Genomic DNA, 71,904 nt, shown 5'->3' with positions numbered 1-71,904 from the left:
TCTTCCATTCGCTGGTTCACTCTCTCATTGGTAGCAACAGCAGAGGCTGGACCAGGTTAAAGCCAGGAGCTGGGGATTCCAACACGGTCTGCCAAGTGAGTGGCAGGAACCTAAGCGCTTGGGTGATCTTCCACTAGCAAGAACCTGGATCAGAAGCAGAGCAGTAGGGTCTTGAACAGGTTCTCCAATACAGGATGCCCATGTTGCAAGCCATGACTTAAACCAATGGGCCACAACACTAGCTCCTCTTTGGTTATTTTGTTTCAAAATAGATGTTGTTAAACTTCTCAGGTATTTCTACAAAAGTTTGGTTTGTTTCTTCTATTTTGTGTTTCTTCCAGTACACATGAATATGAAGCAGCATCAGATCTAAAAAGTGGCATGTTGCCATTTTCAGGAACTCAGATCCCTGAACACAAATAACTAAGATTTGAAATACAGGACGTATGCATTTTTTTTAAGTCTACAAAATGGGATGTTATTAAGATTGTTTGTTTGTTTGTTTGTTTGTTTACTTGTTTTTTAGGATTCAATTTCAGAGGCATAGGGATTTCCCTTCCACCTCCCCCTCTCAGTCTCACTGTTTAAATGATTTCTTTGGCATGAGCAAGCCACATTGAATGAAGCAGGAAATCACAGAGAAGAAACAAAAATCTTTACCATTTGGACTTTCCATATTTATCATCTTAGTGTATTAGGGGCACCTCAAAAAATGCATTATGAAACAAGATTGAAAGATAAGTACACTGTGGGGTGAAATTTTTTTTCAATGCATATACAGTTTTTCACTGAATTTGCTTTTTATGAACTCTCTGTAGCCCTTCCCTATTGAAGGGCATCCATATTGAAGTTATTGAGGAAAAAAAAACCTGTATTCTGAAATAACGTTGAATATTTCATTAGTAGGATAGAAAAGATTGTAGGAAAAGGATTAGAGTCACAACATAAAAAAAGAGGCTGCTGTAGTTTTCTGAACATGAACATGAGATAAAAGTAACAAAAGCCTGAGTGAAGGTATACATGAGCACTTGGCTCTCACTTGATAAGCATGTCACTCACAGAAAAGCTAGAAAAGACATGTGAAGTTTGGAAGCAAATCTTCATACCTCACCGTTATTAATGTAAAACATTGTTTTAAGTTATAACTCAAGCATAGTTGAAAGTCATTGAACCTTAGCTCTTTAATGATATCATAAATCTCAGCTGTGCAAAATAGAATTCAGCGCATTTTGTGCAATATCTTGACACATAGTTGGAAGGTGAATTAGCTAATCAAAGGTCTGTTAATTTGCATGTCATCAAATTAAATTGCGGTGATAGCTTCCCTGAATTAACCAGTTGTTTAAGTATTGCATAAATACAGCCTTAGTTTTAAATAAGAACTGGCAACATTTCTGCTAAAAGTTGCCAAGTCTCAGGCTATTAAGGTTGTCCCATCCCAAGAACTTTCCACTTGTAGCTGTCAAAGATTTTTTTTTCTTAATTAAGCCCAAATAGTGCGATGTCTGAACTACTTCCTGATTATAAATTAACTATCTTTGAAAACCATTCATCTTCCAGGCCCAGGGGCTGATCCATGGTGTTCTTAGGATTTATAGACAGTGAAAAAAATTATCTGAAGGAGAGAAAGACAAAGATGGAGAAAGATTAAGACAGATAAGCAGACACAGACAGAACTCCCATCTAATGGCTCACTCCCCAGATGACTGGCTCAATCCAAATCTCCCTAGGGACAGCAGGAACACAATTATTAGAAACGTCACCGCTGCCACCCAGGGTCTGCATCAACACACAGCTTGAGTCAGGAGGAGGAGCCAGCTTGTTGAACCCAGATACTCCAATGTGAGACAGAGAAACGTGAATCACTAGGCTAAACATTTGTTCCAAGATTTATGGACTTTTAATGGGAAGAGCTGGAGGAGGCAGTGCTACAACAAAGAAATACCTTAGCCAGGGAGCAGGTACTACTGAGCAGGGCTTACTGAGGGAGGAAATATGTCCATTGAGAGTGGGGTGTGATCACTTCTTGGCCTTTTGGCTAAGATCAAGTGTGAGAGTGGGGTGTGTTCTGTTAGCACAGTTTCCATAATTGGTCAGACCAGCCTAGTTTTCCGCACTGGAGAAAGGCATCCAGTTTCCTACCAGAGTCCCTTCTCATAGACCTAAATAATCACACTGCTCTGTCCATTGCTCTTAGTCTTTGGGCCCAGGGTTCTGTGTAGTTCTCTGGAAGTGGCTATATATCACTTTTTAAGACCTAATTCTTCTACTACAAAACAACTTCCCCTCCCCCAAGCTGTTTGGGAGTGTTGCTATAGAACTTCTAAACCTTGGTCCACTTACCAGATGTGCAGAGAGCCAGTCACTGACATTGGGGTGGTGAAAGAAAGTAGGTATTTATCAGAGAGTACACAAGGAGCCAGGCAGCTATTGTTTAATTCCCAGGTTCTTAATTGTTCAAGTTGGCTGGTCACTGGTGCTTGTAACCTTCCTTCGGTTGGCAATGCCCTACTCTTTTGGGAATTTTTTATGATGATCAGGTGGGCTTCAGTCTGTCTGTGGAGTTACACGTAAGTGGTAGTTATCTTCTGTTCCAAATTTGAAATTCACCTAAACAAATCTCTCAGACAAATTGGCCAACAGGGTTTTCCCTGTTGGAGAAGCAGAAGAGTTCCTAAGTCTGGGGACTAGAACCTGGTGGGGCCAGCTGTGTCACTCCCTCGTTTCAGTGAATTCTTTTTGCCAAAGTCAGGCCAGGACAGCTGGGGCTGAAGGAGACAGGTTAAAAGGCTGGCTCCTTGCTTCAGATGATAAGGGTTCTATCTTAGTTTCAGTATCATGTTTATTTTCTCACTTATAGTTTCTTGTTCCTTTCATTCATTCCAAAACACACAGCTCCATACCTTTTTGCATATAAATACTGTGCTCAGTAATAGGTACTAGGCTAATTTCAGGGGATTAGAGTGATACATAATTTAGAAGCAACCTCTTCATTCTTGCGGCTCACACGTGCAAAGCTGAATCTGCTTTGGCTCTTCAGCTTTCCGTCATTTTGGATATCCACTCTGCCCCACACAGCCTCAATCCCAGAGTCTCTGCTTTTGCAACAACCTAAGTAAACACTGGGAAATGTGGCTGAGCTGGACAACCATCTTGGGCAGACTGCAGTGTGTTCATCAAGCTCCCAGCCAATCTGAAGCATAGCACTGCAGGATTCCGAATATGAGCAGTGGCTTTGCCTTCCCTGCGCTAAATACAGCTGCTGCTTTTCAGGTGCCAGTTAGTGTTTTCCTTGTCCCTGGAAACTTTTTCTCTTCTGTGAAAATGCAGTGGTGAATCATGGAGACCCCACAAGGAGAGAACTGTGCTGGGTGGTGGAGGGCACCTGCGGAGAGGGCCACCATGGCAGTTCCCCTGCTGAGTGGCTCTGCTGGGCACACAGCCATCTTCCACCCCAGGCCAACATACCCTGGTTACAGTCGTGCTAATGATCTGCTTTAATCCAACCAAAACAAGAATAGGCAATCTCAAAGGTTTTTAAGAAAAATCTAGTTCTGCCTTTGACCCAGGCTATTTTTCCTCCACTTATTTAAGTTCAAAAGCAATGTATGCTTATGCATTTGTTTCAAACTAGAAAATCAACCTTATTATATTTGATCAGCCTCTTATTTGAATTTACAGACTTGCTTACATAAAGATAGCGTATTTTGGATTTGGGCCTAATGGTAATGTATACAATAATACAAAAACTTATTTGTTACTTCTTTGCTATATACATAAAATACTGACCTTGTGAGTAAAAGTCTTTTGTATACATTTTTAAACATGATTGTGTTGCTGAAGAGTTGTAAGAGCAAGGTTTTAACACAAGGTCTTAACATGGCTTCTAGGAGAATTATACTGTTCATTAGGAGACACATTGCTCACAGCTGTGTCAGAGCATTTTGGATTCCACATCAATGACATCATTGTTATTATTTAACTATAATTCACATCTGTGAAGCAGTTGGCCACAAATTGAAATTGTTCTTACACTGGTTCTAAGGCAAGGGTAGTCATTTTTGGCTCAGAAATTAAAAACCAGTTAGCTGCCCACATGCCAGATTGGAGTGTTTGGGTTCAAGTCTTTGCTTCACCCTCAGTTTCTGCTTCCTGCTAATGCACTCCCTAGCAGGCAGCAGGTGAAGGCCTGAAGCACTTGGCTCCTTGCCACATGCATGGGACACTTGAGTTGAGGTCCCTGCTTCCAACTGCCACCCAGCCTGACCAGTCACAGTCCACAGGCATGGTGAACCAGAGGATGGAAGCTCGGCGCACTAGCAAATGCTTTTAAAAAATTATTCAAGACAGGGAAGAAAGCTGTAACATAAAATAATCACACCACTGAACAGTTTGAAGAAAACTGCCAAGGGTGTTTCTTCTCCTTTCTGAAGATTGTATTTTTAAGGCTTTAAAGGGAAAACATGGTTCCATGAGATCAAAGAACTGTTTGAGATTCCTTTTCACTTACCCGTGTTCTAAAAATCTGTTCCATAGTTTCTGCTCAGAAATGTGTCCGCAAGGCAGATAGCACCTAAAGCCTAAGTCAGAGTCCTGCGCAGATCTGATCATGAATCCGCAGCCTGCTAGGCAAAAATACCAGAGCAGGTGGTCTCAGGTTCTCACCACCGGTGCAGAGGACAGAAACCAGCGGGAAACATCCACCATCGGCTTTCCCTTGCTTTATCTCTAATGCCAACTTCTTTCAAAATAGCTTGAATATCACTCTGCATCCTTCGGTTGGGAACAAGTGATTTTTCTCATTGTTTTACAAAAGGAAACAAACCCCACATTACTTTTTAGTTAGCCCAGACGAAATTGCTCCTTGACTTCCTTCATTCAAAGCAAAGAAAATAAATCTGTGCAGATGGAAGAATATAGCCATGGAAATAGAAACGAGAACTGGGCAGGCATGTTCTGCTCCAAGAGGATATTTGCAGCAGGAGAAACAAAACCCCTGCTATTCCTTCCTTCAGACATGCAGCGCAGTGCTGGAGAGTCAAACATGCAGTAGAGTTCTGCTTATTGTAACTATCGTGCCACGCATTGCTCTGGGCAAGGAGCTGCAGTTGAAACAGGACCAAGTTTCCACCCTATGTAGTGTGCATTCTAGTGAAATAAATGAGCAATAACTAAAATACATGCACGATGTATTCTAAGCAACAATAACAAAGCCCTAATTGTATGGGAGTAAGGCGAGAAGGGGAGTCATTTGGAGAAGGCCATGAAGAAACTTCTCTGGGAGACTTTCTTGAGTTGAAAATGAGGAGTATGGCTATCAGAAGAGCAGCTTCCTGTGAAATGAACAGCTACTGAAATTGTCCTCTGGCAAGAATAACTTTGTTGTATTCCAGACATAAAAGGAAAGGGACCAAAGAGTTGTGTTGCCAGAGGGAGGGTTGCATGAGATCAGAGCAGGGTGGTGGGAGATAAGGCTAGGAAAGTGTGCTTGTCCAGAGAGATCTTCTTTGGACTTTTATTTCAGGTGTGAGAAGAATCACAGGGGGAGTTTGAACAGGACAGTGTAAGAATGTGGCTTCTATTTCAAAAGATGTGGGCTGCTTTGTACAGGACTGATTACGGAAGTTCGACAGCGGCATCAGCAACGGGTTGAAAGGCTTTTCCACTATTGCAGATGAAAGGCACGATGGCAAGAAAGGGGTGCTGGGTGTGCAGGTGGTGAGCCTGGTCAGAACCAGCGTGGATTCTGTAAGTAGGACTGACTGGACTTGCAGACAGGAGAGGTGGTTGCAAGCTGGGAAGCAGGGAAAGAATGGAGGAAACCTCTCAGGGGGTTGGCAATGTGAGCGAGGGCAAAGTGATTCCACAGCTGAAATGGACATCCCGAATACATAAGACAAACCCTGGCCTCAGGAAGGCGAGAGGAGGGGCCAGCATTGTGGCGTATCCTGGAGTGCTGGTATCTCATATCAGAGCGCAGATTCAGGTCCTGGCTGTTCTGTTTCTGGTCCCGCCCCCTGCTCATTTCTGTTACGAAGGTTGTAGATGCAGGCACGAGTGCTTGGGCTCCTGCCACCCATGCAGGAGACCTGATGGAGTTTCTGGCTCCTGACTTCTGCCTAACACAGCTGCAGCCAGGCCATTTGGGGACTGAACCAGTAAGTGGATCATCTCTTTCCCTTTGTGTTCCTCTCCCCCTCTCTGCTACTCTACCTCTCAAATAAATGAAATAAATAGTTTTTAAAATGTATTTATTTTATTAGAAAGTCAGGTTTACAGAGATGAATGACAAGAGAGGAAAGATCTTTTGTCCACTGACTCACTCTCCAAGTGGCCACAACAGCTGGAGCTGAGCTGAGCTGATCTGAAGCCAGGAGCCCCCTTGGGGGTCTCCCACATGGGTACCGGGTCCCAAGGCCTTGGACCATCCTCGACTGCTTTCCTAGGCCATAAGCAGGAATCTGGGTGGGAAGTGGGGCAGCCGGGGCATGAACCAGCATCCATATGGGATTTCTGGTGAATGCATGGCAAGAACTTTAACCTGTAGGCTACCACACCAGGCTCTGAAATAAATATTTTTAAGAAAAAATTGCATCATGTCTCTGGAAGGAAACCAGCAAACACACACACACACACACACACACACACACACACACACACACACACCTGGCAAATGTTGCTATAGAAACAGACAGGATTTTTTTTACCTCTGTTTTTCATGACTGTGTAACTGCTTCTCTTTCTGCCTTTCACACAGTACATAATTGAATGAGGTCACCTATTGAGATATCTGATATTTCAGTGCAGGCTGATTGCACATGTTAATTTGTAGATCAGCAGATTTTTCATGGTTGTTTATCAAGCAACTATCTCTTGCTTCACAACAAAGAAATAGGTGGAAAAGTATCCCCACCTTTTCCTTTTTTCCCATACAGATGCAGTGGTCTATGATAGCATCTTTTAGTACTTCTTCAATTCTACCTTTATATTTTGTAGGATCAAAATGAGGGTGAAGTGGAGTGTTAGGCTTCATTGTAGGCGTTTCCACACTCAGGGAAAGAACCACGGGAAAGGCTACACAGGGAAGGGAGATATGTCCACCACAATCGCAGAGTAGCAACTTGCAGATTCTTAGACTTAGGAGGGTATACGACAATGCACATCCCAGGAACCCACCTGTGGGATTCTGGGGTTCAATAAGAGGACAAATAGCTTAAAAGTCTTTATACATAACAAGCCTTACCCATGTCTGACACTAGAGTGGCAAGCTCATCCTTGCAGACAGGCCATCTTCTCTACGCTGTTCCCTCGCATCCCATGCTGTCAGGTTTCTAGGCTACAGAAACAGGAATCATGGTCAGTATAAAACTTTGGAACTAAGTATGTTGAGAAGTAAAGCATAGAGATTCTCCAAACTAAAATTAACACCAATTAATCTTCCATACTTACTGCTTAAGATCACCTTGATATCAAAACCAGACAAGGATACAACAATTGCAGCAATAGCAAAAAAAGTAACTATGGGTCAACAATATTAATGAACATAAATGCAAAAATCCTGAATAAAACACCACCAAACTGAATCTAACTGCAGGCTAAAAAGACCATTCACCATAAGGATGTGGAATTTATGCAGGGATGCAAGTATTACTCAATATTCACAAATCAACAAGCAGGATACAGTTCATCGACAAAATGAAGGACAAAAAAATGATCATTTCAATTGATGCAGAAAGGGCATCTGATAAAACCTAATATCAATTCATATTAAAAACTCCAAACAGAATGGATATAGAAGAAACAAACCTCAAAACAAAAAAAAAGTTCATTAATTCCAAGTCAACATGTAACACATGGAATGAAGTTAACACTTTCTCTAAGATCTAAAGCAAAACAAAGAAGCCCTCTTTAACCACTATTATACTACCACAGTACTAAAGGCTCTAACTAGAGCGACTAGGCAGGAGAAAGAAATGCAAGGGGCAATAAAATTGGAAAAGAAGAAGTCAGCTATCATTGCCTGAAAATGACACAACCATGTATACAGAAAATCCTCAAAACCTCTATTACCCCCAAAATATAAGCAGGGCCAGCACTATGAAGCTGTGGGTCAGGCTTCTATCTTAAGTGCCTACACTCCATATGGACTTCTGTTAGAGTTCCAGCTGCTCCACTTCTGATCCAGCTCCCTGCTAATGTGCTTGAGAAAAGCATGGGAAGATGGCCCAAGCCCCTGGCTTCTGGCTTTAGCCTGACTTAGCCCTGGCCACGGAAGCCTTTTGGAAAGTGAATCAGCAGACAAAAGATCTCTTCTTATCTCTTCCTCTTTCTGTAACTCTGCCTTCAAATAAATCAATAGCTGCTTAAAAAAAAATATATATATATATATATATGAATAAACTTAACCAAAAAGATTTAAGAAATATCTACAGTTAGCACTATAAAACACTAATGAAAGAACTTAGAGAGGAAATAAAGAAATGGTAAGACTTGTTTGTGGATTGGATTAGAAGAATCAGTATTATTTAAAGTCCTATGATATCCAAAGTGATTTAGAGCTTCAGTGCAATGCTAAGCAAAATATCAATGACATTTTTTCACAGAACTAGAGAAAATACCACTAAAATTTTGCAAAAGCAGATTCTAACTAGTGATAGCAATTGTGAGCAAAATAACAAAGCAACAGATGTTATACTACCAGACTTTAAAAGCTTTCAGATATTTATAGCAATTAAAATGACTGTAGTGTTGGCTTAGAAACAGAAACACAGACCAGTAGAGAAGAGATCCTAAAAGTAAACCCACACATGCATAGCTAACTGATCTTTTTAAAGTGCTTTATTTACTTTACTTATTAGAAAGTCAAAGTTCAAGAAAGATATTAAGAGAAACTGATAATGTCTGAGGCTGGGCCGGGCAGACTCCAGAAATCAGGACCTTTACCTGGGTCTCCACTTGTATGGCAGGGACCCAAGGGCTTTAGTCATCAGCTGTTGCCTCCTTGTAAGTGCATTAGCAGGAGGCTGCATAAAAGTGAAGGCAGGACTCAAACCCACACATTCTAATATGGAATGCAGGCACACTCAGCAGGACCTTAACCAGCTTTGCAACAACACCTACCCTGATATTTAACAAAGGTAGTCAGAACATGATACCCACACGCAGGAAAAATAAAATTAGACTCCTATCTGGCTCTCATAATGTAAAAATTCAACTTAAAATGCTTTCAAGAACTAAATGTAAAACTTGAAACCTTCAATTTACCATAAGAAAGCACTCAACACATGTTTCAGGACAATGGAAAGAGTAAAGACTTCTTGTTTGTTTTTTTAATCAGATTCCAAAAGCACAGGAGAAACTGCTTGTAAGCTTGCATCTGATGAAGGGTTAATGAGCAGACTATGTAACCAACTCAAGCAACTCAATGGTAAAATACATAACACTTCAATTTTAAAATGGGCAGTAGAGAAGGATTTTACCTATCAGTGAAGATGCTCATGGTCTGTCGCGGCAAACCTGGACTTGATACCAGATGCAGCTGCTGACTCTGGCTTCCTGGCCCCGGGAGGTAGCAGTGATGGCTCATACACCTGGGCTCATCCTAACTATGTGGGAGAGCTGGCTTGAGTTCCCAGCTCCTGAACTCAGCCTTGGCCCAGCATCAGCTGTGGCAGACACTGAAGGAATGAGACAGCAGATGAAATCTCTCTCTCCCATCCTATCTTCATGAGTATGTGTGCTTCTCTTTGTCTCTGACTCTCAATTAAATAACTTTTAAAAATGGCCAATAAATGCAGTGATTTCTAAGAAGAAGATGCACAAATAGTTAGCAGATACATGAGGAATTGTTCCCCATCACTAATTGTCAGGGAAATACACATCAAACCACGGTAAAATATTTCCTCAATTTAATTATATTGGTTACTATCAAAAAGAAAGAAAGATACCAAATGCCCAAATGCAGGTGAGAATATGGGAAAAAAGGACTCTTGCATCCCCTTCCTATGTATATTTGTGCAAACATTGTGCCAGTTCTTCAAAAAATTAAAAATAGAACTGCCATATCATTGAGCAATACCATTGTTACGTATTTGTGCAAGGAAAATGAATCCAGGTATCCAGAAGACATCTGTACTGCCATGTTTATTGAAGCCCTGTTCACAATAGCCAAGAAATGGAAACAACTTAAGTGTCCATCAGCCAATAAGCAACAACAAAACAGTGGGATTCATATACACCACGAGATACTACTTAGCCACGAAAATGGATGAAGTCTTATCACTTGTAATAAGGCTGATTTTTACGTGAAGCACAATAAACCCAGCACAGAAAGACAAGCAAATCATGATCTCAGTCATATATGAAATTCAGAAAATGTGTTTCTCACAAAAACTAGAAATACAGTGGTAGTTACCAGAGACTGGATAAAGTAAACAGAAGGAGAACTTAACAGGTACTAAGTTATAGTCCGATGCTCTGAGAGGTTCTGAAATATCACGGCACAGTAGGATGGCTGTAGATAATGACAATATACTCTATATTTCTGTGTTAATTTACTAAGATTTACTTCTTTATATTGGAAAAGCAGATCAGATTTTACAGAAAGAAAGATCTCTGTCCACTGGTTCACTCCCCAAGAGGCCACAACTGCCAGAGCCAAGCCAATCTGAAGCCAGGAGCTAGCAGTTTCCGCTGGGTCTCCCACACAGGTGCAGGGTCCCAAGGCTTTGGGCCGTCCTTGTCTGCTTTCCCAGGCCACAGGCAGGGAGCTGGATGGGAAGTGGAGCAGCTGAGACTAAAACCGGTGCCCACATGGGATCCTTACACATGCAAGATGAGGCTTTTGTCACTGGGTTCTTCTGTCAGGTCCTAATTCAGTATTTAAAAAAAAAAAAAAAAAGATTGGAAAGTTTCATCATAAAAAACCTTTTAAAAATGTTTATTTATTTATTTATCATCTAATTTGAGATGTAAGAAGAGACTATGGAAGACAGAGAAAGAGAAAATGTCCACAAGAGCTGGATCTGGGCCTGGTGAAGTCTGGAGCCCCAAATCCATTCTGAGTCTCCCACGTTGGTAGCAGGCCCCAAAGGCTTATATCATCACTTTCTTCTATTCAAGGTGTATCCTCACAGGAAACTGGGTTGGGAAGCAGAATCACGACTTGAATGCAGGCACTCAAATATGAGATGTTTGAATGAGATACCCAGGCGGTATCTCATTTGGTCCATCAAATGCCTATTCCATAAAGAAATGTTCCATGTGTGAGAAGATGGATATGTTTGCCCTGATGGGATATTGCAGAAGGCACACATGCATTGAAACAGCATGTGGCTCCCCATAAATACATATACTTTTTATTTGTCAGGTAGCAATTGAAAAGATAACATTTTTAAAAAGATACTAAACCCTAAACCCTAAATCTAGGTGTCAGATTTTTAAGGAAATTACATCTTTTAATTTGAAATCTAGACATATAAAAACACACCCCAAAGATGTGAACTTCAAATTAGCAAATAAGAATAGCCTTAGGATAGTTAAGTTACTCTTAATGGAAGCAGGCACAATGCATTTGACTGATTTCATAAATCTGTTTTTTTTCTTTAAGAATGCCTGGGGCAAAACTTTCAGAAAAAGTTTTTGTGACTGCGATCAGCATGTTCAAATTATGCACCATTTTGTTTCTACAATTCCTGGATCACAAGAAGTCCGGTGCAATTACTAACAAGATAGACAGCATCGCCCTCACCTTGAGACGTTGACTATGCACTCTCATTAACACGGTAGGAAAAAGTCCAAAATCATGGGTAAAATTATGGGATTTTTGTTTGTTTCCTTCAGGAACACGTCAATGTCAATGAATAACAACAGATTTTAGGAAAATGCTCTTCAACTGCAAATGCCCCAGAATCCTTTTGGGATAGACCTGCTGGTGTGTGCCCATTAATTTCTCATGGTATACTCTCATTAGGTGAAACCAAGATTTTGCGCAAGTTCCTTCTTTTTAAGATATGCCTTGGCTTTCAGAAATATTACCGTTAGTTGAAATAACTTAAGGTTCTAGGACTACCTGTCAATAGCGATATACCTTAAAGAGCATATTTTTAAAAAATCTTAAAAATTGAATATGCTTTTATCATCACTGGTTTAGTCACAGATTCACAAAGTTATTAATGAAAGCTGTAATGCTGGGTGATAACAAAAATCAAAAATAAATTTTCAATTTCCAACACAGACAAGTCTTTGTCTCCACTAACAACACTAGAAAAATGCAGATTTTTTGTCTTTTTAAAAGATTTATTTATTTTTATTGGAAAGTCAGATACGCAGAGAGGAGGAGAGACAGAGAGGAAGATCTGCTGCCCACCGAGTCACTCCCCAAGTGGTTACAATGGCCGGAGCTGCACCGATCTGAAGCCAGGAGCCAGGAGTCCCTTCCAGGTCTCTCACATGGGTGCAGGGTCCCAAAGTTTTGGGCCATCCTCGATTGCTTTCCCAGGCCACAGGCAGGGAGGTGGATGGGAAGCAGTGTGGCCAGGATTAGAACCTGCCCCCATATGGGATCTTGTTGTGTGCAAGGTGAGAACTTTAGCCACTAGGCTACCATGCCGGGCCCGAAAAACATGCGGATTTTTAAATCAGGATCCCACAGATTACTTTATTGCTGTCTATTATGAGAAGGTATTTCACAAAAATTTTGGGAAAAATGTATCTCAAAGATGTTAAAATCGAAAAATTCTCACAAGCCTGAATTTGAGGAGACTGACTTAAGTATGGCTGAGATGTTCAGAGTGAAGTTTCCTAAAGACAGGAACCTAACGCTGTGGTCCTGAGCCTGTGGACTTGGAGGCCAGCCTTGAACAAAAGCTGACTGGGATAGCAGTCAAGTGGGTACGCTTTTCTGTTTTGCTTTGCTTTAAGTTTCCTTTTCCATTGCACAGGAGTTAAAAAAGCCCAAACATGAAAAGTTAGCATTAGGCCATGAGCCAAATGAAAAGAAAATTGCATTTCCCCCAGGTAGGGCACATCGAGAGTAGAAATATAACTTTTCACATTCATGTTTTATTTCTTTGGGTTTTTTTACATCACATGGACCCGCTGCATGGTTCCCCCAGGTAGCTACAGCAGATTTCCCATTCTGTTTTTTTTTTTTTTTTTTTTTTTTCTTTTCCTGTTTTCATTACCAATCACCTAGTTTCTGCTGTGAATCAAAATGAGCTTTGGACAATGATGGCTTCAGGGTGTCCGTGACATCGACGACAACACTGCTGGGGTGGCCCTGCGGTGATACTATGGAAGATAACTGCAGGGAGACAACCTAGTCCAACTCCTTCGAATGGTGGAATTTCCTGCAGCAGCCTCACACCCAAGCAGACACCCACCTGGACAAATCAAACCCCAAGGTGTAATTGGTATTTGTGCATTTGCATACCACAAACATCTTCTCTGGTCTTGGATCAGTGAGAAAGGGGGGAAAAAAGAGAAGAGAATGAGTGTGCGGTGGAGGGGGAGGCATCACTTCCCTTATTGATTCTCATCTCCTTACTGAAAAGCCCTTTCCTTGAGCCTTAAAGCCGACGTTAGAAACCATAGCTTCTCCTGACATCAGGGAGAATCAGTGTGTTTAAGAGATACGTGGTAGAATCATTGACTGAACTTGCATGCTGAGTCTGCCATAGACCAATTCCTGAGTCTCTGAGCTTCATTTGAAAATAGGGGATGACACTGTACAAGTAGTTCTAAGAAATAAGTGAATTAACATGGATCAAATGATTAGAGGATAATTACAAAATTGAGAGCTTGATAAACATGGAGGAGCTGAAGGGTCTCTCACCTCCATCTCACCTCCACCCACCCATACCCATCTCTGTAAATAAGGGACAGTGTTGTGGCACAGGAGGTTGAGCTGCCTCTTGCAACACTGGCATCACACAGGAAGCCAGCTTCCTACTAATTTGCTTGGGAAGGAAGCAGAAGATAGAGCAAATATTCTGGATCCGAGCCACCCACCTGGCAGACTTGGATGGAGTTCCAGGCTCCTGGCCTAGACGTGCTGCTGCAGCCATTTAAGGAATAAAACAACAGATGAAAATACTTTCTCTCTCTCTCTCTCTCTCTCTCTCTCTCTCCTCTCTTCTCTCTTCTCTCTTTCCCTCCCACTCTTCCCCTCCTGTTCTTTCTTTTAAAAAGATGAAAAAACTAAACCAATTAAAAACAAAACACTAAAACAGAGAGATACATGTCCCTCATGAAGGTGTGAATGTCATGAGTGGTGCAGAAGGAAGTATCAAACAGAACTGCATTATGTAATGCTTAAAGAGATAGTTGAGGAATCTTAATAGCTTCTTGTGCCATGGAGGTCAAAGCGACAGAGAGATTCCACCCACTGGTTCATTCCCCAAATGGCTACAATGACCACAACTGGGCCATGCCAAAACCAAGAACCAGGAGCCAGGAGCTTATTCCAGATCTCCTTCATGGGTGGCAGGGGCCCAATCGCTTGAGCCATATTTGGCTGCTTTTTCCCAGGCAATGAGCAGGAGCTGGATCTGAAGTGGAGTAGCCAGAACACAAACCATCAGCCATAATGTGTGCCAGCATCACCATGCAGCTAACTGACACATCACAACGGTGGCCTAGGAAAGTGTTTGTATAGTCTTCATTATAACAGGAGAATATCACACAGGAGATAACAGGAGATATCACACTGAAACTGATCCTGTTCTCCTTGCGGTAGTCAACTTTTTATTCCTTTAACTGAAATTCCTAAAAGAAAGGAGACACTTAGGAAGGGAGAAGGTTTGATTTGGCTCACAGTTTGGAGGTCCCAGAACAGGTGGCCCCTTCAGGGTGGTTTCTGATGGAGTCAGGCTAACGCAGGTGTGTGCAGAGCGGCAATCACAGTGAGCCAGGAACCAGAGAGACTCAGGGAGCATGGACACCCTGTGCCTGCTGTGTGGTCTGTCCTGACAAAGCCATCATGCTTCCATCACAGGGCTCCACCCTGGCAAGTGAATGCAACCCTGCTGCTTCTCAAGGGTCCCACCTTCAGATAGCATCACGGGATCAAGTCTCCACATGAACCATCCACTGTTAACGTCAACTTTGCAATTCAGGCTTCTGCAAGAGCTCGAGGAGCAAAAGTGTACTTAGCCTCAAATACTATCAAATTTCTTCTTCATTTTCCATTTGAAAACGTGAGCATTTCAAAAGCTCATAGAGTTTGGTATTAAAAAAGAACCTTACGTTTCTGCAGAAACATTTTGGAATCCATGCAAGATTATGTATAAGTCGGATTGGTTATGAATGTTTTGAATAACCCCTTCTACTGAGGCACAATGATATTACGAACATTAGGACATATAGCAGTTTCTAATGCAGAGAACTTAATACTGAGCATATTTATAATAAATTCACCTTAACAATTAGACAGGATTAAATAAATGTAAAGCTTGCAAAAAGAAGAAGCTATCAAAATAGCGCTAAAGAACTAATATAAGAGCACTCTCCTGATTTGTAAAATGAAAATTAATTCCTGTAATATCATATAGACCAACTGTTTATCTAAGTGGGAGAAATACGTTCTGCAAAAAAATTTTTAAAAAGTTCCCAAGAGGGATATATGAGGCTTTTTGGTAAGCATGCTTCATGATTCTTTCAACCTCATAGTATAAATCATAACAAATTGAGTTAGGCAGTAACTTTAAAAAAAGATTTATTTATTTGGAAGGCGGAATAATACAGAGGGAGAGGCAAAAAGAGAGACCACCCTGCATTCAATGGTTTACTTCCCAAATTCCTACATTGTCCAGGGTGGGCCAAGGCAGAAGCAAGGAAGGAGGCAGACACTCGGTCCAGGTCTCCCATGTGTGTGGCAGCTGTCGGTCTCTTGAGTCCTAGCCACTGCATCCTACAATGTTGATTAGCAGGAAGCTGGAGTCAGGAGCGAAGCTGGCATGGAACCAAGTCCTCTGAGGCGGGAGGTGGCTGTCTATACCCATAAAGGTGACTGCTCCCCACCCTGCTGGACAAGAGAGAAAAATGGAGACTAGAACTACAGCCCCCTCCTCTCTGATCATCTGCTTCTCCTGGAGGAACACCTCATCCTGACGAGATGGGCTACCTTATATAGAGTGTGGGTCCCAATGAGGTTGTCAAATTGTAGCCAGTTAGTGGTGGTGATCGTGGTGGGGCGGGGGGTGGGGGAAGCAGGGAATCAGAGAAAACCATCTGAGGTACTAATAGGAAAGCAGAAATTTGAGCCCAAGGATTTGTTACTGAAGAAGGATACTTGGCATTGAGGAGAATCTGAGGGACTTCAAAGGTGCCCAGAGCCTGCCACCTCGTGCCTGCCATGCCCATGCTCCCAGTAGTCCCAGGCTGCATGGAAGTGATTTTCAAAATCCAGCTTTGTCCACAAAATTGGTTTCCTCAGAACACATGTGACTCCAAGAAGGTGACTTGAGAAATGAGTAACACAGAAAACAGCACACATTTAATTTGTGTTTAAGTGAACGTTCAGATAACACTGTTTGTTTTCAGTTAAGTAATATTGTACAGTTGGCCAATATGGGAGAAACAGATGGGTGGCTATCTTCATTTTTCTAAATATTTTCTAAAGACTTAGACATGTACATAGCAGGAGGTTTTGCAAAGCCAGATTCTGCTCTCTTGCTTTCCAAGTGAAGTTTTACATGTTATGGGCTGGTGGGGAGAGAAAAAAGAGGGGGTTATCTTTTTCTTCTAAAATGCCTTAATGAATGGGAAAGATACGGTTAGGTTACACAGTACAGCCACGTTTGCTTTTGGCATCATTATCTGGGGATTTTTGAGCTTTTCTTCCTGCTTTTCCTTATCTCTCTTTCCTTTTCGCAGTTCACACTTACACAAACTATGTCATTCATTGGAATGATAAAGCAAGTACTGAATGTTTAGCTTTCATTCTTGTCCTTGGATGTTAAAACTGACAGCTTAGCACCTCTATTACTTTTTATCTGGGAGTCCTTGGCCTTGCCAGCACTTGAGATAAGAAAGTCTCACACTTACCAGGGTACAGGGGGCATAAAAAAAAAAAAGGAAAACTGACAGAGGAAAGGGGCAGGGATATGGATATGGGAACCATGTACTGAACAGGAAGTTTCTTGGAAGAAAGACGGGACTTGCCATTCACTGGGAGGAACAAAATTATCAATGAGCAGTTGTCTGATGGGGCTTAGGTAATTTTCAATGAAAACTCAATTTTCAACTCCCCAGTTAAGCAGTATAAATTTCTGAAGGAGTAGAGAAATCTAACATTTTGTCTCACTGCAATTCAACAGTAAAAGATCTGCCTTGAAAATGAGTTGGACTACCTCACACTAAATCCTTGTGCGTGAGCCACAGGATCTCAGAATCAACATCTAAAACAACAGTGCCATGATTGTGTGGGCATTGAGGGGTGGTGGGGGGAGAGAAGGAAAGGGGGAGAGGGCGAGGGAGAGGGAGACGATCCGTTTTGAGCTTATTATTGCTTATTGATACATTCAGGGAGATAAAACAGAAACTTATATCCATTTTCTGTCTTAGTTTGTTTTGTGTTTCTATAACAAAACACCTGAGAATGAATAATTTCTGAAGGACAGAGAGTTATTTCCTACAATTCTTTTTTTTTTTTTTTTAATTTGTGAAGTACCCTGCTATTTTTTTTTCTGGTAGCTTTATTTTTTATTATTATCTTTTTTTTTTAAAGATTTTATTATTATTATTGGAAAGCCGGATATACAGAGAGGAGGAGAGACAGAGAGGAAGATCTTCCATCCGATGTTTCACTCCCCAAGTGAGCCGCAACGTGCCGGTGCTGTGCCCATCCGAAGCCGGGAACCAAGAACCCTTCCAGGTCTCCCACGCGGGTGCAGGGTCCCAAAGCTTTGGGCCAACCTCAACTGCCTTCCCAAGCCACAAGCAGGGAGCTGGATGGGAAGTGGAGCTGCCGGGATTAGAACCGGCGCCCATATGGGATCCCGGGGCGTTCAAGTTGAGGACTTTAGCCGCTAGGCCACGCCGCCGCCGGGCCCTATTATTATCATTTTGTGATACAGTTCCATAGGTTCCTGGCATTTCCCTTATCCCCTCCCCAAATCCCTCCCCCCACCTAGTTCCTTTATATCATTACTAAAATACAGTTTTTCATACACAGTCATATGTCCATCATTGCGGGCATGGACAATGGTAGAGAGTCCAGCATCCTATTGTCAAGATACAGTGAATAGTTTCATTGTAAGTCCATCTTTGTCTGGAAGTAGAAATGCATACTACATTGTATCCTCACATCTGGATGTTAGTCTCCATTTCAGAGCTACTGTACATCCCTTTAAATGAAAAGTCATAATACAAAATCAACAATAGAAAGAAAAATAGAAATTTACAATGCCATGAAGTGAAATGACATGTTACTAGATATGACAGTCTCCATTACACAGCTACTATATATCCCCAATATCGCATGGGTTTTGTTGTTTTCTGTTAATTTCATCTCTTCAAAACACTTTCTTCTGCTTAGATCATTCAGTGATTCATAGATCATACAGTAGCATCATTTTCTTCAAGAAGATTTTTGGTTTTCATTTCTTAAGCTACACATTAGTCATTTAGTAGCATGCTATTTAACTTCATGGTGTAGTTAATTTCTTTTTTCTTCCTGATGTTGATTTTGTTTTGTGGATTTTATTTCCTACAATTCTAGGGACTATGAAACTCAAGGTCAAAGATCTCACATTTGGTAAGGATCTTCTTGCTATGTTAGGACAGAAGGTAAGAGAGAGAGAGAATATGTTTCCATGGGGTTTATATATTTTTTTTCTTTTTCAAAATTATTTTTCATGATATAGTTCCATAGGCACAGGGATCCCTCCACAACTCCTCTCCCCTTCCAACTGTTTTACCAATATTAATACAATAGCAGAGTTCTTCAACAAGAGTTACAAGTGCAACATTCTGCTGTTGAGTGTATCATGGCCATGTAGGATAGACCATGCAGAGGGAGAAACTGACAGAGAGGACAAGAACGCCAAATTCACTGTTATAACAACTTGTGCTTGAAATAACCCACTTTTGCTGTCATGGCATGAATGCATTCCCCAAGACAGAGTCCTCTTAATCTCATTCTTGTTAGATTCGCCACTGGCCAAAATGTTAGATTCGCTGACCACCAAGGAAACAGTAACTCAGCCGAATATATGAAAAGAATTTAGATGACCTTCATTTCAGGGAACCATGGTCTCAGGCTGCCCTTCCCCAGGCAGCAGAAAGACAGAAGTGAAGGAGTGGGCTGCAGAGGAAGAAGAGCGTGAAACAGAGGCGGGTTTAAAACACTCCTTGACACGGAAGCTTACTGGTGCGGATATGGGTCTGTGCCCCTCATTGGTGCAACGGTGCCTGAGGGGCCCGCCAGAATTCCGCCATCCGTTTAGGGTCTGGTTAGAGGCAAACTCCACCCTTCCCCATTTCCCCTTTTCCCTGTGGTAGCCATCAGTTATATCTTAAAGGTACTGGGGAGGGGCACCTGTTTCCAACAGAAGGATTTGGTGGGATACAGTCAAGCTGCAGCACTTTCCTCCTCCTGGTACACACTACCATTCCTGGTGCTTTGCAATCATCCCTGCACACCACAACAGTGTGTTGTCACAGGCTTCACCTGCCCAGAAAGTCAGCTATCCAATAGAACTGCTCTCGGCTTTGTGTTTCACAGAGGTCTTTTGAAAATATTCTCTTGATGTGAAGTTTCCAGGTGAGATGAGCTCCTTCTTTCCATCGACTGCATGATTAAAATATGTTGAGCTGGAGTAGTCCCTTTAGTGTGGGCCGCATCCTTCTGTTTTCTCCAACTGTGTGAACTTCTAAGCAAGCAAAAGCCTTGTCTATAAATATCTCTGCTGATTGATTCTCACTTTTGATTCCTTTCAAGTAAAGTATGCTCTTACAGCTGCTTACAAATTAACCTATGTGAACAGTTCTAGATCCTTGTAATTCCCCCGCTGTGGTGGAATGTGTCCTCCAGAGCGCACATGCCAGATGTTTTAATTGCAAAGCCACAGTGTTCAGAGATGACTAGGTCTTGAAGGTTCTAACCTCAAGAATGAGAGCTTGCCATCATGACACTGGGTTCCTGATAAAAGGATGGCTTTGCCCCCGTACCAGGTGATATTTTCTGCCATAGAATGAAGCAGCATGAAGGCCCTGGCCAGCTGTAAGCCTCTTGACCTAGCCCTTCCCAGCCTCCAGAATTGTAGGAAACAGATCTGTGTTCACTGTAATTTGCCTCATTTAACATATTGCCTCATAGCAACACAAAGTGAGCTAACACACTTTCCACCACCTTAAACAACATCTTTCCCTTGTTTGACTTGATGGCATTGCCTCAGTGATTAAGGATCTTTTCCAAACTTCCAAATTATATGATAGCATAATAGTGCAGTATTACAGAAATGAACATATTATCTTGTTGCATTTATATTTATTTGATTTACATAGCATTTAACTTAATGGTGTATTAAGTTATGAAGAAGTCTAGAAGTACTGAGAATTAGCACCTGAGCAGAAGGAGCAGATCTGCAGAGTGAAGTAGGCAGGGTCTGAAGACCTCTAGATTTTGGCTGATCATACAGATTTATCAGGACGTTTTCCAGGGAGAACAGAGAGTGAGAGTCCATGCAGGCAACTGGTAGATGGAAGCAAGACTTCTTTTTTTGTGTTCCCAATTTACAGATTGAGACATCCAGTCACTGAAAATTTAAGTATTTTAACAACACATAGCTGGTAAACTCTTTAATGGATGCACAGAATACCCGGGTCTATGGAAACCAATACAATCCAGGAGGTGACGTGAAAATTCTGTAGGCACTTGGGAGTACACTGAAGGGAGAATTAAGCAGGGGTTAGGGAAGCCTGCTTCAAAAGAGAGAAGTCTAACATGAAACATAAGCTGACCTCACAGAGGAGGGGCAGACAGTTATCTGGTCCAGTTATCTGGACAGAGAGACCCTCATGTGAAAGAAGGCCAAAGGAGAGGACAAAGAAGCCAGGTAGGAAGAGAGCTGCAAACAGTTCCCAGAACAGGAGAGAGATGATAAAATACAAACTAAAGAGGTAAGTAGATGTCAAACACACACAACAAAAACTGCATTAAGTCACTCTAAAGAATTTGAACTTTAGTCCCAGAACAATGGGACCTGGGAAGGGGATTAGGCAGCTGACTCACAGGCTTGGATTGGAGCTTCTGGGATATCACTTGACTGTGCTGCGGAGAAAAGACTGGAATGCCCAATAGGACTAAGTTTGGGGCAATAATCTAAGCACGAGCCCACAGTGACCTGTTTGTAAGACATCTGCAAGGATGGAAGACACATGTAGATGTTAACTTCCACGGGACTTGCCAATTGAGTAAAGGTGGAGGCAGTGGTGAGAATGAGGCAATTCAACCGGGGGGGCTTTCGGGTTTGGGGAGCAGTCCAGACATGTTACAGATGGACACAAGATTTGAGATGACTTATGAAGAGTTCAGTACATGGAACTTTGGTTTAACAGAAAATGAATGGTAGCATATTCGTGATTTATCTCACATATGGGTGAAATCTTAGGATGGAACCGCCATAGTTACACCACCAGCAATCCACACAGGGGATTCTGAACTGGAAAATCCAAGGCATAACTGTAACGTATCTTGATCAAGCAAGTAACACCACAATTCCAAACCAAGGGAGCCTCACTGTAGGTATTTTCCATTTGTACTTCATTAAGTGTTGATGCCAGTGGGAGCTGAAATGAGCAGGATAGGGTATCTTCCATAAAACAGGGTTGTGCAGCAGTAGCAGCTGTTACCTATGGGGATATCAGTGGGCCTTAGAACCGGAGATAAAGTCTCAACTCCACAAACTCTCTCCACTCAGTCACCGACAGCTTCAGCAGCCTCAAACACAGGAAATCTTGGGCAGACAACAAGCAATGAAAAAAAAAATGTATAGAAGTGGAAGCCTAAAATAAGCTTCCAAAGTTTGTTTTTGTATCCTTTGCCACAGTGGGCCAGCCTCCGGCTGCAGGAGCTGGAAAATGTTAACTCCCAATGTGCTGCCACCTCCTGATTTCTCCGAGTGGATTTCTTTACTGGGGGGAGCGCATTCACAGATGACCTCTAAAGTCTCCATCATTTCAACAGCCCGTGATCCGAATCACCTGCAAGAGCGATGTCAGGGCGAATCTCTGGGCGGCAAAGTCCCATGTAGCCTGATCCCAGCCCCATCCTTTTGAGGCTCGTGTGCCTGGGTTCCTTCTCTGTCAAGAGCTGTCACTCCCAGGAGGAACCAAGGTGTGTGTATGACATCTTTCCTCCCAAGTTTTCATTTTACTTTGAAATGTTACTGTGACTGTTTTCATTATTCCTAGCTCGTGCCTGGGATCCATCACAGTCTGTGAGAACAGCTCTATCCAGGGCAGAAAGGCTAGCTATTTGCAATCATCTCTAAAACCCATGGTTTTTGCATATTATTATTGTCCTTAATGTGGATGCCTACTTACTGGGAAAAACCAATGCAGAAATACACCGCCGTTATTAGTGTGAAAACAATTGCATTTCCATTGAAAACCACCGTTCACATGTGAGTAATGGCACTATCTATAAATTTCCTATTGAAATGGTTCCTGATAATAGCTCATTTAACTTCCCCAAACCGGCCCTGAAGTTGCCCTAAATACCTTCGAGAACTAGCTCAGTATTTATTCACTTGCTTGCTTGCTCGTTCCCTTTTGCGCTCCAACTCCATTTGATACATGTTTCCCAGGACGTAGTGGAGCCTTCTGGCTAGAGATGCTGGAAAATCTAACTCTGAATTTCCTGCAATCTCAGCTCCACTTTCTCCCAAGCGCCGGCCCCCGGCTGGAGCCTTGTTTTTGTCACGTGTCCGCCGGATCGCCCACGGCCTGGGGAGCCAATGGGCGCGCGCCGGCCTCTCTCCGCCCCGCCTCGCGCCTTCGCCGCGCGGGGACTTCGCGCAGCACCGAGGGGAGGAGGCGAAAAAGTTTCTTTTGCGGGGCAGAAAGAACTTGGGCGTGCGAACGCTACTCCGGCTGCAACTCTGCCGCAGTGGGTCGTTCTTTTTGGTTTTCCTACGGGCTGTTGGCGAGCATGAAAGGGCTCCTCTGCTGGGAGTGAAAGAAGGAGTTTGCCGAGGAGCGCATCGCACGCGGCCGGGTCCCGGGAGTCTCAGTGGATTGAAAATTTGTGCCGGGCCCGAGTGCACACCGGCTGCGGAGTAGCGGGCAGAGCAGAGGCCGCCGGGCCGCCATGGGCACGCCAAGGTTCTGTGTGCCCGCCGCCGCGCTGGGGCTGCTGCTGGGCGCCCTACTGGGGCGCGTGGGCCCAGCCCAAGGTAGCGGCCGCGGGGCAGTCGGGCAGCTCTCTGGGGTGGCCGCCGAGCACGCGTGCCCCTCTCCCTGCCGCTGCCTTGGGGATCTGCTGGACTGCAGTCGCCAGAGGCTGGTGCACCTTCCCGAGCCGCTGCCGCCCTGGGTCCTTCGGCTGTAAGTATTCTTCCCGGACGAAGGGGCAATGGGCTACCCTGGCGCGATTCGGGCAGATCAGAGCCGGCGAGGAGGGCCTGGCTGCTGAGGGACTGGCAGCACGGCGCTTTCTACGCGGCATCTCTCCTGGCCTTAACCACCAGGGACTCTCCGTGGAGGTGGAAAGAGCCTTGATTTGCCTTGGTTTCCCTTCCGCGTGCCTGGCGGGCCGCGTAGGTGGGCGCTAGGCGTGCCCAGGCTTGCTGCAATCTGGAAAAGGGGAGCGGGCACCTGGAGTGCTTGGGACCTGGCTCCCTTGCCAGCGCTTTGAGCTAGCTGCCGGCTTCAAACGCTCGCCGCTTCGCCGCCCAAGCGGGAGAAGTGGCAACCTGCAAGGCGGCTGGAGTTTGCGGTCCTCCCTTTGGGAGACTAGCTGAGGACTCAACGTTACTTTCCAACTGATTCGGGCCCGCTTTCCCTGTTGCCGATCAGTGACCCAACAGGCTCCTTTCTTTTGGAAAGTACTTTGGCACGGTCTAGCCGCTATTTCAACCAAGGGTGGCATATTTGTGGGGGTTCTAACCTTCTGCTTGGTTTCTAATTAGACTAAAAGCCCGCATCCCCGCCCGACCGCACCGTAATACATCCTTCTCCTGGCCGAAAGTTGATGGAGAGGAGTGATGAGTAGATGCAAAAAGAAAGGAACAAGATTTTTCGGAACTCAGGGTTTTGTGTGTTCTGTAGCTTCCCAGCGCTGCCAGGGCCGTCTGCTCTGATGCAAGTTTGGGGATTTTTAGCTGTGAAGTCTAAAGACTTGAAATCACTGCCAACTGCGTGAAAGAACAAGGGGATGGGGAATTAAACAGTGGAGTTCAGACCCAGTTTGGCTATAATTGAAGGTGTGCCATAAAATGTAACACAGAAGTTACATTGAATTTTTAAAAATAGTCTCATTACAGTACAATTCATATCTCATGTTAGATTTAGGCCTAGCAACATGGCAGCGTACGTTTTTCAGCTGTTAAGGCAAGTTTCTGCTAGACTTTGCTAGTGATAGTGGTAGGCTTGGTTTTGTAGCTTAAGGAAACGTATTTTTAAAGTCATCCCGTGGAAGCAAATCTTTCCATTTGTCGCTTGTAGAATTGTTAGCGTTCAAACAGCCTATTCCTGGTGCTCTAAGTCTGAATTGAACAGAATAGTAGAAATGGGTCCTGAGTTGGTACCTGATCTTCTGTCCTGAGACATCTTGTCTTCTTTAGTCGTTTTTACTACAATTGAAGAAGGAGATAAGGGCTTTAAGGGAAAGCAGGAAGGCTTTCAATTAGTTGTGGCTAATTCTATTCAATTGCCTCTCGTGGAGGTCATGCTGCCTTATTCATGAACTGTGAATGGTTCTATTGACAACATATGGAACTGAACGTTTGAATGACTGGAGGTGAACACCTGGAAAATAATGGCGGGACCAGAAAGAAAGAAAGAGGTGGGCGGGTGGGGGAGCTTCCCGGGGTGTGTTGTGAAATGCCCGGACCGTTCGTGGACTCTGGCAGTTGAGGTTCACACTTTCAGGTAGCTCATGGAGTCCTGCCAGTATGCGATATGTTCCTTCGTGAAGTTCGATGTTTTTGAGAAAAGAACTGTGGACTCTGATTCGAAGCTGCGTTGAACCAAGAGGGGTTCGCTGATACCTGTTTAAACATCGTCTTAAGAGTAGCTGACCTAATTAGGATTTTGTTTTGCAGATAATTTGGCGGCACACTCAAAACAAATTACAGTTTATTTGGTTAGCACAGTCTTTAATTACATTTCCGCCAGCAGTAAATTGTCTCAATACAAGTCCACATTCCTTGAATGTATGTGAAAATAAGTTCCGCTTGTCTAAATAAGCACTCCGCCTGTTGTCAGAAGCCCCGCTGTGATCACTCATTGAACAGCTCTGTCATTCTTGTACTCCTGACCATCTTTGTAGGTGTCACCCAACCATGTGGTCTTAAGTTCTTTATTGTGTTCCTTTTGTTTGTGCCTAAAGCTCTAGGGGTCTCCACTCCCCCTCGGAAAGGAGCAGGAAAACACTGGGAATTGAGTTCAACCTCCTCTGTTATTTGGTGTTTTGAAACTGGAAGTGTGAGAAGCTGCTACTCAGATTTACATAATTAGCAAAGCTAGTAAGCAGGGTATTTCAGAGTTCAGAAATAAGTAGAAAAATGCGCCCAGTTCCCCCTCCACCTCATATCTGCCCCCTTTCTTTCCTTAGATAAGAAAAAATGTGTCTTTGGATTAGTTTATGAAAGCACTTTTAAGAAAAAGTGCAGTGTCTTATCTTGTGTTTGATTTGTTGAATTTGCAAGTTGGAAAAAAAATTCCATACAGACATGCCTGCGGTTTTTTTTTCACGTTATTCGGTTGTAATTTATTGCCATAGACACCCCATGTGTGAAAGTTGAATAGTTTGAGCTGTAAAACAATAACACTGTATCCAGTTCTCTCAAAAAGTAACCTCTAACAGTCTAGTAAAGTACCTCTTAAAACAGTAACTATTTGAAGCCTTGCTTACAAGGCCTTTAAAGGGGGACTGGAGTTTACTTCTAGAGTTCTTGCTGGCGGAATTCTGAAGTTCAAGAGGAATGCTTGTTAGACTATCATTTAGCCAAAAGAGGCAAAAGTTGCTCAGCTGCCAAGCAGCGCCTCAAATATTATTAAATTCTTGCTGGAATTTCAGACTTATTCATTTTATCACATAGAAAAATTGAGTTCGCAATGGGGCTTCAAGCAAAAGTCTGAAAGGTAATTTCTGCTGGTGTGGCTTCTTTAGTGTCGGCCTGTTATAAATCTTCTGGATCATTCCAGCATTTGAGGAGAGGCCTGGGGGGCAGGGATGGCCCTTATGGTTTTCACAGCTGTTTTTCTATATTTTCCAGACTAAAACTTGAACATAGCAGGCTGATTTATGAGTCACTTTGGATCACTGTCTTAAAACAGCTACAGCCTGGCTTTTTTGTTTTGTTTTGTTTTGTTTTCCAGCTTTTTCCAGATTTCTGCTGAATTAGCAGCTCTGCAGGCCCCAGTGGGATTGATTAAGAAGCTATGCTGGATTTGCATTTCAAAATTTGACTTGGAAGTCAGATTGCCAAATGCTGAAAGGAAGAAAATGATAGCTGAAACCAAATGTTGTAAATTAATTGTTTGCCTATAGATTGATTTCCTTGCAAATATGCAAATAGAGGCCTCTCTCTCCCATGTAGAAAGAGTTGATTTCCACAGATGTGGCCAGCTGAATTCTGGGTAGCCAGTTACCCCCCTCTACTTTTGTCATTTATTAACTTCACTACAGAAGTTTTTATTTATTTATTTTTTCGCTTCTCTGGGAAAGATGTTCGTTAATGCAAATCTAAAAATTAAGAATCTGCCTTAACTGAATATGTTATGTTCCGAGTTTAAGAAAACATGAACATTTGTACCACTTCCTTCGCTCTTTAATATAAAGATTTAGGAAAACGCGACGTCCTTTAACTGGAAAGTAGTTATTTCTGAAATGTTGGCGGCCATATTTATTAAATCTAAATTAAAGTACATTAAAAGTGTCATGGCTTTAAGTATTTGCAGTAAAAGTCATGGGTCATTTTCTTTTGCTTTTGTGTGTGTGTGTTCTCCCACATATACTATGGTTTTAATAACACACACACACACACACACACACACACACAAAACAAACTCAAGAATGAGAATGTGTTGCCAAAACTGGGTTACTTAAGGTTACCAGCTCCCACTTCTGGATGAGCAATGAGTGGGTCCCCAGTTTGAGTGCTGGTGTCTGAAGGCAGTTATCCATCTTAAAGGACTTTTGTTGTGAGATCTCATCCCATCACTGGTTGAAAAGAAGTTAAGCATCCAATCTCATTTCTCCTGTAGTTGCTTTGTGAAATGATACAATGGAGTGAAGTGAGTGGTTTTTAGTTTAGTTTTTTTTTTTTTTCCTAATTAAAAGGAAAATCACCTGTAGATGTCAGATGGCTTCCTCCTTTCTGTGAGAGTAGGAGACAGTAGGGGATGCAGGCTTCATGTCTTTTAGGTGAAGCGGGTCCAGGGTCCAAGTGAGACATTCTGTTGACGCAGGCCACCTTCCAGGTGAAGGATGCTTGTTTTTAAGACCATGTGGGAAAGCTGTGGCTGTCTGGGGCGCTAAAAGCATGCAGGTTTTGTTTGAATCCTAACGTGAGCTGTTGGGCTCACGGTTTCCTTGATGAACTCCAGATGGACTTGAACTGGACTGTGAGGGAAAGTGTCTGGCTCCAGCCAGCATGGTGCACATGCACAGCACTGGTTGTAATTGCAGGATTTTTATAGTTTAAAGACTGTGCCAGATTTTTTTTTTTTCATGTTATAACTCTACCAGAACAAATCTACTCATGTCTGTTACTGTCTGGTAGGTCTTTAGACAAACATTTCAAATAAAATCTTTGCAGTTTTCTTTTTTCTCCAGGTGAAAGAGAAAAAAAAAAAATCTAGGTTTATTCTCTAAACAAAGCTGCAAGACTGAAATGATGTCTGATTTCTGATGATTACATAAGCAGCAGGTCACACTGCGCTTTCTCTGGGTGTGAGTTCTTGTTGATTCCTGGAGGCGGGGCAGGGCGGGGCGGAAGGACACCCATGCATATAACAAACGCAGAAGCATGCCATGATTTCATGCTTGCTCCGGTCAACTTACCTACACCTTTGGTTATTTAAAAACATTAATTTTAAGCATTGCCCTAATTCATTTACTAAGGGTTAGACAGCTTCTTTTGACTGGGGACACATAAGCCATAGAGGTTGTTAGCCTGGTTCTCGGCCATCTCATTTTCATTATATCATTTTAAAGTCATGTATTGTCCAATATAAGCAAGGTGAGCAAGCCTATTGGACAGATTGTGTTTCGTATTTCACATCTTTTGTGGTGAGATGTCTTTTTTTTTTTTAGCCTAGAGGATTGTGAATACAACAGTTCCTTATGTTAAACAGTTATATCCTATGGACATTGCCATTGAGTTAGCTTGAGACTTTGAGCAACAAGCCACTCTGATTTGATTTTAATGGTGGAAGATGTCTGGACACTCTTCTGCACTTTGTCAGACTGCTCATGTGGTTTAAATGGACACACTACCACATTTTGTGATGTTGCGACTACAAGAAACCAGAGGATTCAGGCTCATTTCTGCTTTCTGCAAACACGAACACTTATACTTTGAATAACTGGGTTCCTTGATCCAAAGAAAAGGATGCGTATGAAAAGCAGTTTCTCCTTTATTTGACTGCAGTAAGGAGATTGGTGCTTGCCGTTTTGATAATAAAGTGTTTTCTTTAGAAGCCTTGGGTTCGGCACCCTGCCTGTTGAGCTACCCGTTCCTAAGCCATGCTGTCATGTCAAGTAGGGAGTGACTGGGTGAGGAAAGGGGTGGGGAAGGCAGAGCTAAAGTCCCGGTTCACAAAAGATCTGTTCACCCTGTGCCAGAAAACAGCTCTTAAAATGTCTGTGGGCTCAAAGTGTTCCAATCTGCCAGCCTCCTCAACTAAGTTTGTCCCTGGCGTTTGCACTTTTTGACTTTGGCATTTTGGTTACCATCTTGTTCATGGACAGAATGAACCCGTTATTTCTCCTGTTGTCACTAGTGTGGCTAGAGATGACTCCAGCGCCCACTGCGGCTTGTTATATCACTAGGCACCGTTTGTGACTTTAGAAAACACTTATAATTTTCCTTTGGTTTTCTTATAGGGACTTGAGTCACAACAGATTATCTTTCATCAAGGCAAGTTCCATGAGTCACCTTCAAAGCCTTCAAGAAGTGTGAGTCTGAGCTATTTCCTATCTGAGTTCTGCATGCAGTGTACTGTTAGTATTCTTCACACTGTTCAACTGCAAAGAGCATTTGGACCGTAATACTTATTACCTTTTACTTGAAAGTTTCCTTACACAATTTTTAAAGTTTTTACCTCTGTAAATTGCTGATTAACTAATCAATATCTTCTTCTCTTTTTTTGGTACTTCCAGGAGATTGAACAACAATGAATTCGAGACGTTTCCGAATCTGGGGCCAGTCTCAGAAAATATCACATTTCTCTCTTTGTAAGTGAATATTGGCAGAATTTTGTGTATGTGTGTAAGGCCATGATCAGTACTGCCTCGAAGATCTTTGAAACAGAATTCGAGTGTTCCCTTCAGGATAGTATTAAGATGGACCCTTCAAATTGATTACCCTGTTTCCAGCTTCCAATTTTGTTACGGCTGTCTTCCAAATATTTTTAAAGCAACATGCTTTCTATTTGCTTTCATTACAAAAAGATTCAAAGTACTCACCTTCCTCCAAGGAGACATGCGTTTGATTTTATTCCGGAGACAAGGATGTTAATATTGGTGTTGCTTAGTGGTTGGCATGGGATCTGTGGATTACACGTTGTATAGCTCTTGGTGGTGAATGATCAGACTGGCTTGGTGAGGAATGGCAGACTTTGTAAAAAGCTGCTGGAGTATCCTCTTAGATATGGCACCTGCAGGTTCAGCAACAGCGACTCCAAACATCAGCTTATACAGCTAAATTAAGTATGCGATTGAAGTCAGAAAAATCTCTGCATGTTCTTTTGCAAATAAGGGTTTTTGAATTCACATGAAAATTATGTTGAATTTTCTGTATTTTGAAGACAGATAACATATTTTCATATATGAACCTCCAAAGCTTTTAGAATAGCTTTAACTTTTGGCATTTGCATGTACCATTTGGAAACCCAAAATTTAATTTCCCAAAGTAAAGCAAGTTGCCACCTGAATCTTGAATAATTGAAAAATGTCTGTAAGCTGCTGCAGAAAAAAAAAAGTATTTTCTTTTTTGAAGCAACTTTAGACACAGAATCCACCTTTGCTAGTTGCTTCTGAGAAAGGTGCTGGGAAAGTTGAAATCATACAGTGAATTTCAGAAAAGCTGTTCAATTAATTAAAGTGATCGCTATCCAATTGCTTACATCTGGTGATTTATAGAGGTTTGTTTTTACTGAGGGCTCAGGGCAGCCAAGTCACGGGTGCAGCCGCCCTGTCTGCTTTTCTCTGTTGTAAGTGACATTTGATACTGATGTGGTTTTTCCAAAGTTCTGAAACAGAAAGGAATGAACGAAAAAAGCAGTTGGTATTCGGCAAATAAACACTGAATTTAAGAAATGTTTTTATGCTGGCATTAATATCTCATTTCTTTGTCTTTCACAATTGCTGAGCTTGTGAGAGTTTAAATGGAATACTGGCTTCGGTATCCTAAACATCTCTTGCTTTTCTTGTTTGACCAATGGGGCCTGGTAAAATCTATCCCACTTGGCTGTGCTGTCATTGTCCAACGTATTGGTAGATTCCTTCTGCATGTCCAAGAGAGCCTTGCGGGTCACAGATGTCACAGAGGATGTGGGGGGTCTGGCAGTGCGATTCTGGAATCTGGGTGGGGAGGGAGAGGAGTTTGTTCTTTGGCTGTGGTAGGGGGTTGGCGGCGTAAGAACATGTGGGGAAGTTAGAAACTTCCATTGGAAATAAGTAATCCAGTGATTGTACCCTTTAAAGCCACACCTTGTCATTAGGGAGCGAGAGGGACATTTGGGAACGTAGAGCTTCAGTATTTGGACTCCTCTCCATGCAGTTTTTGTTTGTGTTTCACTGCAGCGAGCTCCGTGTGTCAGATCAGCCTGAGTCATTTCACTTTCTCTCCCCCTTAATTTGTTGCAATACAGATTTGGTTAATGCTTTGTACACCTCATGTAATGATAGATCCAATTTATTGCCTAGATTACATAGACTCTGAAAAGAATAATTTATGCGTGGGGCTGACTAATTCAGTAGGGGGAGTGAAAAGCATTTTCAAACCCAGAAAAGAGCTTGAAAAAAATGCGCCTCTTCGTGTTTTCTTCTAGTGATGTTTGGTTTTGTCCTGTAAACTTCCTCGGCTCTTCATTTCTAGTACTGTGCGTCTGTGTGTGGCGTTGTGTCGAGTGGAGCTTTTTCTCCTCCATAGAATCCAGTGGAGATGATCAGAACTAAAGTACACATTCCTGTGATTTCAAAAAGAATCTGTTAAACCACATGACCTGGCTCAGAAACTTGCTTCAGTACCGCAAGTGTCTTTCAAAGTAGTTCTCAGGACGCCTCCACTTAATGTTATCAAGGGTTTTCTTCTTCTTCTTTTTTTTAAGCTAAATTTTGTGGAAGGAAATTTATTTCTTTGTGATTTGTACCAGTTGAACAATTTGAAAACCATTTTAAGGACAAGGAGTATAAGTTGGAGTCTTAAGCCTGAGATACAATAGTAATGTCTTGTGTTGTTGCTGTTCTGCGCCAACCCCTGGGGCTGGGTGAAGGTTGTCCTACACCTCCTCTTATAAATATCATACCCAAGAAACTCATATTGGGCCAGTAGCGTCCCATGTCCAAAGATAACTTCCATAAGGGACTGCTTCTGATGACGCCAGGGAATCCTACTAGATTGTCCAGTTCTGGGGACAGTGGGTGCAAGTACATTGGTGAAATTCATTTCTGATCGTTTTAGGTTCCATTGAAATGCCCGAATGCCAAATAGACCTTTTTTTTTTTTTTTTTTTTTTTTTTTTAGCTCTGCATAGAGCAAGCTAAGAAGTTAGCTAGCATGAAGAGGCAAAGCATGGTTTCGTTGTGTTTTTTGAAGCTTTCTTTGACAATTTCCTAGCTGTTTCTGGGTGGTGTATTTTTAAGAGAAGAAATGGAATGACCTTTGAAATGTACATGTCTTACAGGAAAACTATTGACCTAGCCTAAGCGAGCGGGATTTCCTGGATACGCTGATTCTGACTTTATGTGTGTGATATGACATGATCTGCTTAAGCTGTTTTTTTTTTTTTTAACCTTTGACCTACATTAGGGAATTTTTGATCCCTGAGTGATGCAACAGTGTTAAAAAAAGAGACCTTATTAGTTATTTCATAGGGCTAGTGTGTTTTAGTCTTGATGCTGGTTGTTTGTTTATATTGTGCTGCCCAACATGCAGATGCCTGCTTGATGACCTATAGCTGAAAAAAGTGTGAGGTCAATGGCTGTCCTGACTCTATACCCAGAAATTGCAAGTTCATGGGGCTGGCTGGGCCCAGGAATATCCATTTTGAACACTGTACTTCACCAGTTCTAACCAGATATTACATACAGATCTCAGGAACTACTGATAGGCTGGGAATCATAATCAGGTAAGCCATTCTCTTTTATTTCTGACCTTGAAGATAGACCATTTTTCCCCAAACCATCATTCTCTGTATAGGCTGTCATTCTACCGAGAATGACTTTGGTCATCCTTGCAGAGAAGTTATTAGTACCATTCTCCATTTGTACTAGTGGTTTCTGCCGCACCCACACCCCCGTGTGCTCTACCCGTGAGAAGCCATTGAGAAGACTGAACGGTGAGATTTGGTATTCAAAACTGTTTCTCTGGCTTTAGCATGGATAATGGCCTTAGTGGTGTAGGAGAGTTCCAGGTGGCAGCTCATAAGACCCTCGGGCCAGTCCAGCAGCAACGGGGCCCTGTTTGGCAGGGCAACTCCAGTAATGTCAGAAAAGAGATGAAAAGCAAAACCCAAGGCATGCTGTCTGGAATTGATGGCTGGTTGCAGCTTTTCCTCGGCCTGTGACCGTGGGCAAGGTACTGTCTGTCTGAGTTTTCACTCCTCTGCAGTGGGGATAGAGAGTACCTAACATACAGGGTGACCGGGAGGAATGGGGGAGAGAGTACAGCTGACACACACTGGGTGCTCTGTGAACAGGATTCCATAGGATGCTGGTGAAGATGGCAGGGATTCATTCGTCTGCCTTCTGTTGAATACCTACCAAGCGCCAAGTTCTTGTTTCAAGTGCAGACGACACTGGAGTGTTGTCATTTCCTTTTTTTTTTTTTTTTAATCATGAATTTTGCATTCTAGTGCCCGGGAAAGAAAAGACTAGATAAGTTGATAGACTGAAAGATAACTGGAGTTAAGGATGAATCCTGCAAAGGGAAGGAAAGGAGGCTGAAAGCGTTGGGGAGTTCTGGCCTTTGTCTTTTAGTGTGTGTGGGTAGGTGAATATTTTCCAAATCTTCTTGTACACTGAGTGCTGTTGTAGGACTCGGACTCAGCGTGAACCAAGCAGGCCTCTCTGCCCTCATAGAACCAACCTTTCTATGGAGGAGACAGACAGAAGGCAATGAGAGCCGTTGTCAGCAAGGGGCACGTTCCAGGCGTGTGTGCAGGTGTATAGCATGGAGTTAGTGCTTAGTGTTTGATGTAAGGAGTAATTGTAGAATACTTACCTGCACTTGGCAGTATTTAGACAGATGTTCTCATTAATCTACAACAGTTTCTTAGACTAAACCCAAGTCACCAAAAATGGAGAGTGGAGAGAACATACTTGTGTTATACCTAACCTATGGTCAGCTATGGCCACCTGGTAAAACGATAGTAATAAAAGATTGTAACAGCCATAATAATTGAAAGGGAAAAAAGAACAAGAGATATAATTAAAGATCTAGCTTGCCACTGTATAGGCAGTGTGCACATCCTGGAGTATCTGTGCATGGGGAGGAGAATAAAAGCCCTTTTCCCATTTGCCTCTGAGGCTGAGCACCTCAGCCCACAGAGGTAACCTTGGGATTCAGAGCTAGAGATTTTATTTTTGTTTGTTTGAACAAACGTTAATGCCTGGCACAAGTACTTCACGAGGTCCTAACCCCAAAACTGCAAATACAGAATCCAATCAGTGAGAGAACACCCACTGCCGCTAACAGACTCAACGTGTTCCCGCTCCGAAGGACCAGGCAAGGTCAGAGAGCAGTCTGCCAAGAGGACTTACTGGTTGTTCTCAGGGATATCAAGGGCGACTTTCCCCTCTGCCTGTCAGTCCTGAGACCCTGTGCCCAGTGAGAGCTGAGATCCAGTTCCATCAGCTCATGACCCCTCCCATCTCAGAGGAGTTTGGGGAAACAGGAAAATAATATGATTATGCCCCTCCCTCAGGGTGGGAAGCCTTGTGGGCAGTTCAAGTGCCATGAATGTGTAGTTACTGTCAAACTTGGTGAAGGACAGTGACATTATCTTCCAGATTTGCAACTCCCTGTGATACAGCGCGAGCAGTCTGGTGGCATCTGTCAGGTGTCTGTTCCAGGGTAGGACTTTAGACTTCTTGAACTCCCCAGCCCCACAGCACCATGATGCCCTTCCCGGCACATAGAAGGCTCGTTATATCCCTGAGTGTCAGAGAGGACAGAGAGAGAGAGTGTGTACTCTTGGGTCCTTGAGCAATAAGAGAGTAGAACAGGGAATTGGGCACAGAGGTTTTTGTTCCCACTCATCCTCATGACCCATGTGACCTTAGACAGGCTTAATTAACTTTGCTCTGTTTATCTGTGTAAGATGTCTGCCCCTCTGTCCGTGCATGGTTCCGGTACAGGATCAAGTGGCATAAGGTACATGAAAGGGCTGCCAGGAGAGTGAGGAGCTGCAGCTGCCACCGTTCTCATCCTGGTGGGCTTGGCAGGGATGCTGAGGCTGGAGGCAGCCAGCCAAGGCGGATTACTGCAAGGGAGGCTCATGGCACAGTGGGCTTTAGAAACAGTCTAAAGAGCATGACATGAAAGAAGGAAGGAGAAAGAACTTTGCATTTGGGAAGAATGGTATAGAAAAGTATCACTCTTCAAATAGCTTCCCCTAAGAGCATACCCATTTAGTTTTAGTTAGTAACTGAACAACCTTTGTAGTCTGAGGCCTTGTGTATCTGTAAGGTGAATTTGGAGCTGTTTTATGTCTCCCTTGGTAACACCTCTTGTTTGCTAAATGCTAATGGAGTGAAGGAAGAGAGGACTTGCCGTGCTCTCAGGGGGCTCTGAGTAATGGAGAGCTACAGACAAGAAATCCATAGGCTACATTGGGTGTCGCCCAGCATGGCAGGCGCTTGCCTGGAGTGTGCCATTAATAGGCTTCAAGGTCTGTGGCATCTGGAGGGCAAAGGAGGGAAGGAAGGAGACTTGAGAAAGTTGGGAGGGATTTTGCGCTAGATTGTCTTCTGTGTTTATTTGGCTTGTGTGTTTCAGGAGTCACCGAAGACTTGTAAAAGAGGGGCATGAAATGAGTGTTTCAATTAAGTGTGGAATCGTTCTCTCTCTCTGTCTTTCCTAAGAGTGCTCAATGTCGAAATCAAACGCCATAAAGGCCCATAATGCGATTTTGATCATCAACAGCTCTAACTTGCCAAGTGCCTGTCATGCGTAGTTTCCTGAAGCCACTGTGTGCTTTGAGTCCTGCTGGGTGTGAGGGTCACACCTGTCTGTTTCCCACCAGTGGAAGTTGACCCAGGGGTGGGAGTCAGTTAGGCATTGGCTTTTGAATGGTGAGTAGCACAGATGTGAACTCATGATATGAAATGCAATCTGTAGAATTCCGTTATTTAAACACTGAACTCAGTTCATTAATAAGTGGGAATTTCATTCATAAAACTATTTTTCTTGTTACATTTCCCAAATCAGACTATTAAATCATTGTGAGGGACATTGATGGGGGAGAGTCTCTGGGTGAGGGGTGAATTGGCAAGTGGAAGATCTCTCTCTCCCCCTCTATATTTCTTTCTCTCTCTTTTTATTCACTCAGTCTGCCTTTCAAATGAATAAATAAATCTTTTAAAGCCTGTTGATAGGGTCTCAGCTCAGAAATGGAACTAGGGGAGTAAGCACTGTATACGTTTTCAGCTCACGAGGTGTCTGACTGTTTTTGTAAGTGTGTGGGACAGCTCAAATAGTTGTGAGCATTTTAAAAAAGAAAAGAAAAACCTTTGTACATTTCAAAAGAGGTTACCAATTTGTCATATTAATTAAGAGAATGGGAACAGCTTTAGCCAAGAGAGCTTTGTTTTAATTAAGTGGACAGAAACCGTATCCTGTGCTTACCCACATCATTGGCGGGGGGAGTGGATCTTGTGAAATGTGACCACTCTAAGTACAATATTCATCCCAAAATATATGTTGTCATAATGAGGATGAATGGGTCAGTATCTCCATTAGAGGGTCGCAGCAGTCACTGGTCCATGGATCCTATCATGTTTAGTGGAAACAACTTTAAGAAGCACCATTGAATATTTTAATACAATAAAATGTACCGTTTTATTGGATCTTAAAATGTTGATATGTAGCATGCACATCAGATAGAGTTGACTGTACACAGAGCTGAATTTAGGACAGATGTCCCCTAAGTTATCTTCACATTCAATCACGATGGCAGTATCCAGTGTCATACGAGTGGACACTTTTCAGGTGTCTGTTTGTGAGTCTGTGGTGTCTGTTTTTCCCACTACATTGAAACTCAACAAAAGCTGAGATTATGTCTGTTTTGTTTCCATTTTAACCTTGGCATGTAGTATAGCTTTGGGCATGTGTGGATACTCTGTTCACTGGATGGATGAATGATTGAATGAACGACTTTGTCCGAAACAATATGTGTAGTGAATTATTCTATTTCTCTTCCCCCACCTTTATACTCATAAAATCATTTTAATTCACAGAACGTCAATTAATGTAGCAATTTTGGATTTTACTGAATTGATCACGCAGTGGTGTGTTTTGGTTGTCTGTGAAGTTGACCCATCTCCCTGGAACTTGAGCTCCCCAGACCTGGCTTAACTACAGACACTCCTGAATCGACAGTGTTGACCCTGAACCTGTACTATTTTTCTCAATCCATCCTCCAGCTTCTTTCTAGCCATTTTGATTTCTGCTTTGAAGTGTGAGATGTCACTGCTGGCAAGAGGCTTTCCTGTGCCAACTGAGGCTTGTTCTGCCAAGAGACAAAACAATAAAGTTGCAGCCAGTTGCTTTTCATGATTGGCTTGGCAAGATTCAACATGTTTCTCTGTCCTGGCCTCATTACTTTCCCTTCCTCTTCCTTCTTTTCATTTCTCTGTTGTCTTCCATAGGCCAAAGGCTTAGGGATATGGTGTGATAGAGACACCAAAACAGGGGCACCAAGATCTAACCGGTACCACCTCTCCTTTCTTTGGCTGAAGGTTGCTTTCAGAACATGAAAGGAAAGGCCTTTATAAATATAAACATCTCCTCTGGAGCACTTAAATCATGTACTTGTCTGTCTCCCTCCTCTCCCTGTGGTTTTAGCCAGCAGATAGAGCTGCCTCTAGAGAGAGCTTGAAGGCATACTGAAATATTAAGGTAGTATGCATGCTTTAAGTACTGTTCAATGTGTGTTTCACATGTTGTGCATTCTCAACTGTCAGTGCTATGCATGAGCAATTCAACTTTTTTTTTAAATTTAAAAAGCCAAGTAAATATATTATAGAATGTAATCAAAATGAGCATGCATTTTTTTTCTTTAGGAAAATTGAGTTGCTTTCGAGTTTAGCTGTCTGCTTCCACACAACGTATTGGTTTAGAACAGAGAGGGATAAGTTTTCAGAGATGAATGGGTGTTTACACACTCAGCGAAGGAGTCAGTTAATTGTAGAAGCGTAAATCTGTCTTACTGTGATTCTCCATTGTTTGTTTCCTCAGCACAATCCCCCTGTATCAAAGGAAAGGGGAGAGGAATTGGAAAGGGTTTGCTATGCTGTGGAGTTTGTTATAATAATCCGTCTTCTGTTAGTTTTGAGTGTCTGTGTGCAGCCCTAGTGATGTGGAACTGGGGGAGACATTTTTGCCTATGGAGAAATCTGAGAAAGAGGTCATCCAACCTCCCTCCCATTAAGCATTGCTAGGCACAACGCTTCTTTGTGGACAAGAACCTTCCATAGCTCTGCTTGGGCTTCTCTGTTCAGCTAATCTCTGCCCTTCCATGGCCTCTACCTGTTGGAGGGGAGGAGAGCTTCCTCCTCTTTTCTGCTCTTGTCTGCTAATGGTACTTGAACATTTTAAACTGAAGACTTTCACAAAGCCTTCTCTTCTCCTGGCTTGCATTTTTGTTCTCATTTCTTGTGTCACTCAGGGTCTAGACCATTTTTTTCCCCCAATAACTTTTTGTGTGCAGCATTACAAATATTCTGTATCTGCACTCTCACTCTGGTGGCCATGAGACACATGAATATTGACTACACGAAATGGGGCTAGTGTGGCTGAGAATTGTATTTTTAAAATTCTATCTAGGTGTAAATGGTCACATGTAGCCAGTGGCTGTTTTACTGGATGGTATATGTTTAAGCCCTTAATAGTATAGGTGTCTTCTCCCTCAAAACATATGTTGGGTATACAGTGCCCAGGGAGAAGATATTTGCAGTGTGTTCTGAACTTACTTACAATATATGGTGGAACCACCTTTCTTCATTCTGAAGCTTAAGATTATATTAGCATTTTAAGCGCCATGTTGTATTGTTGGCTCATGCTGAGTTTGTGGTCATCTGGGATCCTTAAATGTATTTGTGACCTTTTCTTAAGAATGGCTTTCACATAAGCCTTGTAAATATGCTTGATCAAAAATTCAGGACACGGTTGCATCATAGCTCTAATCTCACCTTGGATTTCGAGCATGGTTTTAGTACTCTGAGGTTGTGAAACAGCAGAGAAGATGAGTTAGACTCTCAGGTCCATGATGTTTGCAGTTGAACCTTCACATCTCCATCCATGTTCCTATGAAATGCTGACAGCACAGGGCCACAGCAGGACCACAGGAGCCACTCTCATCTTCCCTAAAGGTCATGGCCACTCTACAGATAAAGAGTTTACGATTGCCTGTCTATTTGATTGCCATCACCACATTTACCACGTTTTATTCACAGCAACAAGTTAAATTATTGGATGGAATTGAGCTATTCTGTGTTGATGATGTTATTAGTTCATTGGACTGTGAACAGCATATCAGAAATGAAAATGAAATTAATTAGCCTTAAGTGTTCCTACAGAATCAGTCCTTTGTAAGCTGTTTATTAATCCAGAGTTCAGAATAATGATGCAGTATTTTCCAGTTTATGCTTATCAAGTGAAAATTATTCTATGTACATTAACTTCCTAATCAAATGTCCTACACAAATCTAAGTTGGATTTTGTTTTCAGTAAGAGAAGTTACAGTAGTATTTTTGAGGGAAGGTTTTGTTGACTTTGGTGTCTAAAGAAAACCAGGTTTTATTCATTGATTGATTTCTATTGAAGGCTTCCTGTTAGGCCTGGTGGACTGAGTGCATTCATGTGACTCTGACCCTGGTGCAAGTGACAGTAAAGGAATAAAAATCGTGCATAACAACAGGAACAGAAAGAAAATAGGAACCAAAGAGCAGATGCCATACAAACGAAAGATGCCATGAAAATTTTGCAAGCAAATGGATTAACTGTAGCTGACTTAAAAGAGGAAGAAAGTAGAATTGGTTCTTTCTAAAAACAACGTTTATGTGTGTGTGTGTGTGTGTGTGTGTGTGTGCACTGTGAAATCTCAGAATACCAGCAGATTCCAAGCCTATAAAACCAGGGGTGCAGAGTAGGACCAAAAATAGGGGATGGGTTAATATTCTTAAAGACTTCAAACAACCAGTTTTCCTCCTCTAAAACTCAAAAACCCAACGCATGCCCTTCCTCCTGCCTAGAGTACTGCGAGTTTATTTGTGGGAGGGAGAATAGCTTAAAGAGAAAATCTGGAATTCCAAACACGGGCCCAGCCACGCAGAGCATGGAGATGAAAGGTGGCATCTTTGGACTCCAGGGAAGTTCAGTCAGATCTGAATTCCAAAGGTGACACCACCTCCCCCGAGCTTGCTTTCCTGGTAACTTTTCCAGATGGGAAACTGGAGGATTGGAGAGATAGCATCCAGTGAAGCTGACAGGAAGCCGTCTTGTCCTGAAGCAGGGGGATTTCTCACAGTCGTCTCTGCTGAGACCCACCACTCTGTGAGCCCATGTCACACACAGCCCTGAAAAGCTTTGGAGTTCTGCTTTTTATGAACTATGCATGAAAACCCAGCAGTCGCCAGACAGTGTAAGAAGCTTCTGACAATGAAGTCAGAATCTGAAACAAATGGGCAAAGGCAATTGGACACCATGGAAGGAGGAGGAAACTTCCAAGTAAATCTGATCTCTTTGGAGTCAGAGGAACGAGTGCTATGTCTACAAAACCAAGAAAGTGTTGTTTAAAAGAAAAGTATCCAGAAAATAAGTTAAAAATAGACATGTAAAAAGTAATGGAAATGTTGAATTTTCTCAGAGGAGATAAAAGATAAAGGGATGGAAGACAGAACCAGGGGAGGGAGAGAGAAAATGAGCTAGCAAGTCTAATCATATGTAATTAGGAGACACAAAGTATATCAAAGATTTAGGTTCACAGAATTGAGTACATATTAGTAGACTGAAGAGGCCTACTGAGGACCAGTACAGAGGCCTGGAGCGTCTCTGGCAGATTTCAGAATGCCGGGAGTAAAAGAAGCTGTAAGAACAGGATTTTCACCTGGGAATTCAGACACCTGTGTCCCGCATTAGAGGCCCTGGGTTTGACACCTAGCTCTGAGTCCTGACTCCATCTTCCCACTAATGTAGCAATGATGACTCAAATGACTGGGTCCTACCATCCACTTGGGAGACCTGGATTGAGTTTCCAGCTTTGGCCTGGCCCCATCCAAACAGGCATTTGAGGAGCGATCCAATGGCTGAAAGAGCTACAGCTCTGTCTTTGTCTCTCCCTCTTCCTGTTGCCCACCACCACCTCAACCTTTTATCCTTCATGCTTTTCCGATGACTTTGTATATGAGGCTCAGCAGTGGTTTTCCAAGAGTGCTCCAGCAGCTTCCAAGACCTGGTACTGTGGTTTAAAGGCGTTATCAGCAGTTCATGTAACTGGAAACCTCCACAATGTCATGATATTGGTATTTGGAAGTGGGAGCTTTGAGAGGTAATTGGGGTTTTATGACATCGTTAAGGTAGGCTACACATGGTGGTACCAGTGGCTCTTACAGGAATGGTAAGACCTGAACACTCAGGTTTACTCTGTGTCACTTTGTGAAGACCTTTGCCATGTTGTAGTGCAGGAGGAGGTCCCTCACCCTGTCCTGGTGCCATCCTTTGATACTTTCCAAGCTCTGCAACCTTGAGTCTTTCGGTTATTGCTATAGCAGCCATAGACGGACTCAGATCCCTGGGAACTCGGTAAACATGCAGATTCTCACATGGGACCCCTCGTGGCTAAAACAGAGTCTTAGAGGATGGGACTCAGCAACCTGCTTCAGAGAGCCCTTGTTGCTCCAATTCTGTAATGCTTTAGACTAATCTATTTTTTAAAAAATTTCGTTTGAAATGCAAAGAAATCTCCATCTGCTAGTTCAATTTCCAAATGCCCACAACAGTCAGCACTGGCAGACTTAAGCCAAGAGTCAGGCATTCCATCCTGATTGCCCACATGGGTGGCAGTAAGCCAAATACTTCCCAGGCAAATTAACAGGGAGCTGAACTGGAAGCACAGAGTTGCCTGGACTTTGATACGAGATGTGGGAGTCGCAAGCAGCAGTTTCACATGTTGTGTAGTGCCTGCCTTGTATTAGAGTATCTTAGCTCTAATCTTAACCGCTGGGCTAAATGCCTGCACGTCTACTCCTTCCCTAATTCTCATGAGTCTTAAGTTTGAGCAGTATTGAGAAAAATCAAAAAGACTTCTGACTCCTCAAATTTATATCCATCTGTGAATGATAAACTAAAACAGTGTCTTACAAATCCTTAAAAAATTGCTTTTTAATCTAAATGCTATACACACCAAGGCTGTCAGTCCTATCAAAATATTTCCAAACATTGGAGGGGAGAAGCACCTTTCATTAATGATTTCTTGGAAAGCTAATGGGTGATACAGCCCAGGAAAGTGAGTGTATACCCAGAGGAAGATTGACTGGGCAGCCAGGCAGTGACATGCTAATGTGGGAGAAAGGGGAACCAATGACCTCCAGAGACAAGGCTGAAGATGAAGCTGCGATTTTTACACGATGCTGTTGTGAGAACAACTGTCTGAGACCTCTGGTCTTCTGCAGTGTTTGTCATCTGAATCTCACAGCTCCTCAGACAGCTGGAGATTGTATCCCATGACCCTCCACGCACAGGTGCAAAAACTGAAGATTCACATAGTGTAGTATGTCAAGGCATGACACCAAGAACAGAATCAAAATCTCCACTCGAGGACCATCAGTTTGAATTATTATTTATTTTTTTTAAACCTTATTTATTTTTACTACAAAGTCAGATATACAGAGAGGAGGAGAGACAGAGAGGAAGAACTTCCGTCCAATGATTCACTCCCCAAGAGAGCCGCAACGGCTGGTGCTGTGCCCATCCGAAGCCGGGAGCCAGGAACTTCTTCCAGGTCTCCCACGCGGGTGCCGGGTCCCAAAGCTTTGGGCTGTCCTCAACTGCTTTCCCAGGCCACAAGCAGAAAGCTGGATGGGAAGTGGAGCTGCCGGGATTAGAACCGGCACCCATATGGGATCCCGGGGCGTTCAAGGCGAGGACTTTAACCACTAGGCCACGCTGCCGGGCCCTGAATTATTATGTCAAAGAGGTCGATTAGAGTATCACAGGTTAATGTCTGGTGTTCCAGTCCAGGAGCATGTTGGTTGCTAGTGTGTATTTACATCTGGAGCCACCATGGAGTCACTATTCAACAGTGTTGGTGTCAGAATCTTGAACCCATCCATTGCTTTGGGAGTTCTAGGGAACCAAAGATGAGTTGGAAGTTGTCTATATTTGTCAGTAAATGATGAACTCTCAGGGTCTGATATGTGAAAATGGCTCCAGAATGCCTTAGCCTTGAGAGAGGTAGAGCAAAATGTGTAAATCAGACTAAATCAAAACAGAAGCAGCTTTTACTGCCTGTGAATGGCTTATGCAGATCCTGTTGTCTTCTAGGACTTGCCTTTATATATGTGTGTGTAGAGCACTAAATGGGACTTCCAGTGGGGGATCAAAGAAGGGTTGTTTTGTGTGTGGTGTACATAGGCTTTTGACCCATATTTCTTGTTTCATTTTCAACATGTGTTAGACCCAGAGCATGAATAGGGCCCTAATTATTGTAGGACTTCTATTAAAATTCTGTGTGGTGGCCATCTTTATCCTGTTTGTAATCCAAAAGATAATTATGTTTTATGTTGAGCTGGCTTTTAGCTGAAAGAACTGACTCTGTACTGCTCACAGCACGGCTTGTTGCTGGCTGGTATCATTAATTCCTAATCAAGAATCTGTCTCTGCACAGGTTTCCTCGGTTGGCTTTCTCCTTTGAAGCTCACAGAACCAGTGGGCTAGTCTCAACATGTGTTCTTTTAATGAAACTTCTTAATTATCTAGAAAAGAAGGCAGTTTATTTTTATCTGCATGGGAGAGGCTCTTTGCTTGCCAAATCACTCTGTTAAAAGAAGCCTGATATTATGGGGTGTTAGTTATTTCATCCGAAGCCTTTTTTTTTAAAGACGGCTTTATTTGGGGGGAGGGGAAGAATAAGGATTTGGGGATTGTTGTTGGAAATATAAGTGAGCTTTAATGTGTTTTCTTTAACAACTTGTAACTCCTTTAAAAATGGTGCCAAGATGTTTCATTGCAAGTTATATATAGAAAATCAGTATTTCCTTAGGGTTGAACCAACTGTACCAATCAATGCATTTAATATACTTGCCTGCTGGTTATTTGTATGGGATGACCACAGGTTCAGCAATTTGTGAGTTACAATATCTGGACTGGATTAAAGGATGTGGTTACAGTGATGTATTCTAAGAAGCAAGGGCACTGGAAATATATTAAAGAATGGTTTCAAATTAAATTTCATTGCACACATCCTCTCAATAAGGAAAAAGTTGTGTGCACATTCTCCAAGTAGTCCAGATATGGCATGTCTTTACACATCACCACTGCAAAGCCTTAAGCTGCCTGTTATCTTGTGCAATAGGTAGGAGACGGTGGAAACTGTGGCCAGACTGTTCTTATTCATCAAGAAGCTGCAGTTGATTGGTTCGGGAATTCCAGTATGAACAAACCTGATATTCAGGTTCCTCCCTAACAAAGGGTATGCCACTCAGTGATTCTGCTTTCAGACTTTGGAAATAAACTAACACCCTTTATATCCACAGGAGAGTGCATGAGTGTTCTTTGGAGGCACAGAAGGCTTTTAGGAGATTACAGTGAGTCAGAAAGTGGAACCACATATCCATGTCACTCACCTCATCGGATATGTTACTGTTATTCATTTAGTTCAGTTTTATGTTGAGAGTGAGTTTCGGAATGAAAGAATACATTTCTTTGTAGCTGAGAATACCATCCGTTTTCCTAGTGACTAAAGACAGAATGAAATGCCAGTATTGAATGATTCTGACCTGGGGCATGTCATATCTGAGCTGGAAGGGACCCTTCATGCCTTAGCAGACCTCTCCGTGGTAATGGACAGGGAGGAAGGGAGCTCCAGTAGAGCAGAGCCGGGTCTGCGTAGCTAAATGAGCCTGGGACAGAGAAGATGCACATTCTGTGCATGGGAAGCCAGAGGAGTGTTGCTTTACCTGCCCAGTGAGCTTCCCAACAGCTCATACCCAGCACCCGCCAGCTGTCCTCAGGCAAAGCTGCTCCTGCACCTGTCTCACTGCCTGTCCACTACGGTGTTGATTCTCACCGCTGCCAATGTGAATCTCTGCACACGTGTCATTGCCACTCCTGGTCTTCTGCCGGCTTAGTCTTGAGATACAGACCAAATACGTAGCACAGGTCCAGGTCCCTGCTGAACTCTAAGCATCTCCCAGACTGCCCGTTCCTGAGCTTTCTGTTTCTCCACCCATCAGCTCTTCACGCCAGCTGTCAGAATGTTCTTTCATTTCCTCAGAGGCAAGAAGTCTTGATTTGCTCCCACTTGTCTGAGTGTTGCTGTGGGTCTTGACACATGTTTGCAATGTCAGCTGTCTTTCTCCCCTGCCCACCCAACTCTTCATCCTCCGACTCTTATAATCTTCACAGCTGGAGAGATTTTGCCCACCCCCAGATCTCTCTTTCCACCGTAGGTGGCCATGCTTTCTGATTCCACTGCCCTCTATCCCTTCATTATTTTAGCATTTATCACACTGTTGATCTTTATCCTCGCTTAGCATTCTTCTCACTGAATTTTAAGCCTGGTGAGGTCAAGGGCCACAGTGACTTGTTCATGGTTAGATCCCAAGCCCTCAGAGTGCATATCATTGGATAAAGTTGGCTGAAAGGTGAAAATGGCCACAAAATGAAACCATTATGGTTAGACCCAAGAAGCCACAGCCAAAATACCTGGAGCCCCTGTTTTTCCTGGTTACTGACCAACCAAGCCCCCAAGTCTGTTTGTCCGCAAGGGACTAATTATACTTTACCTCTGTGATGATTTGACCAGGGAACTCCCTGTACTACCAACAGATATAGAACATCAAAATATTCCTTGCCTGTAGTAGGGATTTGCATGGGAGCCTGAAACACCTTCCAGTACTTGGAGTATCATATAGTGATTCAGGAACACCAGAGAGAGGGCATTTGCACATTACTTTAAACTGGGTTGGTGGGAGTGTTCGCAGTGTTTTGTTTCTATTCAAGTGTGGCCCATTTTCTGCCAAAACACCAACTTTTTAATATGTTGATTAATTTGGGCATTTCTCCATATTTTGAGAAAAAGCTGGAGTGAAATAGAATCTTTGTCTTGCAGAAGTGGCTGTTTGTGACACACTTCATGGAATGATTCTTTTTGCATGTCCGATGGTGATGTTTTGACCTAGATTTTTTGAATGCGGTTGGGGCTTTTTGTTTTGCTTTTAAATGATAGAAAGCCAGGTTTTCTTGTTTGTTTGTTTTTGTTTTGTTTTGTTTTGAATGGACAAATACCAAGTGGTTGTTTGCCAGCTGGTCTGAGAGTTAATAAGAAGCTGGTATTTGGATTTAATTTAGTTCCATTAGGGCAGTTTTAAATTTTTGTGATACAGGGACTGTTATCCTGGAAGCTGTAAGAGATTTTTGTGCGAAGGAACAGAGCTGACAAAGACGGCCCTGTGCGAGCTCCATCCATAACTGAGCACTTTCACACTGCAATTTAGGAGGTGTGCAGTTCAGGAAATTGCTGGCTTTGGCCAGGGCATACTTTTACTGCAAGGAAAATTTTATTCGTCACTCAAGTAATTGGCAGTTTTAATACCTTGTTCATAATTACCTTATAAACAAACGAATATATAAACCAGCGATTGTATGGTCTGTTATCTAACTCACAGCCCTATTTGACCAACGTGATAAACACCTGTGGGTCTCCTTCTCCCCCAAAACAATTTTGTTACATTTATTGTGAAAGCCAGAGATGGGAGTTTTCTTTTTGTTGTTGTTAAATGAGAGTGTAGCTGTGCTAAGCCCAGACAGACTGGGGACCCAGGAGGCTGGGCAAAGCCAGATGCGGAGTTTAAAGGGAGAGTGACTAGGGACTGGGGAGGGGCTGCGAGGCAGGGGGCCTGGGATGCTGGAGGGTTACTCCAGTGTTGATGGGACGACACATCCGGGTAATGCAAACAGTTGGATTATGTACTTAAGAGAGAAGTTTGGTCCCCCAGTGTGTGGTTTTGTTGAACCCACACACCCTGACCCTAAGGCCCTGTGGCTTGTCTCTTGGACCGACTCCATCTCCGGGGCTCGAAATTGACTAATTGTCTCACTCACTCTACCCTGTACCTCACAACTAGATCAAGGAGTTCATGCGCTGGCGAATCCAGATGTGGGAAGTGGCCACAATCAGAGTTCGTGGCTAACTTGACTCTAAACAAAATCTAAAAAACCTCATGGGAATCTCAAGAGCTGGACAGCTGTGACTGGTACCCAGGACCACTAATCTTTATTTATATTTTTTTTCTTTAACTTTATCACCACAGAGTTCAGCTCTTAAGAAAATCATTGTTTGTAAGATTTGATTTGGATTTTAAAACAAGAACACTTCTAGCCCATTCTTAAAAGTAATGTTCAGAGGATTTGCACATTTTTAAGAAGGTTTGCGCATTGTTGTTTGCCTACAAACTACACAGTCCTATTTCCTGCCCCTGTTCTTTTTATGGAAGAAGCAGCACCTGATATTTGCATGTATTCACATGGCGGGCTTTTAACCAAGGTGGAGGCTTCCCACACACACACCCCTAGACAACCCTCTTGAATAGCATGTCACGAGCAGAGTTGGGCAGGGATTGTGGTCTGGGTCTTTCTTGGTGTTGGTGCCACGATATCTCATGAGCCCGGTGCCTACCCACATCAGTTTGAAACCCTAGGATCAGCGTCTACGAAAAGCATACTTCCTTCTCAATAGAACTGCTGAACATCTCTCAGGCTCTGTATTTTATGAAGCAAGCCTTCCAGGATTGCTTTGGAACCAGCCTAAACTTACCCTGTGGCATATCTCAGGGTTGCCTGGACTTGTTAGATGGAAACCATAGTTTTAAACACTGTATACCAGGACCAGTGTTATGGGGCAGCACACTAAGCCACTGTTTGGGACATTGGCATCCCATAGCTAGTTTGAGTCTTGGCTGCTCCACTACCAGTCCAGCTCCTGCTGATGAACCTAGAAAAATAGCAGCAAATGGTTCAAGTACTTGGTCCCCTGCCTCACACAGGGGAAACTGAGATGGAATTCTGGCTCTCAGCCTTGACATGGCCCAGCCTCAACTGTTGCTCCCAACTTGGGGAGTGAAGCTGAATAGAAGATCTGCATTCATTCTTACTCTCCCTCATTTTCCTTTTTCCCCTCTCCTCCTCTATAACTGTGTCTTGCAAATAAATGCATCAATATATTTTCTAATGTAAAGATAATTCTATTTGTGCTACAGAAATTCTCTTGTGGTTAAATGGTATAATATGTGGAAAGGGCTTGGTGTAGGACTGGGCACCTGATATATGTTCACTGTGATTAGAGTCCATGCATTTTTCCAGCTTCTCTAAAGCTTGCAGGATGGCCGGCACCACTGGCAGTGTAAGCAACATGTCAGAAGACAGTACAGTTTGGGGAGAATACCTAACATGGGAACCCTCTAAAATGCTCAGGAGCTGGGCCCGGCGGCGTGGCCTAGCAGCTAAAGTCCTCGCCTTGAACGCCCCGGGATCCCATATGGGCGCTGGTTCTAATCCCGGCAGCTCCACTTCCCATCCAGCTCCCTGCTTGTGGCCTGGGAAAGCAGTCGAGGACGGCCCAGTGCTTTGGGGCCCTGCACCCGCGTGGGAGACCCGGAAGAGGTTCCTGGTTCCCGGCTTCGGATGGGCACAGCACCGGCCCGTTGCGGCTCACTTGGGGAGTGATTCATCGGACGGAAGGTCTTCCTCTCTGTCTCTCCTCCTCTCTGTATATCTGACTGTAATAAAATAAATAAATCTTTAAAAAAAATAAATAAAATGCTCAGGAGCTGTGAGTTATAAAAATACAAGAGAACTTAATGCACCATAGACAATTAGTGATTGGTAAGGGGTATACCAGAGACAATCTATTTTCCAAATTTTTTTGCTAAATGAATGTCAGCTGTGGACTATCAAAGCACAGCTGGTGACTGGTAGAAGACACAGAGCCATGTTGAGAGTCTTCATTTTACCTTGGCTTGTAGGAGGACACGTTTGTGTGACCTGTAGGTAGGCTGCTGTCTGAACCTTTACCATCTTGACATTTTTTTAAAAGATTTTTTTTTTTACTACAAAGTCAGATATACAGAGAGGAGGAGAGACAGAGGGGAAGATCTTCTGTCCGATGAATCACTCCCCAAGTGGGCCGCAACGGGCCGGTGCTGTGCCGATCCGAAGCCAGGAGCCAGGAACGTCTTCCAGGTCTCCCACGTGGGTGCAGGATCCCAAGGCTTTGGGCTGTCCTCAACTGCTTTCCCAGGCCACAAGCAGAAAGCTGGATGGGAAGTGGAGGTGCCAGGATTAGAACCGGCATGCATATGGGATCCTGGTGTGTTCAAGGCGAGGACTTTAGCCACTAGTCCACGCTGCCAGGCCCCATCTTGACATTTTATCTTCCTCTGCTAAATAGTGGGTCTAAAAACACAAAGCCATCCCACCCAATATGATAACGATGAAGGTTCTTACATATCCATTTTATTTTTGTTTTCTGACATAGTTGTCATTTAATGACAAATTTCCCCCAAGGGAACTGTTGTGTGGTGATCATTTTACTAGCTTTGACTCAGCTTCTCTGGCCCATGGTGGCAGAGTTCCATAGGGGATGTGTGCTGGCCTATTCAATCGCTGCCAAACCAATATGGCTGTTGAGTGCTTGAAATACGGCTTCTCTGACTAAGGACCTAATTTTAACATCTAATTAATGTAAAGAGCCACCTGGGGCAAGTGGCTGCCCTATCAGCCATCATGGCCTGAGGCTTGGGACTTTAATTACACCTGAGGCTTCTCTAGACTGGTGTGCCCTTGGGGAATACTTTTCTAATAGGGAAAGTCCTGGAGCAGCTTGGTGTTTTGTAAGGGAAAGGGGTTTCTCTGCTGTGGTTGTTTACTGATGAGAGCTTAGATTTTGATGTCTTCTGCAAGGGAAAGTCCTTTTCAAGAGGACAATCGGAGGTAGACTAAAAATCAAGAACAAGGGAAGTAGCTCTTCAGACACCCTTGGTCTTGGATATTTCACATTCCCATTTTACTAAATGAAGAGGAAGAATTGTTCAAAAGAGCAGATCTCAGGAGGCAGTAGTGATGGTTCAAGTAGATTCCTGTCCACCCACGTTGGAGCCCTGTGATTCTAGCTCCCACCTTTCCTGCAGCCAGCCCTGGTCATTGCTGCACAGCATTTAACAGCTACTGGTAACTCATAGGAAACGCGTTACAAATATTTTTGTTTTTAAGCATTATGTTTGAAAAAATTACAGAGAGGGAGAAACAGAATTCTTCTGTCCACTGGTTCACTTCCTAGCTGGCTGTAGCTGCCAGTGGCAGGACCAGGGTAAAGCCCAGATGTAGGAGCTTTATGTAGTTCGCCACATGTGTGCCAGGGGTCCAAACCTGTACTGTACCTTATAGACACTTGGGGAGCTTTTAAAAGTCCCAGTGCCCAGGCCACACCCTAGTCCAATTATGTTAAAACATCTCAGAGTGAGATTCAGGGTTCAGTAGTTTTCCCAGGCTGTTAAGAAAGTACTGGATTGGGATTGAAGCATCTGGGACACAAACCAAAGCCCAGACAGATTGCCAGCGTCACAGGTGGGGGCTTTACCTGCTTCACCACAAAACCTGCCCCACTTTTCATAAAGTGATAGGATTTCTGAATTAATTAGAAGAGATGGTAGCATTGTTTAACTTTTAAAGGTACTGTTTAGATCAATGAATTTTCTATGTTTCTGAATGGCAAATTAGGTATAGACAATAAAAAGTTGTTCTCCCTTTTAGATTGTTACGTTTTGGGTTATGTTTTAAATCAGGGCTGGAAACAGAATTTCTGAAGTATTACCTGAACATCTGAAGCAATTTCAGTCTCTGGAAACTTTGGACTTGAGTAGCAACAATATTTCAGAGCTTAAAACTGCGTTTCCACCTCTACAACTCAAATATCTGTAAGTGAAATTTGCCTTGTCAAAATTTTTAACTGTAATATTGTTGTAATGAAAGAGAAATACACTTTTAAGATAAACTGTTTCAATATTACTGCTGCTCAAAACATGTATTCTTAATGACATGAAATCTGCTAAATCCAAAATAACCACAGGCTTTGTGTTTTTATGACAAAAAGTTAGGTATTCTTTGTAAGAAAAACAATCTGTGACAAGTGCTTCATTAAAAAATTCAAAGTCCAATGATTGCAGTGTTTTGTTAATACATGAGTTTCATAAAAGATGGTAGACATCCATAACACATTTTTGTAACCTTCCAATATTCCTATCCCTCTTTTCCAATCAATATTTACATGATTCTTAATCAACATTTGTGCCCAGAAACTGAAGGAATAGTTATTTGATGTTTCCCTTGGTGGTTAAACTTTCTGGAGACTGTAGCACTGAAGTTGCATGTGCTGTAACTTTCCAGAGAAGTCAGAAAGAGATGCTCACTTTAAGACTTTCAACAGGTTTCTTAATAGCAACCGTGTCACCTCCATGGAGCCTGGGTGTTTTGACAACCTGGGTAGTTCTCTGCTGGTGCTGAAGCTCAACAGGAACCGGATTTCAGTGATCCCACCCAAGATGTTCAAACTGCCCCAGCTGCAACACCTGTAAGTGACATGCCTGCTGAGATGCTCCAAAGGAGTCACCTGCTTCAGACCTTACAGACCTTCCTTCTGAAAGGATGCAGTGTGGCTAGTGGTGTTCCAATGCAAGCATGTGGCTGCTTTTCCTTGGAGAGCTGGAGCTGTGAGGGCCTCAGAAGTGACACCAGCAGGGGAGGAGGAGTGGAGAGGATGGATGGCTGGATAGAGAGAGAGGGGAGGAGGAGGAGTGGAGAGGATGGCTGGATAGAGAGTGAGGGGAGGAGGAGGAGGTGGAGTGGATAGATGAATGGATGGATAGAGAGAGGGGAGGAGGAGGACTGGAGAGGATGGATGGATGGATAGAGAGAGGGGGGAGGAGGACTGGAGAGGATGGATGGATAGAGAAGGGAGGAGGAGGACTGGAGAGGATGGATGGATGGATAGAGGGGAGGAGGAGGAGAGGACAGAATGGATGGATAGTGACATACCTGCTCAGATGCTCCAAAGGAGTCGCCTACTTCAGGCCTTTGAGGCCTTCTTTCTGAAAGGCATGCAGTGTGGCTAGTGGTGTTCCAACGCAAGCATGTGGCTGCTTTTCCTTGGAGAGCTGGAGCTGTGAGGGCCTCTGAATTGACACCAGTAGCCTGGGCTGTGGCTGCCTGACGAGCCACTTCATGCCACTGTGGCACTGGAGAAAGCCTGGGGCTCTGACCGATGCCCACCGCTCAGGGAGGCCATGATGGCTTAAGTGGCTGTGGAGAACTGTCTTGTTAATAGTGGTGGAATGATCTGTTAACTGGCTCCCACTGTGGGGGTTTTTCAATCTCTACTGCACATTATAGACACTTGGGGAGCTTTTAAAAGTCCCAGTGCCCAGGCCACACCCCAGTCCAATTATGTTAAAACATCTAAGAGTGAGATTCAGGGTTCAGTAGTTTTAAAACCTCCCCAGGCACTTCCAGTGTGTAGCTTTGATGGGGAGCTACTGTCTGAAAAGAGAAAACTTTAATTCTAAAAGGAGCTGTGAAAGATAGGGGCCAACTTTGTAAGCACATTGAACAAGGTAAACTTGACACTTCTGCTCTTAAAGAGACCTCATATTTTAGTATACTATTCTGTATTCTCAATCTTAATCACATAGTAACAAATACTAATTTGTTTTCTTATTAAGTGGACAACAGTTTGCAATGAAAGTACAGCCTAATATTCGTATTTTATTCTTCTAGAAATACATCACACATTTCAATAAGCAGACATACATCTCAAGGAGAGTATTTGAAGACATTTGAAACATTCTGTGTAATTCAACCTTAGCCGGCTTAAATACAGTGTCGTAGTAACATTTTATTGCTACCTTCGAAACGTGTCATTTATACATAACTATTTAATTCTAATATCCACTGCAGTGAACTGAACCGAAACAAGATTAAAAATGTAGATGGACTCACATTCCAAGGGCTTGGTGCTCTCAAGTCACTGAAAATGCAAAGGAATGGGGTTACAAAGCTTATGGATGGAGCATTTTGGGGACTGAGCAACATGGAAATCCTGTAAGTGCAGCTTACCAAAATATCTCAAGTTATGTGATTGAAAACTACCCAGTGAATATTCTGTAGCTCATATTTGAAATCTGCTGTTAAAATCTCAGAAGGTAACAATCTTTCCAGAATTTGGCATCAGTTTTATTTCAGGCTATGTGACTGCACCTTTATGAACACATAAACCATAAGAACCTATAGGGAGCAGGCATTTGTCCTGGTGGGGTCACGAGGATGCTGGGGTCCCACATCGGAGTACCTGGGTTCAATCCTTGGCTCCGGCTTCCTGCTAATGTGGACCCTGGCTGGCAGTCACGATGGTGCAGGTCATTGGTTTCCTGCCTTCGACCTGAGAGGCCTGAATTCAAATCCCACCTTCTGCACTAGCCATCGTAGGCATTTGGGCAATGAAACAGTGCATGGGAACTCTTTCTGTCTCTGCTTCTCTCTCTCTCTGCCTTTCAACTTTTTAAAAAATGAAATCTAATAAAAAAGAATTGATACCATTTATTACTGATATCTTCATATAACCAAAACTGAATATCTAGTAACAGTATGGAATAGATTGTAACTACACATCCCCTTTGAAGAGATCGCAAAATAAACTTTGCTCCTGCCTGATTCCTATTGTCACAATGCAGTCAGCTGGACCATAACAACCTCACCGAGATCACCAAAGGCTGGCTTTATGGCTTGCTGATGCTACAGGAGCTGCATCTCAGCCAGAATGCCATCACCAGGATCAGCCCAGATGCCTGGGAGTTCTGCCAGAAGCTCAGTGAGCTGTGAGTATGCCTTTTCTTCTCAGCTTGGCGAGCAGGGGTCATGCCAGCGCTTGAGCTTCTTACCACTCGGCTGTGAAATGTTCCTAACAGAGTTCCCAAGGTGACAGCTCTTTTCACACGCACCCTAGTCATAGATTTGTTGTGATACGTCGAAGCCAGCCCTGCTGTTGTGGCTCTGTGCCTCACTGACAGCAACCAGGATGGTTATTTTCAAATGAAGAGCAGGTATTGTTTCTTTTTAATTACCGAGGTTAGAAATAGTGTTTATCTGAGTACCTGTTAAGGCAGGATTTTTCAAATAGGGATTATTGCAGGTACATTTAGTCAATCTATCTTTTGGAAAATAAATCACTGTGTCACATTGAAAAATGAAAGCTGCTTTTTTTTTGTCTTTGTAGAGACCTGACTTTCAATCACTTATCAAGATTAGATGATTCAAGCTTCCTGGGCCTGAGCTTACTGAATACTCTGCACATTGGAAACAACAGACTCAGCTACATCGCGGATTGTGCCTTCCGGGGACTTTCCAGTCTAAAGACGCTGTAAGTTACACATGGGCTCTTGCTACCCAGACCTAACTGGTCACTGAATGCACCAGTTTTATCCAAACCAACTTCCTGTGTTGTCAAGGAAATGTGGACACCTTCAGTAGCGGTCAGGCTAACTAATAAGGTGGATGCATCTCACCCTTACGTGACCAGGTTGTTTGGTGATGTTACCAGAAAGTTGGAAGCTGCTAAAGAGCAAAGCTGGTTTCACTCCATTAAGGTTTTTTGGTTTGGGTTTTTTCTGGTATGTGTGTGTAAAATACGAACTAAACATGAGTCAAGGCAATGGCTAAATAAATAGAACAGCCACAGAAGATGTCTGTCACACTGATCGGATGCCTAAGAGGGTGAAGTGGGAGCTGCGTTCCTTGACCTTGGAGAACTCTGTTGTTAATTTAACACTGTACAGTGGGCTTTTGACTTGGGCTCTATCCTCCATTCACGGCTTGACACATTACATAATTGAGAGACGTCTGTGTATATTGGCGAAATTCTGCTTTGTGTGGTTGGAACTGGGGTTTTAAAAGTTAATGCAGTGTTTTTGAAGCATTCGGGTCTTCCAGAATCTAGTTGTCCTGGTAAAGGAATTAATAAGGGCAGAGTCAAGCGTGTGATTTGGGCACACACACACACACACACACGCACACACACACACACACAGGAAATGTTCCTGGGGAGGAGGACCAGGGCGTCAGGCCTACACTGATAGTGAAGAGTTGTGTCTCGTTGTGGAAGACTTGGGACATGATGAGGCTGCCCGCAATTTGCTGACAAGATGGGGAGCTGGGACCTATGAGCCTAGTTCTAAAGCCAATCTCAACATTAGGGACCTGAAGAACAACGAGATTTCCTGGACGATTGAAGACATGAACGGCGCCTTTTCCGGACTTGACAAGCTGAGGCGCCTGTGAGTATGCGTGGTCTCACAGCTTGGCTCATTCTTTGCCTGAAAAGTTTCTGTCTTAGTTGAAGTCAGTTGCAGGAACAGGCGCTTGAGCTGACTGTTACCGCCCCTTACCATTTCCTTACTTGAGTGCTGTTAGATGTGTGTTAAGTTGCTTTTCTTCTCTTGGCATAAGGGCTTTTATTTAGTACCTGGCGTAACTTTACTATCTAGATGGGACTTTTACATTTTTCTGAGTGCTTAGTCTTTGGGGATTGTCATTATATACATTTTACAAACCATGGTTAATTGAGGAAAATAAAATGATTGCCCACTCATTTAAAACACAATTCTTTTTAACCTAAGTTCTGTCCACAAAATGACCTTTTTTTTTTTTTTTTTTTTGATTAACTGTTCCAATGAGATAATTTTTTTTTTCCAGAATTCTCCAGGGAAACCGGATTCGATCTATTACCAAAAAAGCTTTTACTGGTTTGGATGCACTAGAACATCTGTGAGTAGCTGGAATTTATTTACCTGGGGGTAGTCTGAAATAGAGATCTGTCCGTGTGCTGTGACAAAACACTAGAACATAATTGAATTGGCATTTATCCAGTGCCATAATACTTACCCATCTATTTACCTCCCCATTTAACCCACCCTTGAGAGGTCCTCCAAAAGGCTTTGAAAAATGTGTATTCAGAAAAAAGAGTGCAGATTTCAAATATTTTTTGGTACCTAAATAAGCTTATCTTTTCATTTTTAAAATGTTTATGTTTTTAAATTTATTTTGATTTTACTGGAAAGACAGACAGACCGAGAAAGATCCACTGGTTCACTTTCTAAAAATCTGCAATAGCCAGGATTGGTCCAGGTGGAAGCCAGGAAACAGGAACCTGTATTTTATTTTATTTATTCATTTTTTTAGATTTTATTTATTTGTTTGAATAGATTAGACACACACACAGAGAAAGTCACAGTGGCTGTGGATAGACCCTGGCTTCCCAAGCAGTCAGCCGGGACCCAAGTGTTTGGACCATCTTCTGCTGCTTTTCCCAGCCATTAGTAGTGTAGTAGATTGGAAAAGGAGTGTCAGGAATGTGGACTGGTGCTCATATGGGATGCCGGCACTGCCGGTAGCAGCTTTAAGGCAGGATTCTGAGCCTATTTTTCCAAGTCCAATTTCCAGCAGACTTTTTAAAGTTGTCTCATACTTTTGTACCTAACTGGATAGAAGTATATAGGTACACATTTTCTTTACTATTCAAAAATGTTACTAAATATTATTATTGACTTCATTTTTAGTTGTTTTACGCCTGGCAATATTTTTAATCTCTAATAGAAGCTGCCACATCGTAGGCATTTTGTCCATGTCAGGCATTGTGGTAACAATTTCTCTTTATTGTCTCTTTTCTGAAAGGTTCTGGCTCAAGGATTTTCAGACAATAGCAGAAAGCTAGCTAACTTTGACAGCAGTGGAAACTTGCATGAGCACTGTGTTTTGTCTAACTGAACCAATCAACTGCTTATAAACTTTGGAATGTGTTTTATGATTGCAGAATATAAGTATGTAGTAATTGATAATATATGATATGAATGCTCAATTAGGAAATGCTTATGACCCAAAAAGTTTTTCTATCTATTAATTTAGACAAAAGACAAAAGGAGTGATCATTTAAAATGGACATGTGACTTAGCAGCTAAGATGCCACTTGGCAGGGCCAGTGTTGTGGCATAGCAGAAAGCCATTGCCTGCCATGCCGGCATCCCACATGAGTGCTGATTCTTGGCCCAACTTCCCATTCATTACCCTGTTAATGGCCTAGGAAGGCAGCAGAGGACACCCTAGGTGTGGGGCTCTGCAGATGGGAGATGCAGATGAAAGTCCTGGCTTTGGCTTGACCCTGCCCCAACCACTGCAGGCATCTGGGGAATGAACTAGTGGATAGAAGATGGATCTGTCTCTATCTTTAACTTTCCAATAGTAAATACATCTAAAAAAATCCCTTGGCTTGGGTTGGCCATGTATCAGAATGCCTGGATTCAGGTCCAGGCTTTAGTGCCCAATCTGACTTCTTATTGGTGTGCGCTCAGGGAAGGCACTGGAGTTCACACTGTTCATGTGGGAGACCCAGGTTGGGTTTCAGGCTCCTGACATATGTCTGATTTAGCCCCAACTACCAGTAGAAAGAATCTCTTCTTGTTTTTCTGTCTGTCATATATTTTTAAAAAATACACATTGGATGCTTGCATTGGTTTGTGCAATGAAGATTTCTGTTCTGTATAAACCACTTTGTTGTCATCTTCTGGCTGTTGGCCTAAGAGAAACTTGACTGGTACCGTCCTGACTGTGCCGTAGTTCAGATTGCAATAAAACCATTGGGCAAGGCTGAGTTGGGGAAGGGAGGGTCAGTCTTGCTGTACTGATGGAGAGATTATTTTCAAAAGAAAACCAGCCAAAAGTGTTTGTCATCTGTCCCATTCCGTATCAGCCTCTGCTTCAGGTTTCTTTTGCCTTGCTTGAATTTCCCAGCCTCCTTCTCTTCCCATATCTGGCACCTTCTTTCTTTGTCTTCCAAGTTGCTGGTAAATACGAGTCAAAAATAAAATCAACCCTGAATATCCTCTCATTTTATGAATGTCCTGGCTGAAGTATGTTTGTTTTAACAAGTACATCTTGTCTGAGCATCTTAACTGCCTTTCTGTTAGTGAGCTGTGTGTGGCAAGCTTAGGCTAGTGGTTGGAAAAGCGTAGATTTGGGTCTCTAAAATAATTGGCTCAGCTCTTATCTTCCCTCTTCATTGCTGAGCTTGTCTTCTTCGTGGTTACTGTAAGAGTACATACAATAATATAGATACAACAACACACAGAGTGTATGTTGTAGCCTGTACGCGATGTTTTTCTAGAAGTATAATTATAATGGATTTTATTTGCATCTTAAAAGTTATTAATTTGAAGACGGGGAACAGTAAAAAAAAATACAACAGAACAGCTTGGGCTCATGACACACAACTGACATGTGAGACACCTAACACTCAGAGGCAGGATCTGTCTCCAACACAAATAGCCTCATTCCCCAGCCCAAGCTTTGCGATGGGCTCTTCTGGGGCAGCCTGATTTGTGCCTCTCAACATGGAGCTTGTACCTGTGTGGTGACGGAGGTGGAGAGTGTGGACCCAGCCTTAGCCTGAGTCGCCCTGCCCGAACATGGTCTGCTCTGATCGATTTGACTTGGTTCTTTTGCAGAGACCTGAGTGACAATGCAATCATGTCTTTACAAGGCAATGCCTTTTCACAAATGAAGAAACTTCAGCAATTGTAAGTTTTTTCTTTTCCTTTAAATAAAGCACACAGTGGGGTGGGGGGAGAGGGGAACACTGCCCTGTGTTATGTCATCCCGGTTTCTGTGTCTACAAAATGTGTCTGGCGTGTTCTTGACACTGGTTCATCTGTCTACCAGAAAAACAAAAGAAATTGGTGATCTGTTTCCTCTGTTAAAACAGAGATTTTCTTTGTTCTTCTGTTCTGAATTCCAAACTCAAATTCACAGGACCAACTGTACTATAGTGCCTAAATTTAGTGACAACTTCCCGGTAGTAAAGAATTTCTGAATACCTCAGCAGTTGCATCCTAGTAAGACAGTAAGATCAATAAGAAAAGCAAAGCCACACCAGTTACATTTCTTGCATTTTTACGTGGACTATGGAATATTTATGATGTGGGATGTGTGTCTTTGGCTCTCAGATTCATTGCTTTGTTAATATTTACTTAAGTTCAGTTTACTTGTAGAAATCTGTGTTTCATACACAATAAATTGAATGTGATTCCTCTCCTCAGGCATCTGAATACATCCAGCCTTTTGTGTGATTGCCAACTCAAGTGGCTCCCTCAGTGGGTGGCTGAGAACCACTTTCAGAGCTTTGTCAATGCCAGCTGTGCCCATCCTCAGCTACTGAAAGGAAGAAGTATTTTTGCCGTGAGCCCCGACGGCTTTGTGTGTGGTGAGTATTGGCATTGCCCTGGCCTGGGAGGTGTTCTTGTTCTCCCCTATGTTCAAATACAGCTTTGAACAGACTCAGGTTGGCTTCAGAAAGTGTGTGTTTGTGCTGAGGTGGATGAAAATGGAGCTATGCTTTGCTGATTATTTTAATTTCACAGATGGGAAAGCGTTTTCTGAAATTCCTTCATCTTTGTTTTGGCATCAGGGCGGATGAGAGGAAAGCAAGTGAAATTGGATCTTGGGAGAGTGGCCAGGCAGTCCCAGGCCTTCTGCTTCATTTACATCCGCTAAGTCTTTGTGTCTGTCATGAAGTGGGGCTGCTGTTATCGCCTCTTTCCAACTCTGGGTTGTTGGAGGCGGGTGAGAACGAGAAAATTGCCAGCTAATTTATGGGCTGTTAAAATCACTATCTGTGGGCAAAGCAAGTAGTAGGAAGTGTGAATTTCGTAGGGTTTTTTTTTTTTTTTAGGTCCACTGTCGTAACATCCAGAGGTCTCAGCGTAGGAGATTTAACTTACTAGTTAATAGCAGATCTTGATTAAAAAATATCTTTTGAAAAAAGAATCCCTGGCACTGTTTCCTGTCTGCTACATTGCACTGTTGTTTATTATTAGCTGCTGCAGAGATGTTTTAGAACATAAACATGTTAGGACAAAACCCAAAATGAAAATATGCTTTCTGAAAATGTTACAGAACCTTATTTTATGTTGGCATTTTTAAATTTACTTAAAATTGCTTTGCCTACAATGGATCTATAATATATATTTTTAAGAGTATTTAACAGTGCCAACAGTTTCTGGAAATAAAACCTCTGCTGTAGCTTTTGGATTTGAATAAGCTTTTGGCATTCCTAGTGGAAGGGCTTGAGTCCTCCCTTCCCAGGGTCCTGACTTCCCAGTGCTCAAGGCCCATGCTGTCAGCTCCCCATTACTTGGAGGCATGAACCAAGATCCTGCTTGTTCTCGTCTCTGCCTCATTGTGAAATCTGAACATCGATTGTATCAGATAAGAATTCCAGGCTAATGGTGCAGAGGAAGCCACTTTGCTTACAACCTGCAGGCACAGCATGGAAAAGAGGCAGTAACAGAGTCATCAGAGCATGCCCCTTAGCCCAGTTAGAGCCGCAAACTTTTTTTTCCCCCAGAACATCCACACAACGCATTTGGGTAAATCTGAGATGTTGCCGTTCACATTTAGATAGACATTATCTCCGAAGAAGCTGAAATTTTAAAAGGTAACTTTTCTGCAGGCATGACAGAACTAAAAATAACCGTGTAGAATGAAAGAGTGGCTTAGCTCTAATTATAATGTAGCCTTGACAGTGTAGCACGGCATCGTGATTGACGGGCTGTTCCGGATGCCAAGCACAGCTGACGTCTCATGGTTAATGCGCAGATGCTTTTTCGTTTGCAATGAGATTTCTTTGCTCCCTTCTTGACTCTACCTAGATTGCTCCTTTTTTAATACTGACTCTGTTTTTGGTAAATGAGATGCTAATCACTGTTTTAGTTATCTTGGTGATCACACTGGATGCCGGCTTTCTTTATTCTCCTGCTCCTTATTCGTGGCGAACATGGGGAAACTTGTAGTTCCTGACTGCAGCCTTCGAAGATGACCCTCGAGCCTGGCTTGGGAATCGCAGGGGGTCTGCAATAATCCATGAGTTTTCTGAGAGTTCCAAAGGCTTAGTCTTCCGGTCACTAGTGGTGACGATTGGTAGGTCTCCGTCTCTGTTCAATGAAGGAATCATTGATGCTGGTCTCCCAGGGTGTGACCACCCTGAAACTGCTGCTCTGTCGGTCAAGTATACACACAGGGTGAACCCCAGGCTGCTGTTTGCCGTGCATGTTCCGGCATTCCGACTGGGGCTGCTATGAGCCTTGCAAACCTTCACATTGCTTTATTTCCTCCCGCACAGATGACTTTCCCAAGCCACAGATCACGGTGCAGCCAGAAACACAGTCGGCAATAAAGGGCTCCAATCTGAGTTTCATCTGCTCAGCTGCCAGCAGCAGCGACTCCCCAATGACTTTTGCCTGGAAAAAAGACAACGAACTTCTCCATGATGCCGAGATGGAGAATTACGCCCACCTGCGGGCCCAGGGCGGCGAGGTGATGGAGTACACCACCATCCTGCGGCTACGCAGCGTGGAATTTGCCAGCGAAGGGAAGTACCAGTGCGTCATCTCCAACCACTTCGGCTCATCGTACTCCGTCAAAGCCAAGCTCACCGTCAACAGTATGTGATCTGAGCTTTGCTTTGGCATTGTGAGACAGCTCAGCGCCAGGTTTCTTTCATCCCATTCATAACTGTTCTTTCTTTCTTCTCGTGGTTCCGCACCCACTCTTCCTTTTCCTGCCTCTCGGTCCACAAAGTAAGCAGTTGTCGTGGTAAAGGTTGCTGTATTAGACATGGTGAGCCGGGTAGAGATGAACCCCACGTGGTTCCTTTACTCCTTGAGAGCTGATGATGCACTCTTCTGGCAGGGGAGCTCACAGAGTAGCTAGCACCTATCGCAGGAAGGTATTATGTTCTTTAAATAAATCATTGCGTGTAAAGCACTTAGCAGATTGTCCGGGATGTAGATAGTGCTTAGCAAATTCAAGAAATAGCAGCTGTTGCTAATCCTGAAAGGGTGTTACAGATGGCCTTGTGCGACAGACATTCCATGGTACAATTTGCTGCTTAATCACTCAGTGCTTTGTGTCTGCTGTGGTGGAGGCGTAGGGATTGGAGTGCGTGATGCATCCATTCAGATGTTGGCTGCTGAGGCCTCTTACACGGAACAGCTTTGATTATGAATTTCAGGATGGATCTCATAGAAAGTTATAGACTGCTAAGGTCACTGGAGGGGACTTTAAAAAGGGGTGAGGGTCATCATGAGAGGTCGAAGTTCAAAGATATGAGTTGATTTGGCCACTGTCTCACAGTTAATTATGGAGGAAGCTGGAAAGTGGTGAACCAACAGTAGGAAGACCTTTAGTCCAGGGATCTGGCAACCTGTGCTTCCTCTAGACTCTGTGTAAATGGAACCTTGAGCAAGTGTTTATAATCTCTCCATTTCAGCTCTCCTCCCCATGTCTTGAAATTGGCAGCAACCCTTGCCTTAATGGTGTCAGGGACGCAAAGAGTGAGAGTTTAGTAAGAAGCATGGGGAAACCTTGGAGAAACCACAGCACTCACTCAGTCTCATGATGTTTTCCTTCCTGGTTTCAGTGCTCCCCTCATTCACCAAGACTCCCATGGACCTCACCATCCGTGCCGGAGCCATGGCCCGGCTGGAGTGTGCCGCCGAGGGGCACCCGGCCCCGCAGATCGCCTGGCAGAAGGATGGGGGCACAGACTTCCCGGCGGCGAGGGAGAGGCGCATGCATGTGATGCCCGAGGATGACGTGTTCTTCATCGTGGACGTGAAGATCGAGGACATTGGAGTGTACAGCTGCACAGCCCAGAACAGTGCAGGAAGCATCTCTGCAAATGCAACGCTGACCGTCCTAGGTAGGTGTCTGTGCCAGGAGTGGGGAGGGCAAGAAAAATCCTTAGGGGACTGCCCTTTCCCCTTGACCTCCAGGCAGCTTGGAAGTCAGAGAGCGCCTCGCAGCTTCAAGTCCCGGGCCAGCGGCATGAATCTGCACCCTGTGTTTCCAGGAGAGGACTGGAACAACTTTGATGCTGCCCCTTGTTGTAGAAGACCCCTCTTCCAATGTGCACACCCTCCCATACACCTTACAGTATAAAGCAAATGTTCAAGAAAGAAGAAATCTACTCATTTTTGTAGATAAAAACAAAATAAAATGTGTACAAGCATCTTTACCATATCCTGCTCTGGCAATTGGGATTCTTTTGTTTTTAATTCTTGTACTGAGCCAAATGATTTCTAAATTCATGAACATATTGATCACTCAGATAGAGTGATACTTAAGATGCTAGAGAGTACAAATAGACCATTTCCGGACTTCTACTCTCTCTTTTTTTAAAGAAGATACTATCTTTTTTTTTTTTTTAAAAAAGATTTGTTTATTTTTATTACAAAGTCAGGTATACAGAGAGGAGAGACAGAGGGGAAGATCTTCCGTCCAATGATTCACTCCCCAAGTGACCGCAACAGCCGGTGCTGTGCCGATCCGAAGCTGGGAACTTGGAACCTCTTCCAGGTCTCCCACACAGGTGCAGGGTCCCAAAGCTTTGGGCCGTCCTCAACTGCTTTCCCAGGCCACAAGCAGGGAGCTGGATGGGAAGTGGAGCTGCCGGGATTAGAACCGGCGCCCATATGGGATCCCGGCACGTTTAAGGTGAGGACTTTAGCCGCTAGTCCACACCGCTGGGCCCTACTCTCTAACTCTTAAACACTAGGAAAATTTACTTTAAAAAACAAGATATTCTGACTCCACACAAACCCAGCCCATCAACTTATTCTTAAGGCCTGCAGTTGTTTTGTATATATTTACAAAAAAAATGGTTTTGAAATTGTTTTTTCCTACCACCATCAGTTTCCTAACCTTGGAAAGAGGAAGGGAGATTGAGGTAAAAACAATAGTAACTGGTACCCTTAACTTGTGTTACAGGCAAACGACAACAGAGCAAGGAGATCCCAAATGTTCTAAAATGTTGTCTGTGTTGAGAGTCTCGCGGCATGTCCAGGCAGTTGCGGGCGAGTCAGATTTTACATGAACATATTTGAGTGCAGGGTCTTAGCAATGTGAGAGATGCACAAACCAAATTCCACTTAGGAAGATTTCAAACTATCTTTGTGCTTTCAGAAACCCCATCGTTTCTGCGGCCCCTGTTAGACCGAACGGTCAGCAAGGGTGAGACAGCTGTCCTGCAGTGCATCGCCGGGGGCAGCCCTCCTCCGAAGCTGAACTGGACCAAGGATGACAGCCCCTTGGTGGTGACTGAAAGGCACTTTTTCGCAGCTGGCAATCAACTGCTGATTATTGTGGACTCGGATGTCAGCGACGCTGGAAAGTACACGTGCGAAATGTCTAACACCCTTGGCACAGAGAGAGGCCACGTGCGCCTCAGTGTGATCCCCACGCCCACCTGCGACTCCCCGCAGATGACCGCTCCGTCACTGGATGATGATGGGTGGGCCACTGTGGGCGTTGTGATCATAGCCGTGGTATGCTGTGTGGTGGGCACGTCGCTCGTGTGGGTGATCATCATTTACCACACGAGGCGGAGGAACGAAGACTGCAGCATCACCAACACAGGTGGGTAAAACAGGTGCTCGTCTCTGGGTCGAGCGCCCCATGTGTATGCGGCCCCACCATCATGTTCTAGAATGTGGGTCTCATAGCTGGAGCCCAATCAGGGAGGTGACTCGTGGGTTTCAAGCTGCAGAAAACATGGCTAGCTAAAGATGATGCCCTGGTCTAAAGCAAAGCTGATGTTTCAAAAGGGGCACCTTTTTGTTGGAGCTCATCAGCATTTCCTGTTGGCTGTGAGGTAGAATCTGAATCATAGCAGAAAGCAGGCTGGCCTTCCTCTCATGGGCGTCGGAGTCCTGGTCGCTCAGCAGCCAGGTTTGCTGTGTGAGGCCATCACTTGTGTTGTTGGCTTTCGGTGTCCCAGTCCCAGGAAGGATTTTAGTCGGGATAGGGTGGGAACTTGATGGACAATTAGCTTTTGCATCTGAGCAGCCTTGGTGAAGCCACCGATGTGGCAGAGGTCTAGCCTAATTCTAGAGCTTGGATGCTATTCCATGACAATTCTTATGCCTTTGTCTTTGGAAACTTGTGTTGTTTTTGAACTTTGGGAGATACATCCAGCTGATGATTGGGTAGAAAAATCAGCTCCAACTTCCCAGATTACCAACTTCCCAGGCTCCCCATTTTCCTTTCTTGGATACTCTAGGAAAATCTGGCTTTGTTGGAGTCATATCCCACCCCTTGCTGGCCGAATGGAGGCCATTCCTCCAGAAAGCCTGTGGAATGCTTCTGAGAGTTCTTAGCTAATAGCCTGCTGTTTTGTGGTTACAGATGAGACCAACTTGCCTGCAGATATCCCCAGCTACCTGTCATCCCAAGGAACGCTGGCTGACCGACAGGATGGGTACATCTCGTCCGAAAGTGGCAGTCACCACCAGTTCATCACGAATTCGGGAGGTGCGTTTTTCTTGCCACAGCATGACAGTAATGGTAAGTGTGTGAGGTGAACATGGGCTGCGGTTGTTTCCAAGTGCTATGGTGGAGGGCTCAGAGAAAATGGGTACACTGCTAGGCAGGACTTGGGCCAGGATCACCAGCAAGGCTGAGACTGTAGGACTGAACCTTTCTCATCATGAGCAGAGGAAAAAAGTCTTTGTTTCCTACCATGAAACAAGACAAATTTAATTATTCTGTGCGATGTTGTATTTCCTTTATGTCACAAGTGTCCCTGCACTTTAAATGATCCCCGTACGTAACCAACATGAAAGGAGGAATGATTTAAAATCAGCTGTTAGAGAAGCCTCAGCTGGTGAGTGTCTTCAGAGCCGATGGCTTTGGGAAGAATGACATAGGCAGCATGAGACAGGAGTGCAGGCTTGGCTCCAGGCCCACTGCCCATGTCCCACTGGGCAGTCACTGCTCTTCCATCCAGTGAGAATGGAAAACTACACAGTGCTCGGCACATGGGAGGGACCCACCGTGGAAGCTGTTGATTGCAAACATTTCACCCTCTTTTCCTTCAGAGGTGTTTATTTCTTTTTTTTTTAAGATTTATTTTATTTTTATTACAAAAGTCAGATATACAGAGAGGAGGGGAGAGAGGGAGAGGAAGATCTTCTGTGCGGTGATTCACTCCCCAAGTGAGCCGCAACAGCCAGTGATGTGCCGATCCAGAGCCCCTCTGCCCACCCTTCACCTGCTGGACGTAGCCCTGCCCCTGCACTCACTCCCCGGGAGGGACCATCCCTGTTCCCTGCTCTCCTGGGGGACCCTGAACCCTACTCTGTGGATGTGAACTTCCTCCAGGTCTCCCACGCAGGTGCAGGGTCCCAAAGGTTCGAGTCGTCCTCGACTGCTTTCCCAGGCCATAAGCAGGGAGCTGGATGGGAAGTGGAGCTGCCGGAATTAGAACTATCGCTCATATGGGATCCCGGCATGTTTAAGGCGAGAACTTTAGCTGCTAGGCCACGCCGCCAGGCCCCAGAGGTGTTTATTTCTTGAGTGTTCACTCTGTGTCAGACTTCATAGTTGGGAAGGAGGTTGTTTTCAGTTTCACACTTTAGTCAGTGGGGAGAGATACAAATTTTTGTCAACTTTCCAAGTGCCTGGCCAGTCAGTGACAGAGCAGTCCAGTTTGAAGAGCGGTGCTGAGCACAACAGCATATATTCAGATACTCAAGCCCGTGCATACACGGTGGGGCCAACCGAAAAGACATCAGTGCAGACGCAAGGGGAGCATGCCATAGTGGGAAGCCAGGTGGGTCCTGGGGAGGGTCTACTGCAAGGACACGGCTGCGTCACATCCTGCAGGCCTGCTTCCCTCTGACAGCCGGAAGCAGATACCAAGCCCATCACAACCTCTCTGGCCTCAGTGGTACTGCTTAGCTCAGATCACTGTGTCCACTCCTAATTGCCCAATTGTTTCTGTGTGGCTTAGTGTATACACCTGTGAGTTGTTTTAGAGGTCACTGGTTAAATGCCCAATGCTGGTCCTGGTCCTCTGTGACCTTCTGTGGGAGAGTACAGTGTGACAGAACATGGTTCCAGCCCATGGCTGTTTGTCCCACAGGAGCCACACCCTGGATCCATTTCCCTTGGAAACCAAATGAGGTGAAGGAACAAGAGCGACACGCCTAGCGCACTGGTTCATCAAGTCCTTTTCAGGGAGATGTCACAAATATATTCATTTACCAATGCATAGGCCAACATAAACTTTAAAAACATTGTCAATTCCTGCAACTGTTGCTTTACCTGAACTTCGATCTAGACATCAAGTGCACCCCTTGGAATGCCGAGGGACACTTGGGTTAAAGAGGTGCAGGTGCAGTGACTGAGGTTTCTGTTGTCCAGGGAACTGCCACATAGACAACAGCAGCGAGGCCGAGGTGGAAGCTGCCACAGACCCGCTTCTCTGTCCCTTCCTGGGCTCCCCGGGACCTGTGTACCTGAAGGGGAGTGGTTACAGCACAGATCCACTGGAAGCTTATCACGCAGGTAGGGGATTTTGTTGGCTGGGTGTCTTATTCCATTGCCTATGGAGAGTCTTCTGGAAGCACTCACTGAGTGTCCTCTTGATGTCATTCCCCAATTCAACAGGTTGCAGTCCTGACCCCAGAGTGGCTTTACTTGATCCCTATGAGTCCAGTTATGTCAGGAAACAGGAGTGCCCCCCTTGCTCTCACCCTGCGGAAGAATCCTGTGAACGGAGCTCCAGTAGGATAGGATGGCCTTCTCATGTGAGGCAGCTCCTGCACTCCAGCTGTGCACCCAACGAAGGCCCCGGAACAAAAAGCATGTGTCTAGACAAGTCCTCTGTTGAGTTCAGCACCAGTCCGGAGCTAGCGTCTGTTACTTCAAGCGGTTGTTTCATGGGTAAGTTTGTTAAATCGCGAGCTGCCTTGTCTCCCCTACACCAAGCAGCAATGCCCTGTGAGAGCCACATTGGTGACAGTGGTATCTCTTTTTGCTTCTTTTCCAAACTAGTTAATAGAAATGTTTCTAAATGCAAAGCCCAAGGTGGGGATTTTTCTTGATTATGAATTTAATCTGCAGCTAAGGCCACCTTAGGAGCTTTCTGGGTAACGCTGTGTGTGGCATCGTCTAGAAAACCAGGGCTTGGGGAGCGACTCAGGAGCTCAGCTCGTCAGCCATGTGGAAAAAGTGGTTTTGGGCTCCAGCAGCCTTTGGGGTGGAGCCGTGTGCTTGGCATGACTGTGGTTTGCTGTGTCTGCTGGCTTCTAGCTGAACCCGCACAAGCAGGGTGGAGAACGGCGCCCTACCTAGCAACAGCCGCCAGTCAGACAAGCACGGCTACCTTTGCCAACAGGAGGCTGCCGGAGCCGGACAGCTCACGGTGGTGGTGGTGGTGGTGGTAGACGCTGATCCCTGAGATTCCGTGGTGGGTGTCTGGGTCGGGTGGAAGACCTTGGCTCAGATTTTTACTGATGGAGCAATATGGAAAAAAGAGCCACAACTTCCCCAGTTTTTGTTTTGTTGTATTTTGTTCAAAGTAAACAGAATGGAAGTTTAAAACATTTTGCCCAGCATTTAAGAAATTCCACCCCTACCCCTTGGTACAGTGATTTCTGTCCCTGTTTGAGAAAATGAAAACCGCATTTTATTGACTGAGATGAAGACAGAAATCAAATAAGAGGTTGTCACTATTGAGTAGGGAAAGATTCTTTTAACAGAGGCTGTTCCATGTTTGGGCATAGTTTGCTTGTCTGTAACACTGCAGATGCGCTTCCCGAATTAGTTACAGGACCTGGAGCACTGTAGCTAAGATTTGGGCCACTTCCTTGTGCATTGATAATGCTACTCTAGGCCAGGACACACGGTAAAGAGTAAAGAATGGAGATATCTGCTTCGAGCCTGTAAATAAGCGAGAAGGGACACACACACACACACACACACCCTGCTCACAGTACCATCTGCAGCCTGTCCACGTGGATATGTGGGCCCCTTGTGTGCGTTCTGTCTATGCACAGACATGCACACACCTTGCACAGTGCACTGGCAAGGATGCCCACTTTGCGTTCAAGGCTGGGATGCCTGGAGAGTTGAAATGTGTTGTGTCTATCTGTATCTGATAGAAAAGGACCCATGCACTCAAGGGAGGTTTTTTTTTCTTCTTTCAGGTACGTTTGGAAAACCTCTGAGGAGACCACACCTGGAAGCCTTTTCCAGTTTTGGACAGACACCAGACGGTCAGCCCAGAGCCTGCCACTTGAAACCTTCGTGTTCCCCAGGCTTGGACTCTGAGTCACAGGAAGAAGAGAGGGAAAGGACAGGTGTTCAGGAAGAAAACCACTCATGTTCCTACAAACAGACTTTAGAAAACTATAGGACTCCAACTTTTCAGTCTTACGATTTGGACACATAGACTGAACGGGACCAAAGGAAATTTTAACATACTACCTCATGTGGACTTTTATTTAAAAGACAGAGAATCCTATGTTTTTAAATGGAGCTATGAATTTTAAAAGGATAAAATACCTTATTTATACAGATGAAGCAAAATGACAAAAAGTTATAAAAATTTTATACTGGGAGTAACTTTCATATAAAATATCCCCTTTAAAACTATTTTATAATGTTGTTTTATGCAAAAAAGTATCTTATGTAAATTAATGGTATAAATCCCTGACTGTTTTATGTATTTTTATAATGCCAGATTTCTTTTTATTGAGAGTACTAAAGTGTTTTAAATAATACCCGTCTTGTACCTTTTTTTAATAGAGATCACTTTGTTTTATTTTGCACATTGCATTTAATAAAAGGTGTCATTTTGATGCCGAGCCCCATTTATATAACAATCTTTATTGTTTTCAACATGGTTTGGACTTAATTAGCTCACATGATCATGTCTCAAATTGATGAAAAATTGTACCTAGTTCATTAAAGTAGGAACAAAAGTGACCATGTTGTGTGCCGTTCAGAATTGTTGTGATACAGGTCCCAACCACGTAGGTATATGTGAAGGCGCATTGTAAGTGAGAAAGTGCCACAAAGATTTGAGGTACATGAATTTGTTCCTAATCCTGCTAACAAAAAACTGCTGTGGTTCTGTATTCTGGTGTGATGCAGCTTAAAAATCCCTTGCTTAAAGCACTGTTCAGCGCATGCCTTCTTAATCACAGTCATGCCTCATGTGGTCTAATGCCTTCTGCTTACCTAAACAGTGCCGTGTTTTGCCATCCCATTTGTTATTTGTCTCACATGTCTAGAGCTCACGTGGCAAAACCAGAGGTAAATTTTCATCCACTGTTTCAAGTTTGAAATGGAATGCTGGTAGATGTATTTTCTATTCTTACTGAATTTTTTTTTTTCCTGGATGAGCAGTTTGTGGGAAAATGATCTATTTGTACTATTCTGAGGCATGCTTGAAGAGTTAACAAAATACTTTTCTACTTTGGTCATCGCAGTCCTTACTTGTTAAAACTGAACATTCAATCCATTACTTAATTCAAAGTGTTTCTTTTAAATCGGATTGGATAACGATGTCTTCCCTAACCTGGTGAGCGTTTAATTGCATGGGATGAAATTATTAAGTTTAATAATTTGTATGATAAAACTAAATATTTTTTGCCTTAGTAAATCCATGTTGGTATGTGTAGTTTAAAGAAAAAAGCAAAAACCTAGCTGCAGTAGTTCCAGCCAAGTTAGATATCATGAAAAGAACTAATATAGCACAATAAGTTTTAAAAAATAAGCACTGGAGGTGTGACTTTATGCCATTGTCAGTTCTTTGAAGTAAATTGAACACAGCTGTAAGAAAAGCAGATTCTTCTGAGGATTTGTTGGGGATAAAGTTTTCCTGCTTAGTGACTTTAGACCTTTGTTATTTGTGAGCCAGAAGCCTGGAACCCGGATTGCAGTAGGATTTCCCTCCTTTCATTTAGATGCCAGAACCCAAGACAGGAAGTCGATGCTTCCTGGGACCACCAGTGACTAAGCACAGAGAAGTAGCTTCGAATGTTTTGGCTTTATCATATTGCCAGATTTTCAAAATCTCATTGTTAATTTGTCTTCATTATTGCCAGATGTGCAGCAAACATCGATTGGGGCCTTTTCAATGCTTATGAACTTCTTTCAGGGGATTTAATTTTTCCACACTGAAGCACAAAAGCTTAAATCATTAACATCTGAAATTCAAAAAGTGGAGTTATGGTGCATTGAAATGATTTTGCATTGTGTGTTGAAACCTGTAGATTAGAAATAGCTGGGGGAAAAGAAACTAAACTTTCTCTTTGGCATTTGCAAGAAAACCATGTAAAGTGGTGCACAGCTCAACTATGGGAGAACATTCTGGAAAAGACATCAGAAGGTCATATTAGGCGATGTCCCTGTGTGAACGGCATGGAACGTGCTTACACAAGCTGACATGCCGTCCCCACTTGATACCGTGGAATCACATTGTATGTGTAGTCTATTGAGGATTAAAACTTGGTAGGTAGTACTTAGCCTTAAGAGGTTTGAGAATCCATATTGAATTGAGAGGAAGAATTAATAGGTGTCAAGATGTCATAAGATAACATAAGCTTAATGAAAAAGGATAAATGTCAAATCATGTGGCTTATTGTGAGAAGAAATGCCTATAGTTTTTAATCTTCCTGTGATTTCGATTTTTTTTTTTCCTAAAACTCTACTATTGATAAAAACGATAAGGTAGTAAAGGTGCTATAATCTTACTTGGTTTTTTAAGATATTGAGAAAGAAATACTTATTATGGCAGCATTTTTATAAAAATTAAATGTCCTTAAAGCAGTTCCAGTTCACCTTTCACAGTTGTTCTGCAGAAACCAGAGCCAACCACATGGCTTTTAATACTTGACAGAGAATA

General features: G+C 43.4%; 1 protein-coding gene across 1 annotated transcript; it reads left to right on the top strand.

The window, feature by feature from the left end:
- The first annotated feature begins 23,028 nt into the window (after positions 1-23,028).
- LRIG3 (leucine rich repeats and immunoglobulin like domains 3) lies at positions 23,029-70,585 on the top strand. Its single transcript, XM_004583224.3, has 19 exons — positions 23,029-23,550; positions 29,279-29,350; positions 29,555-29,629; positions 50,897-51,028; positions 51,538-51,681; positions 53,064-53,207; positions 53,837-53,980; positions 54,379-54,522; positions 55,355-55,435; positions 55,854-55,925; positions 58,658-58,729; positions 59,249-59,412; positions 61,330-61,650; positions 62,629-62,910; positions 64,173-64,625; positions 65,394-65,552; positions 67,413-67,556; positions 67,659-67,934; positions 69,200-70,585. Exons 1-19 carry the CDS (start codon positions 23,315-23,317, stop codon positions 69,442-69,444), a joined length of 3,360 nt encoding a protein of 1,119 aa, XP_004583281.2. The 5' UTR covers positions 23,029-23,314; the 3' UTR covers positions 69,445-70,585.
- The last annotated feature ends 1,319 nt before the right edge of the window (positions 70,586-71,904 follow it).

Source organism: Ochotona princeps, chromosome 15, assembly GCF_030435755.1.
Source record: "Ochotona princeps isolate mOchPri1 chromosome 15, mOchPri1.hap1, whole genome shotgun sequence".
Taxonomy (NCBI): Eukaryota; Metazoa; Chordata; class Mammalia; order Lagomorpha; family Ochotonidae; genus Ochotona; species Ochotona princeps.
This window is presented reverse-complemented; position numbering and strand designations above follow the sequence as displayed.

What these genes read in the sequence shown, in the direction of transcription:
- LRIG3 (XM_004583224.3), top strand. Translation starts at nt 23,315, where the DNA reads ATGGGCACGCCAAGGTTCTGTGTGCCCGCCGCCGCGCTGGGGCTGCTG. An exon ending in CCTCTACAACTCAAATATCT is followed by an intron (nt 51,029 to 51,537) that starts GTAAGTGAAATT and finishes GACTTTCAACAG; the next exon opens with GTTTCTTAATAGCAACCGTG. An exon ending in AGCCAAGCTCACCGTCAACA is followed by an intron (nt 61,651 to 62,628) that starts GTATGTGATCTG and finishes TCCTGGTTTCAG; the next exon opens with TGCTCCCCTCATTCACCAAG.